The sequence below is a fragment of the Periplaneta americana genome, chromosome 15 (genome assembly GCF_040183065.1).
Source record: "Periplaneta americana isolate PAMFEO1 chromosome 15, P.americana_PAMFEO1_priV1, whole genome shotgun sequence".
In the NCBI taxonomy this organism is placed as follows: Eukaryota; Metazoa; Arthropoda; class Insecta; order Blattodea; family Blattidae; genus Periplaneta; species Periplaneta americana.
This window is the reverse complement of record NC_091131.1, coordinates 79858809-79912359: the sequence shown is the minus strand read 5'-3', so window position 1 is coordinate 79912359 and position 53551 is coordinate 79858809. Positions and strand designations below refer to the sequence as shown.

The following is a 53551-nucleotide window of genomic DNA, read 5'->3' as shown; positions in this document are numbered from 1 at the left end:
ACCAGAAAGCAACTGTTTATGTGGAAATAAATGAACTGTTGTGGGAGTGGGTTCTTCATGACCTTTCAAAGAACAAGCCAATTTCTGGATCTGTTCTGCAAAGCAAGCTATTGAACTGGGAAAGAAATTAAATAAACCAGAATTAAAGGCTTCTAATAGATGGCTTCTAGTCCAATTAATTAATAATATGCAGTGATATGCAGTACAGTATTAGAGTATAGTGTTAGATATTAAATAGAATAAGATTAGTAAACTTTAGTAACGTTTAATGACTAATGAGTGAGTTACGATAATATTTATACAGAAAATGAGACTTTAATCAAGATGATTCACCAACGTAATAAGCAACAGAAAGCTGATTTAATGTGATGAGTGTTAAATGGGATATTTTGTACTTCTTGCAGTTTGCGGCATGCCATTTTATTTTTCATGTATATGAATGACAAAATATTCCATTTTAATGTCACACCTAAATAATACGGAAACCTGTTCACAACGGAAAAAAAATTAGGACCATGTCACTTCCGTCTTGAACAGGTTTCACTGTATCACATAAAACAGTTCTGTGGTTCAGAGAAACTTTATTAACAAAATAAAGGAACATTTGTAACATAAAATTTGATACCTAATCTATAACTAGAGTTTGTAATACCTGCAAGGTCATCCATTTCTCTTTATTCAATACCAATGCCAGGCGCAACTAATCGATACGAACATATGAAGACTTTGTCAGCTTTGGAAGTGTTATGTTTTATTTAACGATGCTCACAACTGCCGAGGTTATATCAGCATCGCTGATGTGCCGGAATTTTGTCCCGCAGGAGTTCTTTTACATGCCAGTAAATCTACTGACATCAGCCTGTCACATTTAAGCACACTTAAATGCCATCGACCTGGCCCAGAATCGAACCTGCAGCCCCGGACATAGAAGGCCAGCACTATAACCAACTTGCCAACCAGACTGACATCAGCTATGAATGATGTATAATTTATTTCATACAATTTATAATATTAAGATGCCATAAAGTGTTGTATCCAACTCATGGATAATCTTATTATGACACTCGTGAAAATTGTTGCACGAACAATAGTGAGTGCGACAAACATTCATTCATGCCATAATCATCAAGATTATTCACTTGTTGCATAAATAACTATTATGAGACATAATAATACGAAACAAAAATATGAACTATAAAAAACTATATTTTATATTGATGTGGAAGTTATAAATTGTTACGGAACATTGTAGGCGTGTTACAGTATAAAATGATATAGTCCTACCTGGATTACAATAATAATTAGCCTATATTTTATAGGAACGAGAATAATTAAGTAGGCCTATGGGTATCAAAAAAGTTTATAATATGATATACCCAATGATACAAGACAACAACAACAACAACAACAATAATAATAATAATAATAATAATAATAATAATAATAATAATAATAATAATAATATCTTCATGTACCCTCTGTTAGTCTAAGCTGTTATAAAAAAGGAGTTCACTATTCATGTATTACAGTCTTCAGTGCACTGCCTAAAGCTTTGAAGGACCATGAGAAAAGGTTTAGAAAAGATTTAGCCAAATTTATACATACTCATACCTTCTATACAAGTAATGAATTGTTTATGCTTGTAAATTGAATTATTCTACTTGTCATGAACTGATGAATAATTTTGTACGTAAATGCTTTAAATTGAATAGTAGTCTGTATAGCTCAACTGATGAATTGTTTATGCTGTAAATTGAATAGTAGTTTGTATAGCTCAACTAATGAATTGTTTATGATTATAAATTGAATTAATCTACTTGATACGAATTGTACAATTTTGTAAGGTATAGTTTAACGAAAGTATGCTTGTAAATTGAATTAATCTGTTTACTATGCATTATATATGTTTGTATAGTTTGGCTGATGAATTGTATATGCTTTAAATTGAATGGTAATCTATATAACTCTACTGATGAATTGTTTATACTTGTAATTTGAAGTAATTTGTATGATATGTATTATCAATTTTTAAATAGGCTATCTCAACTGATTGAATTGTTTATGCTTTTAAATTGAATTATCTTACTTGTTATGTATTATATTTTATAGCTCAACTGATGAATAATCGTTTAGGTTTGCAAATTGAATCATCTGATTGCTATCTACTGTATATTTTTAGTAGAGCCACCAATGCAACTCAGTTGGCAGACTTGCTAACTGCTGATCCGGAGCTGAGCTCGAGCTTGGGTTAGATCCAATTTGGTCTGATTACCTAGTTGGGTTTGTAAATTTAATAATCTGATTGCTATGTACTGTTTATTTTTAGTAGAGCCAGCAATACAATTCATTCGGCAGACTCGCTGACCGTCTGATCCGGAGCTGCACTCGGGCTTGGCTTGGATCTCCCATTTGGTCTGATTGGTTGGTTTCTTCCGAGGTTTTCCCCAGCCATGGGGCGAATGCTAGATGGTCTATGGCGAGTCCTTGGCCTCATCTCACTTCATCCCCGTTTGGTCTGATTATCTGGTTGGGTTTTTCCCGAGGTTTTCCCCAACCATAAGGCAAATGTCAAGTAATCTGTGGCGAATCCTCGGTCTCATTTCACTACAGCTCACCAAAAAATTGTAATCTTGTAAAATTTTGACTTGTTCCACATTTTCAAGCCTCAATGCTAATGTAATATCTATGAAATACAATAAATGAAATGAAAAAAAAAATCTATTGATATTTATGTGTTGGTCAACAGCGGTTTGGCAGTAAAAGACCAGCACAGTGATATTTAATAAAACCAGTACGGTACTAAATTTGTATAATAGTGTTTACAAATTAATTATATAACAGTGATAGCATAATAATAATAATAACAACAAAGTTTACAATAGTGATAACTTGAAACACACAACTCCTGACTTCACATAAAATATTTTCAGAAGAACTGCCCATGCTGCTTTATGACGTCCGACTACTATTTCTAATCAAGGTGACGTCACACTCCTCAGCTGCTGCCTCAATGAATGCACAGTTCTTCACTTGAGACTCGAAAGAAAGCAATCAGTCACATAGAGGTGAAGCTGTAAGGAGAGAGTTTTAACGAAAGACGGGATTATTTTTGAGAATTGAAAAAGGAGAAATGGGAGGAGAAATTAAAAATGTACGCAAAACGCGTCCTCGCAAAAGGTTCGGGGCTGAAAGAAACTGATTATGTGATATCCAAGCCTGTTGACCACTTGCCTCACTCCGGATTACAGTGCTCCACTGAAGGAGCTCTAGAGAATTTTGAATGGGAAAAGCCGAAAATGGACGTAACCTCTTAGGTACCACATACGCGAGGGGAGGGAAATGTGATCAAACTGATAACAGGACAGGACGAAGAAGAAATTTGTGGAGGTGTAAGTCTGCACATTGAAAGGAACTTCGTTTGTAGATGAGACAGATTAAATATAAAATGGAGCGAGACGGACCGCGCAGAGAACAAAGAGGCACGAAGTTCATCTTACATTTCTGTATATACATGGCACGTCAAAATACCGGTAAACCTTTCATGTTAAAATGCCACAATTTTTTCTTTTTGTAGGTCGAATATAGACGTTTTACGCACATTTTTACTCGGCACATACAGTAGGTGTTTACGAGTATTGTAGGTACCGGTGCTATATAGTACTTCAGAGTACTGTAGGCCTACACAAATTATTAATAAAATTAAAAAAAAAAACACGTTTTACTGAGAAGATAGCATGAAACGTGCATTTGCTTCATTACGCGCATTCCGTTAAAATATTGAATTCAAATTTGTCAGCATTAGAAATACGCACCAGTACCGGTACATAGGAAATTAGAAATAGCGCAAGAACTGAAAATTATAGACAAATAAATACATAGCTATAAATATTATCAGGCCTAAATAAATAATTCCGATGGTGGTGAAAGGATTTTTTCTCGTTGCCAAACTTTCAGAACGGCCCCGAGGTTCATTCAGCCTCCTATTAAATTGAGTACCGGGTCTTTCCCGGGGGTAAAAGGCGGTCAGAACGTGGTGCCGACCACACCACCTCATTCTAGTGCCGAGGTCATGGAAAGCATGGGGCTCTACCTCCATGCCCCCCAAGTGCCTTCTTGGCATGTTACGGGGATACCTTTACCTTTTACCTTTTTTATTACCTTACCTATAATATACAGCTATTTATTTTATAATACGGTATATGATTTTGCTATCTAGCAAACAGAATTCCCTTCCATTTTGTGGATATGCTAATATCAAGACAGTTTTATTATTATTTAGATTTTTATTTCGAATCATATAAAATATGTCTCCAGCAGAGCCCTCGTTTGTCTTCGTCCAAAACTAGTTTGTAATGTGACACTTGCCAAGTTCCACTTGTTAGATAATCAATGATTAACCGGATTAACATTTTAAAAGCAGTAATCTGGGGTGCTGAAGGATGTGAGATGTGATTGATAAGTTAGTTTGTTCTTGCTCTTTAGTGTCAAACAATATAGATTTGTATAAATAATGCGTGATAATAAGGTTCTACGTTCAATAGTGTTATGAATTTGTGACAACCAATCGCTGTTGACAACGTAGATTGAGGAATCTCAAACCAATTCTAACCTAATAATGAGGCTAATGAATTTAACATTGTAGCCGGTTCAACTGCGTAACTAGAAAAAGAAATCTTCTCTGTCTAAATTACGTTACAAAAGAAATGACAGTGTTAAAGGAGTTACGTCATAGGGCTTTATGGCCCTCATTGTTAGTGTGGAGTGACAGTAAATTAAACATTGTCAGTTGACTCCTTAAACACTCAATGAGGAAGTCGTTTTATGTACAAGGCGATTTTTTTTACAGTGAAAATGCACAGTACTGGACAAAAAGAGGCGTTTTCAAGGTTAGAATGTAGCTTTAGTATATGGTTTGTAGCTAGTCTAGTAGTATCTTACTGATATGACTTAACTATGACCCGCGATCATCATTTGGCTCTTGTCCAGTAATGATAAGGGTTAGTGCTATTCTAAATTTAGTAGACTCATTCACTGACTTAGAGAAGTTGTGACATTCTTCCGAATAGGTGATAATGGTAAGAAAAGAAGAGTAGTTCCCTGTATTGCATTGGTGATTTGGTAAGTTATAGGTTCACGTCATTTAACCGATAGAGAAGCTTACTTTATCGGTTTTGAAATACTTATTCAGTTTAGTTAAACAATTCTGTGAAGTTAGTAAGGGCAATAATTTACTGACTAGTATGTTAAATGTGTTAAGTGGCCTAGTGATTTTCCTTCTACTTTATAAGTTATAGAAAGGTAAAAAAGTTAGGCCTAATTCTAAAAACGAGAAACAGAGAATTCAGTATTGTAGGCCTACCTAATTGATTGAAAGATTCTGTATGTGATGAATGAAAAAATAAAGTAATGCATTCTTCATTTAACTTATTTTATTCTCTGTGTTTTCAGTGATTGAGTGGACAGAACACTTAGAAATGGCAGCTGGTGAGGAAGAAGTTCGAGCCATATGGAAAGTGGCCGATGCTGTTTGTTTTGATGTCGATTCAACTGTAATACAGGAGGAAGCAATTGATGAACTGGCAAAATTCTGTGGTAAAGGGGATGAAGTGGCAAAACTGTAAGTTTGGTCAAAAGTAGTTCCTATATATCCATATTAAAGCTGTCGAATATGCACATTTTTAAGGTTAAAATCATCATACAAACCTCTGAAAATTTAAGTCATTGTGTGACTTTTAAGGAAATTATTTTCCCAATATGCCTAAATCTTTGGACTCTTGTCATTCAGAATTTCATATTGACCAATAAATTTGAATGAAGTTATGTAGGCAGGCTAGACACATTCTTTACAATCATATCTGTCAGTAGGCTAATGAGGTACATACTAGCTTATGTCGTTTTTTTAAATTAAACAATAGTCTGCATCAAACTTTATCAGCTTTTTGTTTTACCGAGAATTTTTATGTAGCATGTATCATTGTGATTGCTATATAGGGCTATTTAATTTCACAGACAGAAGAACAGTCGTTGCTACATAGCCTGTTTAATTATTTTTAGTAGGTACCGGTTAGTAGGTCTACATCTTGACCACCTTTCATGTGTATTTCATTTTATTATTTATCAAAAATGTTAATAGTGTATACATTTGCCTTTTATTCGGGAGGTTTTGGGTATTATTCCATGGGTTGGCTATTCTGACTTGAGTTTTCATGGTTTCCCAAATATCTCCAGACGAAATGCTGAGATAGTACCAATTAGGCTACAAGGGCCATGACCTGTTTCCTACCCAATCCTACAATCAATCAAAACATTTTTCGTAGATATGTTATCTTTTCATCTTCTGTGACATACTGCCTATCTATTTGAGAAGTATAGCAACTGGCTGAGTGTGATCATCTCAATCAAGAGGAAAGAGCATTAGAGTAAACTGCTGAAAAGTGGAAACCACGTCTAATAAATCATTTTTACTTAGCAAAAATTATAATACAAAGTGGTCTATGACATTCTCTGCGGCACTCGGTGACAAGCGGGTCTGGCGTCAGCTCTTGTCATTCACGGTGAATGGGGTCTGCTACAGTCGCACACTACAGTCTTTCTCTCTCTGTCCCTGCCTTCTCTCTCTTTCCCTGCCTTCAGGAACACAGCACATGGTCTCATTAAAACTGATAGCTGCTGTTCAGTTGCTTATGAGCTCTGTTGACGTTTGTATTGATGTATGTTCGTCTTAGTTGAAGATTGTGGCTTAGTATGGCACCAAAAATAGTTTATATTACAACAAAGGATTTATTTTGTCGAGTTCTACTTGATAACGAAGAATTGTGGAACAGTGCGACAATGTTTTGCAACCCAATTTCCTGGTGTTCACGTTCCACATGGAATGACTATATTAAGCCTCGTAAAAAAGTTTAGAGAAACAGTGTCAGTTCTGATTAAACGTGGAATGAGATTCCCAAGTGTACTTTTTGAGGAAAAACTCGATGAGAGAGGAGAAAGGTTAGAACATTCTCCTCGAAAATCTCTCTGCCGTCTCTCACAAGAAATGGGTGTTTCAAAAACCACAGCATTTAGAGCCACTAAAATTCTTAAATTTAAGCCCTACCGCGTGACAATAGTGCATGAATTACAGCCTAGAGATAATATAAGTTGTGTGAATTTTTGTAACTGGGTTTTACAAAGTGTTGCTGATGGCATTGTGGATTCTACAGTAATTATTTTCACAGATGAAGCATCGCTTCACTTAAATGGCCATGTTATAACACAGAACAATAGATACTGGAGTATAGAAAATCCTCATCTCATTCATGAAACTCCTTTACATGATGAGAAGATTGGCATATGGTACGCTATAACTGCACATAGGATTATAGGCCCTATATTTTTTGACGATACAATCAAAGGTGACAGACACAGAACAAAAATACTCAACCCATTTTTCGAACAGTTAACTGATATCGAGTGTCAGAGTGCTTATTTCCAGCAGGACCAGCAACTGCTCTTACAGAGCTGAGACATTGAATTTGATAAGCAAAATATTCGAGGACAGAATTATTAATAGAGGATTATGGCCCTCTAGGTCCCCCTGGTTTGTGAGCCTGTGGTTTTTATTTATGGGGAAATCTAAAAAATATAAAGACAATCCGCACACAATCCATGAGCTAAAAGACAGTATTGTATGAGGAATCGGGAAAATTACAGAAGACGAACTTGCACGTGTAAATGGCAGTTTCTTTCGGAGATGTCAGGATTGTATTGCAGCAGAAGAACATTTTCAACTCTTCTGTAGTTAAGGTTAGTAAACAATATGAATACTGTAATTTTAATAGCCGACTTTAGTGACTGTAGCGGACCTCCTTTTCCAGGAATGACAAGTGCTGATGCCTGGCCCGCTTGCCACTGAGTGCCATAGAGAATGTCATAGACTGCTCTGTAGTATTCTATTTAGTCGAGCTTATGGCTTTAATAATGTATTCATTTGTACAACAGCTATTATCCATGTCACTAAAAGAAACCATAATGTAATAAAATTACAGTCTTATCTGGAAAATGTTGTGCTTCTTTCAGCCCGAATTTGGTATTCCGAAGGAAATTTAATTTTCCAGCAGGATAACCATCCTGTGCACTGTACCATAAACATTCAAGGCTTACAGCCATCCGACTTGAAATCAAAGGAGACACCACACATACAAATTTACTGGTGTGAATTGCTCTTCAATACATAAACTTTTTCACCACCAAGAGTTGCACTATCAATTGTTTCTAAGACTGTAGATGAATTTCTTAAATATTGAGGGACATGATTGCACTCATAGTATATCCAATTCCACAGCATACCAAGGTGCAGAATAAGGGGTGTTTCACTGTACTTGAAACTCATAATCATCACTCGTAATCATTCTTTCACTGGTAGCAATCAAATATTATACTGTGTTAGAAGTTGTAACATAAGTATTTACATCTTAATTATAGAAAGAAGTAATTTACGATAAAATTTTTATTTTTTGTAACTGAGGACTACAGAGTAATTTAAAGGTTTAGATTTTTAGATACCAGGACTTCTGTTAGTCATGAAAACATGAGACTTTTTCATCAGAACGTTTTAACATCTTAAAGTAGAAACATCAAGAATTTACACTTTATTTGCGAACATTGACTTATCCTCACTTCTCTTTGAATCCAGACAGACTCTCGCCTATTTTTCACTGGATAACATTTCTTTGAATGCATTTAACTAAGTTACTATACACGTTATTCCACTGTTTGCATATTGCTATAAGTTGACATCTAGGTAATTCATTTGTCACAAAAAGTTTACTTCCCTGTTTTTCCTCTGTAAGTAGTTTTCAACTGTATGAGTAACTCGTATGGATGTCTGATTAGAAGTGGTGGAGAGGAACTTTTTAAATGTCGTATTTTGATTTATATACTTTATATGGACATGGAATATTTCTTTCCTTGCAGGACAAGAGAAGCTATGAGGGGAAGTGTAAACTTTCAACAAGCTTTTGCACATCGCCTGGATATTATTAGACCTCAAATGAACCAGATACGAGATTTTATTCGAACCAAACCTCCGAGATTGACCCCCGGTATCAAGTAAGTTTTACAAAATAGCAAATAAATGTTACATGTGTTAATATGTGAATCAACATTGTATGAATTTGCAGTTTCATGTAGTGCTAGTGACTCGATATGTGTGTGCATGTGTGTGCATGGGCATGAGCATACGCACGATCATTTTAAAGATTTGAGCCACACTTAATTGGGCAAATAGAGGAATCAAAATTGAACAGATATTTTGAATCACTTTATAATAAGCTCGTGCAATGATAAACTTTCACAAGTTTTCTCTTCAGTATCTCAACTTGTAATGATAGAAATGAAAGGTTATATTTTCATTACTTGTACGGAGAAATGTTGGAAAACTACCTTTCGTATAACAAGGTACTCCAGAAGACTATTGATTTATATAAATAATTGATTAAATGGCGATCTTACTCGTGTTAATTGTGTGAGCATGTGCGGCTTACAGCTGTTTCGGTGCTTCTTCACACCATCCTCAGAGCCTACTAGATCTCGGCGTCATCTCGAACTTCGCTGCCTATTGTGTGGGTGTGTTCGATTGTTGAAAAATGTTGAATTGTGGTGTCATAGTGTGTGTGTTCTGAAATTGATCTGTGTGTTGAGAATTTGATTAGGGTGTGTTTTAGTGTGTCTGTATATTTCATATTGTTCTAGTGTGTTGAGTTTTTGGTTTTTGGGTTGTATGTGTAGGATTTCCATGTCTGTATTTAAATACAGACATGGAAGACATGAAATATACAGACACACTAAAACACACCCTGATCAAATTCTCAACACACAGATCAATTTCAGAACACATGCACTATTTGACACCACATTTCAACACTTTTCAACAATCGACTGCACCCATACAACAGGCAGTGAAGTTCGAGATGACTCCGAGATCTAGTAGGCTCTGAGGATGGTGTGAAGAAGCACCGAAGCAGCTGTAAGCCGCACATGCTTACACAATTAACACTAGTAAGATCGCCATTTAATCAATTATTTATATTCAAGTGTTAAAAGTAGTGTACGAAAGATTCAACATGGATTATTGATTTATAGTTTATCTTAATGTTTTGTGGGATTTTATTTTATCTTTTTCCCAGATGTATGTGAATGAAGCTTTTGGGGAAGGTGGTCATAGCCTGAATTTGACGTGAATATGCTGATAGCTCCTTTTCTTGATTTTTGTTAGTAGCTCTTCAAGATTTTTTCGTTATGGTCCTCGTTTTCTCTTTGTGACTACTTCTAATGTTTCATTATTCAATTGAATTATTATTTTTGTAGGGTTGTCGTTCATTACTCGGAATAATTGGGGTGTCAAGCACTTTTGTCGAAGCATCTTTGTATTTGACTCTTGCATCTGACACTTGCATGATATTAACTATTTCCTCTGCCTCGTCCTCTTTGTCCTCCTTCCTACCAAAATCATCACATTCCTGTGTGGAACATAGTAGAGCCTTGATAAAATTTCTCTCTAGCATATTTTATTTTGAGCTACAATGAATTTGTCTTCTACTTTGAATAGCTATTAAATATCTTTTTAATGGGAGCAAAGTGGAATGTCACATTCACTGTTTATTCAAGAAATATCTACAGGTTACAGTTTTTCTTTATTCTTCGACAATTTCTCCTACTTTGTTATAAAATTCGTTTTCCGTGATATTGTGTAGTGAAGCAAAAATCAAGTACAGACAAAATTCTGTATCTCTTAAGTAAATGGCTGCATTTGTTTTTTTGGTCATCTGCTTTTCTTCATCAAAATCAGTGCAACGTCTGTCCAATGATTCCTTATTGGGAATCCTTCTAGTGTGAGACACTGGATGCATAACAGATTATATTTTCCTTTTAGAACTATGTAGTTTGCAGCTGCCATATACCAACTCCTGACATCCATCAACACTTAAACAGAGAGAACTCACAGGTTTGAAATCTTGCGTAAATTGAAAACAAGGATCAGTTCTCAATTCATAATTACTAATATTTCGTGTTCAACATTTAAAAATTACTAACATTAAGGTATTGCTACTTTCTTTTATGATAAAAATTTCCATGTTGGATGATGTATTCTTAGGCTACAGTGACTACTGACAAAGAGATTACCGTATATGTAAATATGTTTGACAAGTTTATATATCTTTTTTCTTTTGGAAATTATGAATAAAATTTCATAAACAACATTAAACTAAATTGATGATAAATATATTTTTTGCAGTCATAGATTCAAGTGTGTGTGTGTGTGTCTAGTTTCATGCACATTCAAGAACACATTTGCTAATCTTTTCAAGGTTCACTTAACATGTTTATTTCCGTAATTTGATATATCAATATGTGTTTAATTTAATTACCACTACTACAATAAGTGGTACAAGTGTTATGTGTATTTTTAACCAAGTATGATACTGAACATGTTCAACTAATTCTGTGTAGTACATTGCTTATTCATGAAGAGTAGTCTATTAAATAATGCTTATTTCAAAGTACAGTCTACATTTTAATATTTTAATTCACGCTCTTGTTGTAGTAATATTTCTCAAGTGCCTGTAATTGTGTGACAAATTAAGTAAACATTGTTGATCTTAACCTTGATCCGGTTTATGATTACTGAGTTATGATAGATATATTACAGTATGATAAGAAGTTGATCCTTGAGGTTTGTTAATTCTTAAGTATGTACGAAATTGACTTCCTTCCATCGAAAGGTCTGAGTTGACTGTAGAAACTAGGTCAATGCGAGGAATAATAAATTACAACATATTTAAGTGGTCAGCTTTATTGAGGTTGCCCTTCAGATCTTTGAAGTCTATTTTATTATACTTTATGAGGAAGCTAGAGCTAAAGCTGTGCAAAGGCTGCTTAGTGATCTCTTCTTATTTCATTGAAATAACTGCATCAAAACAGGATTGGAAACAATGTTTATGTAAAAGATTAAAGTACCGTAAATTATAATTTTTCTCCTTTTCTTTCTTGCCCCTGCTCTTCAGCATCTTTCTTCTTCTCCCTCTGGTCCTCTTTGTTATTTTCATTGTTCCTTCTTTTCTTTATCAACACAATTTCCAGCATATTCTCCTTTTCCTTACCTCTTATCCAGTTCTATCTTAACTTTTTCTTCTCATTTTTTCTTAAATCATTGTTCTTATTTCCTCCTACACATTTTTCTTCATCTGCTCGTTTTTCTTTTCTCTCCTCTTATTTCATCATCTTCCTTTTATACTTTTCATTTCCTTCATCTTTCTTTTCCCTTCTGGTGCTGTTTATTTTTGCTCCTTATTTTCCTTCATTTTCTTGTCTTCCTCATTTTATCCCTCTTCCTTTCCCCCTTTCTTTATCACTGCATCTGTTTTATAATGTTTATATAAGACTCAGACTGACTTACGAAAGTGTAATTTGGCGATGAGCATCAGCAACTTATTTACATAAAATTTTTGTTTTTCCAAATGTGTCTACATCCGAAATACTATGTCAAATTGTTGTCTTAGAAATTGAGCTCAATAAAATCAAATACTGTTTGCTTAAAAATATTCTAAAACTAAGTTTAAAATTTCATATCTTATTCAACATGATCTAAACGTCTTTATACGTTAATCATTTCTGAATTTGGTTCTTGGGGATTACGTGGGAGAATTGATTTACTTTGAGCCAGTGAAATCTGAAGAAAATTTTATTGCTTTGCTTTGTTGAGGCTTCACAAACCATCAAAGACATCTCTGGAATTTTTGTGCGAATATTATGATCTTTCCTCTGCAGGTGTACTCCTTGTCTGCAGTGAAGGTGGAAATTTTGAGCTTTTTTTTTTTTTTTAGATGTTGTATCAAAAAAGTAAAAACTTGTTCTGTAAAATAATTATGGCATGCCTTTCCTATTTTGCTATGTACTGTCACACTTCTGTTAAGAGTGGTTGAGTGCTACAGAAACACCATACTTTCAGTAGTGTTAAAGACGTTGTTTATGTGTACAGTGATAGATGTTATGAAACTTACACTCGTAGAATTTCCAGTCCATGGTTTCCTATCTGAACATACTGTATCTCTTTTGGTTCGTCTATTACTTCACAAATTATTTAAAGTAGTTTTTCCGCACTCTGTATAGCAACAGTACTAGAGGGCACAAACCACTTTTCTGAGTTTTGTATTTGATGGAAACCAGGAAGATGAAATATGTTTTAATTTATAATTGTAAATTTTTTTGGTGACAGCAGTACTGTTTGAGCCTTTATTTTTTTTTTTATTTTAGTAGATTATTTTATGACACTTTATCAACAGCTTAGGTTATTTAGCGTCTGAATGAGATGAAGGTGATAATGCCGGTGAAGTGATTCTGGGTCCAACACCGAAAGTTACCCAGCATTTGCTCATATTGGGTTGAGGGAAAACACCGGAAAAAACCTCAACCAGGTAACTTGCCCCCACAGGGAATCGAACCCGGGCCACCTGGTTCCGCGGCTAGAAGCACTAACCTTTACTCCATGTTTGAGCCTTTAGACATAGTTATTTTTGTTTCTTGAAGTCTACTTTATCTATTGCAGTTTTTACTTTTATCGTTTGTCTGTCCTTTAGTAATGTTAATTTTTGTTTTATATCTTATTGTAAATTTTGGAAGTTTGCTTTTATTGAGTTTATGAATAGAGGTCTGCAGTACATAAGGCATTTCTGTTACATGCGCTTTGCTTGAACTACGAAAATATTATTCCGTAGTTGTACTTACTAACCTTGAACTTTACTATTGTATGTGTTTCCAGTGATCAGTGGTTCATTTAATGTATAAAGGGCTCAGATCAAAATGGTGTAACTTTTCATGAAAATGGAGTACTGACATATTTTGTAGCAAGAATATTCTTACTTTACAATGTTACAAGGAAATACATATGCAAATTATCACAGTGCTCAGATGTCAGCACTTCATTTTTTACCGAATGTTCACTAGACATAATCACATTTTAGAAATACAAATTTTGCACAGAAGTATTCCACATGGAGAGTTATACCATTTGTGCTCTGAGCCTCTCACATAGGAAGCAATATTCCAGTACTTACACTCATGTTCTGCTATGATTGTATGCCTTGTTTTTCTGTTTTTTTGCAGACGTTTGGTGGATGTGCTACATCAGCGAAGTGTGCCTGTATACTTGATCTCAGGTGGATTGAGAGGAGTCATAACTCCAGTGGCTTTGGAACTCAGCATACCATTACAAAATATATATGCTAATAGATTGAAATTCTTTTTCAATGGTATGTGTACTAATTTTGAGGAGATTTTTTTCATACAGATTTTGTCATCGATTAATATAAGTTTATGTAAATTCTAAGAGATTAAGTACTTGGAAGTTGCGTTCCTGTTAACGAATACTGCAAAAAAAAAAAAAAAATCGATTTTGAAATTTTTACTGAAATACTGTACACATTTTCAGCATTCCAAATGTCAAAATGATTTTGGACATGTTACTTGTCTCATCTGTGTACAGTGATTTCTTCTAATTCATTGGATGAGAGTTTTGTTTGTATTCAGTTTTTATGAGTCGTTTATGTAAGAGTGATGCACATGAAATATATGAGAGGGTCATTTCATAAGTCATGACAACTATGTTATATCTTGTGAATAACCAAAAATGTGGTTAGTCCAGTATATACGTTTGAAAATCTGTTGTACACTGTACAAGATGCCACTGTGAGATTGCATCTGTGTGCATTGGTGGCTAGTTGACAGCACACGCAAAAGTTAGTATGCCTGAGGCTGTGCTCCAAGATGGATGTAAGTAAAGTTGAACAGCAGTCATACGTGAAAATTGGAGATCTTGGAACATCCTCCCTACTCGCCTGATCTCAGTCCATGCGATTTTGATATCATCCTGCAATTGAAGAAGTCACTGCTTGGGAATCAGTTTGCAATAGGGAGGACATCTTAACAGGATTTTGATGAGAGGTGGTACACATAGACGAATCACACACAGCCGATGGGGTATAACGCCTGCATCATCATTGACAAAGATGACGGAAGCCTTGGACTATTATTTTGAAGGGTGTTAGCTGTGAGTAATGTATTTTGTTTCCCTTCGTGCATAATAAAACAATGATTACTATTTACGCATCTTTCAATTTCCTTTACCCATTGCCTCCTGTACTCAGACCCAATTTGATACTAGCATTTCGAAGAACATTCCAGTTACCTTCAATCGCATATAGTGAATTTCTATTCCTGTAGCTGTATTGGCTGATCTAATATAGTTGCCATGACTTATGAAATGACAGTAGTATATACTTGTATGTGTTTTTTTTTTTTTTTTTTTTTTTTTTGCAGACCGAAAAGTTACATTTGTTCGGGTCAAATTTCTGCATATTTAAACGATAAACCTAAAGTTCTTTCATTATTTTATTATGATAATACACTGCTCTCTTAAATTGACTGAGCATATTGGGAATTCAATGATTGGCTTTTCTAAAACATGCCATGAAATGTTTCATATGAAACTTTTTAGGAAGCAAAAACGTGGAAAATTGTATTGAACTTTTTTGTTTTAAATATCTCAAAGAATAATCCTTTGAAGTTAATGATATTACTTGTGGTTCACTCTGTATATATTAAAAAGAATAGGTGTTTGAGATAAAAAAAAGCACAAAATGGCAATGAAGTAAAAATTGATTTTAAATTTAAAATTTTGTTTATGCATAAAATAAAAAAAAAATAAATGAAATGACTTGCCTAGTATGACCCCCAAACGCCAATATTTCGGAGAAATTAATTATTACACACAGAATCGTGTGTACTTTTCATTGCGAATTTTTTCATACTCCAATAGATTTTAGGTCTAGCTATGTAGTGACTATTTTTATTACTCCCGCAGACAAAGAAAGAATTTGTGACAGTTTCATAACGTCAATTTTTGTCCTCTTTGCTCAACTGATCCCTATGCCAATGGAAACATGATGCATTACTTGCTTTTCTGGCACCACACAGGAAATGACCACAACATTGTCACATGGATCTTCCCCTTAGTTGTCATTGTATTGTCAGTGTCATATAATTTTGTGCAGTTTCAGTTTAGTTGTGGTTTAACTTTAATAAATTAGTGTAGTTTCATTCTGTTTAGTTATAATTTGTAGGGCTATATATTCTTACCATAATAATGTCACAACCTGGATAAAATAGTAAGAGAAGCAGAGTGAGTGCTGAAGAAAAGCATCAGGTTTGCATCTCAGCATTTATCACTAATGAGCACAAAGAGGAAAAAAAAAAAAAACTGCTTAACCGTCCACATGCCCTTTCATCTGTTGACTGCCTGCCATCAGTAGCAATGTTGCACTCACGCATTTTAACTTCCATGTGCTTTACTAGAAATGACAAAAGTCATATCTTTCCACACAACCATATTAGTAATAAGCATTTCATTGTTACAACAGTGACATCCTTTGATATGTTTGTAAGTGTAAGTGAACCAAGAAAAATCGTATGTTTTAATATTCATGTTACTTAAATTTTGATTTTAATAAATTTAAGAATAATACTAGAAATGATTACAATATACATATAGCTATTTTACGTAAATTTGTGAAAAATGAATTGTATTAAGTATCTGTTTAAACTATACAATTAGGTCAAATGTCTTAATAATTTTGTGATTACATAGAATGCCTTTTGTGTGTAATTCAGAGTTGAAAGTTCATCTATTAATTTGGATGCACATTAAATGATTTAATTTTAGTATGCCTTTTGAACAATAATTTAAGAAAATAAACTATAAATGAGAATATCATTTGTAACATAAACAAGGAATTGATTGAGCCACCAGCATAGCTCAGTTGACTAAGGTGCTTGCCTGCCGATCCGGAGTTGCACTCAGGCATAGGTTCGATTCCCACTTGGGCTGATTTCCTGGTTGGGTTTTTTTTCAGAGGTTTTCCCGTCCATAAGGCAAATGTCAGGTAATCTATGGCGAATCCTCGGCCTCATCTCGCCAAATATCTCACTATCACCAATCCCATAACCTCGTAGTTGATACAGCGTCGTTAAATAACCGAGTAAAAAAAAAAAGAAATGTATAAAACGTAAAATGAGACTCGTTTTATAAAATTGCTGTCAGTGTCGTGAAGCTTGTGTGATATATTATGAACACATTTATTTAAGGTGAATTTGCTGGATTTGATGAAAATGAACCAACTTCAAGAAATGGTGGAAAAGGGGAAGTTATCAAAATGCTGAAGGAGAAGCATGGTTACAGTAATGTAGTGCTTATAGGAGATGGTGCCACAGACCTTGAGGCATGTCCACCAGCAGATGCTTTCATTGGTAAGCATGATTCTTTGCATTATTTCGTATGTATAAAAAAGTTGTATCTGAGCCTTATAGACCTATAGAATGATACAAGATGAAATCAATATATTTTCGAACTGCACTTGTATTTATTGTACCTTTAAACATCACTGAAGATCATTGCTTCCATGACTGTTGAATCAGTCTAACAAACAGCGTCAGATTGTCTTTAAAAACTGAGCTTCTACACGTGATTTTGCGCAAACATGTCAAGGATCTATTTTCGATTTTTCTTGAAATCTCTCCATATATGCCTTACGGCTAGTCTTCTTCTTTACCTTTCAAATGATGCATTTAGTATAGATTTCAGACGTTTCCCTAGTTCTAGATAACCTCTCTGTTTCTTATGTCTTGTGTTACATTCAGGGCAGTCCAGAAACTTATTGATTGCCCCTTGCATATTAATTAATTGAAAATTTTCACTTTGTGAATCTTTTATGTGCCTTAATTGAATGACAGCAGCACATATTTCGTCTTACCAAGCTCATGTTACAGGTAAAGAATGTGTCATAAAGTACGAAACTCCACCTTGAGATGAACTCTACAGAAATTTGACAATTTTTGTGATGAAAAGTGTTCAAAGACAGTTTTCATGCATCCCTAGCATAGTATGAGTGGAAAAGGTCTCTACCATTTTGTTCTTTTATGGTTAGTTTTTCCGAAAACAATTATTTTACATAATTTTTTATCCCATTATCTTTTAAACACATTTAGAAACATATTTTATAAATGTCTTTACATTACAGTTCTCACTTCCAACAATGTTTTGCATGATGTTTCTGTCATGCTTGAGTTTAAGAGTACAGTATTTTAATACTTTAATTACGAGGGTTGAGTGAAAAGTAATGCCTCCATCTCTATAACTCGTCAGTACATGACAGCACTGGTACAGCTGGCGCTAGCATTTTTGGTGTGTGCCATAGAGTATAGTGCCCCGTTTGTGAGCATGTTGCTAGTGCAGCTGAGAATAGTACCACTTCCTATACACGTCACATAAGCCATTTGTCAAACACAGTTGTCAGACTGACTATGGTAAATGTAAGACACTAGCATTTAATGTTCCCATTACTTATTTCACATGCCAAAAACGGTGATGCGGACTGTATGCGACAGCTGACATCTCGCATATAGTCTCCACAAGCACCACAGTTAGCGGGAAGTTGTAATAGTGAATTGTTGTTGATTTACACTGTGGAGAATGGAGCCCTGCGCAGGAACCTGTTCATTGATATTTAAGGAATGTGCTGTCATCGAGTTCTTGATTGCTGAAGGTGTCCCTCAAATTGAAATTCACTGAAGAATGTATGGTGACTATGTTGATGTGAGCACTATGTGTCGGTGAGCTGATAAATGTTAAGATGGCGAAACTTCAGAAAGAAAATGTTTGTGTAAAATATGTGAAACTTATGAAAAAGGTTTTACTGTATTATACAGTAGAAATTGTTCATATTCATACATTTTTACACATGTCGTTTTCACGAAGAACTTGTAAAATTTATTATTTCATTTGAAATGTGTTTTATTTTTTTCTAGGATATGGTGGGAATGTCATGCGGGAGGAAGTGAAATCCAAAGCCAAATGGTTTGTAACTGATTTTAAGGAATTGATAGATGCTCTTTGAAATTTTAGACATGTACAATATAAATGTTAAAGATGGAGAAGCTGAGAACTTATAGTCTCATTTAACTGAAATGAAATACGATCAGTTGGTTTATTTTAAAACTTGGGGTTTATTTAAATGGATTTAAATATACTGACCATGTTCTTATTTCATTCGAAGAATGTATGATGAAGTATAAAACACTGTATTGCTCACTTAGAACTCAGCTTCTGCATATGAATAGCAGATGTAATTGTGTGTAAAATGTTTATCAGCCACTCTTCTGTATGAGAGTTACAATTATATATAATATTACACCTGAGGGTAAATACGATCAAATAGCCATTGTGCTTTACAACATGGCCTATCATTGTAGTTTCAGATATAAGAAATATTAATGTATGATGACCAATATAATTTTAAATAATGAACAAATTTAAAATCATCGAGTTTTGAAACTTTGTAAAATATTTTTGACCAAAAGCTACTTTGGTAGGTATCTCCGTGTTAATCTTTCAAATTTTAATAAGTAGTGTAACATATAAAACTTCGTAAAGGTAACTTCATGCATTATATTTGGAAATTAAACAACTTGAATTTCAGTTATAAGGGGAGTAGACAGTAGAAAAAATTGTTGGCACAGTATTGTATGATTGCTGGCACATAATTTTTCTTTTTCCCACGACTAATTAATTGATATAGAAAATTTCTATTTTCATTTTCGTGAATTTATAACTAGATCTGGGATTTTAGGTGGGAGGGGGCGTGGGAGCTGGGAAGAAATTCAGTTGAAATATGTTTCATAACTATTTAAATAGGATCTGTAAATGTCCTTTGAGCCTTTACAATATGAAGTAGCATTACCTCTGAAAATAATATATTTTTATTAAATTATGGGGAGGAATATGCATTTAAGTTGCCCTTTGCTGTAGCTGCATGGTTTAAGGCATCGTGCCTTGGATTAGTGATAATGGAGTGGGGGCTGGTTCGAGTCATCATGGGAAAAGAAATTCTTTCATGAAATTTCGGTCGGTGTATGTGACTTGTACTCGCCCAGTATTCTTACGAATTTGTGGAGCTACAGTGAGTAGTGAAATTCGGTTTCATAAGCCAGCTGTAACATTTGAGGGGATTGTCATGCTGACCACATGTTGCCCTGGATGATCATTTAATCTCTGCTGACACTGAGGCATGTGGTTGTGAGGCCAACAGCCAGCTCTTGAACCTTGGCCTTCCATGAGCTGTTACACTGTGCCACGAAAATGATGTATTCAAGTTAATGAATTAAACATGTGCAGTACCATTAAACCATTGGAAATCGTATATTTTTCCAGATATCTTAATTTATTTAACATCATTAACACTGCTACCCATTTTCTTCATAATTTAATATGCAATATAACGCTAGTTTATTTCCTAAGTCTGCTGCTGTTAAGATTTGTATTTTGTCCATTAGAATCATTTTGTATGCGGATAATAATATTTCTGCAGAAACTGATGCCATTGGATACACTAGGTAATTTCACGTATTTTATCTCTCTCTCTCTCTTTCTATGAGGCTGGGCAGGGGACATTCCTATGTACCGCGACCTGAGGTCTATTGTGCGCCCCTGGGATGAGTTGTAGCTGCACCCACACTGAATTGACCTAATCCCTAACAACCAATCCCGCCATCCCTCTAAGTCCGTGTACCATTCCACCCCAACAGCCCCCCCCTCACATTCCCCCCTCAAACGGTCAGAGGTGTATGCCACCCCTCCCGTTAGGAGTGGAGTGGGTTCCTTAGCCTTCCTATAACAAATTTACGCCCGACAAAATTCGATGTGTATTCAACACTCACGTAGTAAAAATTACACCTACTAACTAGCCCATTTACGCCAAAATTAAATGTGCAATCGACACTCACGTGGTAAAAATTACACTTATTAACTCACTTCTACAAAAAGTAGATGTGCATGTTAGTCCTCACATGGTAACAATTACACCAATAACAAATTTAAAATGACCCTACACTCGCCTGTGAAAGTAACACTATTAGAAATCCCTCGCCTCCCTCATTCCCTCACTCACAGTTATAATAATCAACTTACGAATTAATAAAAATATTTTCGTAATCACGTTAATTAAAAAAAATATGAGACGAATTTAAGACCGGAAACATTTGTTGGTATTCTATTTTTCTGTGCGAGTGTAGCATCAAGTATTCTACATGAAGAACTATAATTAATCTTTTTCCATTGCTCTTGTAGATCCTACTTTGTTATTTGAAATCTAATGTTATTATTGAGTGGCAGATTTTAAACTTCTGAAAATTTGGAGAATTTGTTAAATGTGACAAAGATATGTTGTGAAAGACTTACTGTTAAATCATTTGAATTTTGTAACATCTTTAATGCGTTGTGAGTAGGTTTTTTTGTTTCCTTAGAATATAAAAATCGAAGGTACATGGATGGAAATGACTGTAATACATGTATTATGTTCATTGAACCTCGTAATTCTTTTGAGTTATTTTCTGAGCATTTTGTGTATACGAGTTTCAGGACTATGGACTGAGGCTGTGTCTCAAAGCTCAAGACCACTAGTGACTAGCAACTAGATGACTTGTAAACTACACACTAGGGAGCTTTGGACATGTATGTTTGAATCATGGCCTTCTTCACAGATTATTTTTTCTAAAAATCTTGACATCACAGTACAGCACTGAATTAAGAAGGCATTGTCCTTATGCAGTTTCATTACGGATTATGTGGAAAAGATAAGGACCTAATATATTACAGTTATGTTTAAAACATCGTAAAGAAGGTATTAACATTGTCAATGTTCAAAGTTAACGTGTTATTCTACATTGTATTTACATTATTTCACTTCCAAAGCATCTTTAGATATCATAACCTCAATTATTGCTGATGAGGTATCTATGTTTGTTTAGTGTACAAGTCATCAATCAAGCAAGCATTTTCGTTTACTAGCTACTACGGACTTGATTGCTATGCACTATGTAGCTTTGGATCATGACTTCTGACGTCACATCCGGCTTTTTAGACAACTATCTAATTCACTTCATCGAAAAATGTAGCTATGAGACACGGCCTAAATACATAAACAACAAATTTTCTGTTCAAAATTACATTTTTAAAAAATAAAAATATATTTAAATATTTCCAATTTGTGATCTTTTTTTTATAAAGTTCTGGTAAATAGATCTGAATTTTAACTGTAGACAAACAGGTAAGGTATTTATTTTGAGGATATCAATAATTGCTCGAACGTAAAACTATGCATTATAGAGATACAATAACATTACAGTCATTTCCTCTCATGGAGTACTGTTAAACTGGTTACAGCCCTGAAGCAATTTCGTATGTGAATTACCTTCATGTAATTTCAGAATCACACGAAATTGTTCATGAAGTTGCTTTATCTTCTACACATAGATCTTGAAACATGGTATGAAGGTGGACTTATATTTGAATGTCTCAGAACTGTTTTTATTGTTCTGTCACCATACAGTGATAATATAATATGAGAAAGTTTGTGCCAATGAATAAAGACATAATTACTGAGGTTTTATAGAAGTTGTGAGAAAGAAAGAGCCAGTCACTTGCTAGCTAGTCACGCATTTGGTGAAATCAGATTTAAGCATGTGTAGTTGACTTTAAATTATTTGAAATGTTGGACATGTTAAACTTTGAATATGGTGGAATACCCACCCAAAAGTCTACTTTGAGTCAATGTTGATGTTGACAGTGACAGTAGTGAAGACGATTGCATGTAGGATTCTTATTATGGCTCAAACTACACAGCTGACAGGATTAGCGAATGCTTTACCCATTGTCAATGAATATGATACTTGTAATGAATTGTCAGTGAAGGTTCCACATTATGGCATTTCGTTCCAGTGTCAGTAATATGAAATTACTGTGCATGCACAAACCTGAGTTCATGATGTGTGGCAGACTGTGACGACTTTTTACTTTCCAAACACGTCTTGTATTAAGTAATTAACATATATACTCGTATATTCTGGAAATGAATTTATGCCTGTTCCTCAGCTTTCATAGTAAAGTTCGAATTTTAATTAATGTGTGTAAATTTGAATAAGTGTGTAACACACAGTCCAGATGGGAGATAACATTAATGTTAAAAAAAGTGACTGAACATATCAAGTCACCTTATTCCTTTGTATATAAATTATTTGTTCTCAGTAATTGATTATATTGTTAGTTTATTACATTTTAACAATAATTTTCATATACAGAGTATCTGAAAATTCCTGCGCCATAGGACTAATCACAGCATGTGTTATAGATCACAGTATATGTTCTGTGTGTGCTCCATCAAGCTCCACATACATTTGGAAGCGAAAACGCATGTTATTTAACATACAGATTACAAAGCCAAATGATGGAATAGTGCACTTATCCTGGATTCTTTGATATAGATGTTCCATGCCTCTAATCTTGATGCTGTAGGTGTGACTTAACATACCACCAAAAAGCAAACTCTGTAAAATTTAAGTCTGGTGAGTGTAGGGTTGCCATAATTATTTTCCATAAAACTGGGACAAAGGACAATGTTAAGTTATTATGAGTCGTACTTTATTAATGATGGCACAATGTCAAGACAATACACGTCAGTATTTTAATAATCTACTTGAGAACTTGATGTACAATTCACACTTTTGTTATGGAACATTTATGTATTTTGATTTTTGACACTTTGTTAAGAATTTCACATACTTTATGGGTATTAGATTATCTTATACCAAGCATACTTTTAAGAAGATTTTACAGAATCTAGATACTTCGACATTTTGCTACTTGTAATCAGTTTATAAAATTCACTACAACTAATGTTTGACATATTGTATTGAGTATTAAGAATTGGCCTTATTTATGCCAAACTTAATCTACTCCTGTCTTCAGTCCAGTGAGCGTTCATTAAGGAGAATACCCTCTTTATATTAGCATTATGCCCAGAGAGAGAAAAGTGTGTGTGTGTGAGAGACTAACGCCTACCCACTTCACTGGCGTGATTCAGGTTCCGGATACTGCGGATAGAAGGCAGGACTGTGACCTATTTTAAAATTGCACACCACTTCTGCGGGCCACATGGGTATCTGTGAAGAGTTATGTCGTATATTAGAGTGAGTGTATGTTAAGTGTTTCTGTAAGTGTAATGTAGAGAATGGGTGAAGGTGATGATGAAGGTGAGGAAGGGAGAAGGGGAAACCCGGTGGCAGCATGTAGCCTACTCCTGTTGAATAGCACCAAGGGAGAGAAAAGTAAAACTGGACAATTTTTAAGAGCTCAGAATACTGTTCTTCTGAGAGACAACTTTTGAAGGACATTGTCCACTTCTTACTAGCTAATGAACTAATGAATTCTGAATTTGTTTTGCTTTCTCTGGCAAAAGATTTTAATTTCACTGCCTGATCAAACAAATGATCAGTGGTTTTTGCACTGGAAAATGTTTTAGCTACCTTTGAATCATTGAACATTCCTGAAAATAACTTGCTTGTGCATGTGGTGGAGTTATAGGAATGGTGGTGTCTGAATGGAAAGCAAACGCTGCCTCTGCAGCAGCTATGTTCCTTTCTTTGCACTTACTGGTGGTAAAATAAGTAGCTAGTTGCTTACTGGAGGATGCTGACTTTAAGGCATCTCTATGTTTATCACATCATCGGGGTAATGTAACTCCGCCTTCCAGGCGCCCCAACCTCAGAAGTGGGTTACAATTAAGCCACGGCCAGGAGAGAAGACCAGAAATGTCGAAAAGACAACCTGGTGGCATTGGATTAAAAAAAATGTTTAGCTGTAACAACGTGATCTTTGCTATCACTTTTCCCTCCATGTGTAATTGAAAAGTAGCAACTCTGAACAAATTTAGTTTTCTTTTAGAACACTGCACTTGTGATCTTTTTAAAAGAATGGAAACCTGTTCTTTTTCTAACATTAAAAATAATTTCAGTTAAACCTACTTGCAGAATTTACATTCCGCTTCATACTCATTGCGACTTCTCTTCATTGCAAGGAATTCTGCTGAATACGCATCTTTAAATTTAGTTTTACATTTTGGTGGTATAGTCACAGTATTAAATAATAACAATCAATGACAAGAGCCATTGTTAAAGCAGCAAAACATGAGATTCTTACGATTCTCTCCTGCTACCTGCAACCTGCTGAATGTTTAGCCAAGTTATTTTAGTATAATGAAGCACATTCAATAGCTTGCTAACACTAATCGATAAATTTAAACCAAAGCAATTGTAGTCAAATTTCCAATCGATTAATAGCATTCGAATTTTAATATGACGGTTGAGGCGGAAATTTCAAATACATTTCACAGTGGAAATGACATAATATTATCGTAAAATGTTTATATTCTGTTAATCCGGAATTTTTACCAAACTGGCTGGAACACTTTTTCCAATCCTCGAAACCAGGACAATCCTAGTTTTCCGGGACCTATGGCACCCTAGGTGAATGGAGTCCATTTGACAGGACCTTTCTGGCCAATTAAATGGGGAATGTTATCTAACTAATTGTGCACTGTTGTGGCATAATGTGGTAGGATGCCATCTTACATGAATCATACAAGCCTATTGCCAAGAGCATCCAATTGCCCAACATTTGCAGATATGACTTGCAGTAATATAACTGTATTACTGTTGAAAATGTATGGGTTGATGATACAGTCCTTCCTCATGCCACACCAAATTTTTATTTACCTCCACATCATTCTTGTGTGGAAAAATCGGACCAATCATCAAAAAGATATACAATAAACAATGCATTATTTTATGGAATTAAATGGCTGTCTTCATAGTAACTAAACTAATTTTGTAAATTCCATATTAACAGACTGTACAGAACAATGCATTATTTTATGGAATTAAATGGCGGTCTTCATAGTAACTAAACTAATTTTGTAAATTCCATATTAACAGACTGTACAGAACACATGTGGTGAGTTCGTGCACTGCAATAAGATGACAAATGACATTACATATCACAGTGGTGTAATACATTTCGCATCAAGTGTTTGTTTACCTTAGTATTTTACTTCTCTGGAATTCTGTGTGTGTGAAGCCTGATGTAGCCCATATAAAACATATAATATAATTTGTCCTATAGCGCAAGACTTTTAGACACCTGTATTTGGCAAAATGTAAGAGAGATGCTGGATTATGCAAGTAATTACTTAATTTAAGGAGTTGAATGAAATACTAAAGATAATAAATTGTAAATTGAACTTATAAATGATAAATGTTGTAACTTCTGGAAGTTGTTGTACAGTAAAAGCCCGATATACCACGGATTCGGATATAACACAATGAAGTGTATAGTGTATGTTCCCGAGGAAAAAAAAAAAAACCTATTAGTGAAATTTTTTATTTTAGCTGTGCAGTAAATTAGTCTGCATACTAGTTGAAAGGAAGTCCTATGTCATTTCAAGACCCCTTATTACTGTAATTCCGCATGGCTAATTGTGTTCCTGAATATTTTTGTAAAGCGAATTAAATTCCCAGCGGTTCATAATCAGTTAAATACACAATAGACACTTGACTCTGCAGCACCCGATTTTGTTTGAATGTGAAGTATGTTCCCAAACAACTGTGTTACATTGGACTTTACTATATTTGTGTAATTATGATTCCTGAATATGTGAATATAATCAGTGCACTGAGGACAAACAGAAAAAATGGTCTATAAAAGTGTAAATATAAATATTTGCTCAAAGTTACATTGCCAACAAAAAAGAGGCACAGTTTGACATCTTGTTTGTGAACTGAACTTCTACACTATGGTGAAAGCCAGTATCATTACTATGAGGGGAAGAGGGGAAATATTTTATACACATTTTCATAACTCAGTACTCTTTTCTAATTGTGAAAGGATTCCTGTGTGACCTTCAAGTTACTGATACCGAAATAGGCCTACATTGTAATGTGAAAATGATTTTTTCCAAATTTCAGGGAATGAAAAGAGAATTGTTTGAAGTTTAACCTGGGGTTAAGAAGTAGTAATTTGATAAGCGATATACTTACGTGACATTTAATATTTATGCGAAATATACGAATACAAAACAAAGAGGCTATGAAATTTATTTTGAAATACTCATTTATGTAGGAGTGCTCAAGTATATTCAGTGTTATAGTCTGTAACAAGAGAGTGATGAGATTATATAAACTGCGAAAGACGCACAGAAATTCTTTTGGTATTTACTTTGTTAATTGGAAAACGCGTTTGTTAAGATTTGTTTACTATATTATAACGATTTGAAAGTGTGTTAAAGCCTTCACTCTCTATTAAGAAAGGAAGTTCTGAGGAGATTCCTGAACAGTAGATTCAATTATAGTTTAAAAACCATTGATAACTTCTTTATGATGAATGATGGTTAATGTGTATGAAGAATTACATCATTTTGTGCGAATTAGTACCAATATTTCTTTGTAGAAAGACCCATTTTTTTTTAAGATTAGTTACACTAAATGAAATTATGTATATCATTGTATGAAAATTCAAACCTTTTTTGATATGAAATTGGTTTCTACGGTCAGAATGTGGAGATAGCAATTGACGTCAATTCATATCACAAAATCACAAACAAAATAATATTTATCTCAATTTTACGATCTGAAATTTTTGTCACTTCCCTTCAAGATAATTCACGTACAGTTCACATTATGTCTCAGACATGCTGACAATAAAAAATTATGAAGATGTTGTGTCATTTCGTAATACTTGCGACTGTGACCTGATGGTAGTCAAGGGTGAAACTACGGTTTTTCATATCTGTTATTTCAATATGAGGAGCATCGTTTCAAAACGTATTAAGTCCAACAGTGGACGAAATTAAAGTTGTTACTTTCTACTTCTTTATCTTTCATGCTGTGAAGTCTAATGGTTCCAAATCGTCATATTTGTAAACTGTGAAACAAGTACTTAAAAATGGTTTTTTGTAGTGTTTTGAAAACTTGTCCAGTTTACGAGTAATTCAGTTTTTCGTCATTTGTGTAAAAAATTCTATATTGGACTTAATATGATTTGAAACGATGCTCCTCATATAATCTTGTGTGTTTTCTTGTGATGGAGGACCTTCAGGGTTTATGATTAGCAATATTTTACGAATTAATACAACTTCATGCAATCCTTCCTGGGGAAAAATGAAAAATAAAAAATAATAGACGAGTACCGGGATTTAAAATAGTTCGTTAGAAACAATAGCAAAATAGAATGCCTGATTCGTGATATAATTTTTTAATTCATTACAAATATTTTTTGTAATCCTCACGTACTTGTCACATTTTGTTTTTATAATTATTTTAATCACAGCAGAAATGCAAGTTGAAATTGAAACAAAATCCTTTGTTATGTTATTATTGCTATCATATTAATGGATGATGAAACATATTTAAAGGAATGTTTGATTTTATGTTATTTGCTTTCTCCTCAGTTTCATTTGGACACTTTTGTACTGAAGAACAAGCTGAAAGTGTGTTGATGTTGGTAAAATAATTCCCTATTTTAAAATGAGATCTCACCTAATCTCTAACCTATCATTTTATGAACTGTATTCCTTTATTTTGTGGACCTTATCCATTGCACTTTAAGGAAAGACATATAAAGCCACGTGGTTATTTTAAGTCCGTGTATAAACTCTTATTGATTGTCAGAGAGTTTATGTCTTGTTGTTTTTCATGTTTGGTTGGTCAGTATATTATATCTGTCATGATTTACTGTTTTCTTCACCTTCAAATGCATTACTAATGAATGTTCAATTGTGTCCCAAAATAGTTTAAACATATGAAGAATGGATGGTTTTACTTCATGTTTAAACACGATTTATACTACTTATTATTTTGGAGATTGTGAGTCAAGTACCAAGATTTTTACTATATCTTTTGAAGAATTTATTGTTTATATATACAGTATATATTTTTTTTACTTGTGTTCACATTTTGAACTCTGATATTATTTTCCACCTACCACTTACAATCAGTGTGAAATATATTTTGCTACATTTATTGATTTTAATGATTGTGATAATTAGTGATTCTGTATGTTGGAGAATAGATTTTGTTATGGATCAACATAGTTTATTGCAACAGAATGTTAGTCTACAGGTGAAGAAGAATTCCATGCCCAAACTGCTAGTGGTGATAGAAGATAGAAAAACAAAAGAAAAAAAAAACAACTGTGAGTCTGAAACATGGGAATGTAGGTGAGATAGGAAAAAGAGAAACAGTCCATAGTTCACGAACCAGGGGTCTTGGAGAGCTGCGAGATGAAATGCCGTCTTGTGATTGGATAACTTGGTGCCCATCTTAGAATTTTTTTTATGATAACGGACGACAGTGTGCATGGAAACACATGTGAGCTCGTGAACAAATCACAGTACCAAATAAATAGTTCTCTATGATGGTTTCACGGGCTATCAGCCAAGTTAAATTGTTGAAATTCTCCAAATTTTCGGCTGCTAACTTCAGCGATGAAGATGGCTGCAGAGTTAGTAGCCGAAAGCTTGGAGAATTTCAACTTGACTTGGCTGATAGTCTGCAAAACCATCATAGGACGACAATGTTTTCATACATATGGGTTGTTTGACGTGTAATATTTTTATACATACAGTTACAATGTCACATGGAGCGCTGTGATCGCCTTTTGTTTCCACATTTTTAACATACACTGTTCACTACTTATTTATTTAGTGTTCTGTAGACTAAAATGGGTGGTGTAAGCAGTACAAACTATAAAACTGACAAGGAATAAGTAATCAACCTGTCCAGACAATTCTCAAGAAATCATTGAAAGTTATTAAATATGATTGGAAAGAAATAAATATAATTATTTTGATTGGAAATAAACAAATTTCGAATTAATTCATTATACATTTTACAATAAATGTTCTGAGTAACCAGCATTAACGTCATTATAAAAATGGCGACAATGAAGCAAAAATTGTCTTGTGTGATGAAAGATGATGGATGTCTTCTTACTGCTTCAGCAGTATGTGGAACAAGATCCATCTCAGAGGCAACTGGCAGTGAGTAAATCAAGGCTTTCATGTGGCCCTGTAAAAAGAAGTGCAGTGGAGGAAAATTCACAGCTCCTTTCCATCTGATCCACTTTGTCAAAATTAGTGGTAAGGAACTCTTGAAATGAGACTACAAAGTGGGTAGGAGCCCCGTCATGTTGAAATTATAGCACTCTCCTATTGGTAATCGCATTTCTTATGGTTACATTGACGAGTTGAATTCGGAAACACTTTGTACACTTACCAGTTGAACTGTGAAGATAACAAGTAAGGCTCATTAAGGAAGTGATTCACAGTATTGCCCATACATTAACTGCAGAACTTTGGCAATTTTCTTTGAAGTTTTTGTCTGCCTATATATGTTACTTACGTGAATTGTATATACAGAGAAAGGCAGTGAAAAGTTATCACACTATGCAGGGGATGTCGGGGAACAGACTGTCCACAATCCATTGCTCAAGCTGTAGCAGCACAGTCGGGTGTTCAGTTTTCAGTTTCGTTATGGTAGGCATAAATTATTAATTAAGAGTTACCTAATGAATGAATGTAATTGACAACTGATGTACAGCTTACCTTTTATCAAAGCAGCTGTTGAAAATGATGTCCCACATTCTTGATACAAACTTTTCATCGTGTTTAAAAATTCCGAAACACTTGTATCATAAAAGAAAATAGGGCCAATGATTATATATGCTGTAATGCTACATCAAACACCGACTTTCTGATCGTGAAGAGGAGTTTCATGCTCTACATGAGGATTGTCGGTGTCCCAATACCTTGAATTCTGAGAATTCACATACCCACTTAAATGGAAATAAACTTCGTCCATCTTAATTAAAAGAGAAGGATCGATAATACCATCATGGACAGATTGCAGCATCTACCAACAGAAATTTACGTGGGCAGCTGGATTCCGTTGTGTTAACTGATGAACCAGTGTCATTTTACAAGAATAAAAATGTAGCATTTTCAGTCTCCATAATGCAGAGCTTTGTGAGATACCACACTCCTGTTCCAATTGGCGTGAAGATTTCCTTGGGCTGGTTTCAGTTCTTGCTTGAATATCTGCAAGCTTCTCCTATGTTAATACCTGCTTCTGTGGTTCTCTGTTTTTGTTTAAAACAGACCCTGTTCCTCGCCATTTTCTGAATAACTTATGTATTGTCTCAAAGGCATTGTAGCACCACGGAATTGACGTAGAAACTTGTGAATGGTACTGTCATACGATTTCTTCTTTAGGAGAAATGTCTCAACAAGAAATATCCGTTGTGCAATACTATACGTCACCATACTAATAGGAAACAGAACATAAAAAATGTTCAGTAACAAGTGCAATAATGCAACACTACACAATAACATGCTCTCGGGAATTTTAGGCCTACTGTAATGAAACTGAATGCACGTCCACACTGCTACAGCTTACCGGTTAGTCGAGCAATGGATTGTGGGCAACTTTTTGCTGCCTCTCTCTGTATCTTCTCATATAAAGCAGATCTGATCCATAAACAACACAGTCAAGAAACAGAAATTGGCCTGATACAGGAACAAACACATCTACTCATCTTGAGGGAAATAGTCTTCTGATCCCATAGTGTGTAATCTCGTGGGATAAAGAGGATGAAAGATCTATTTGTGTAACATACAGTGTTTCAGAACGCAGGTTTGGCAGCAATGATGATAATACTTGTGAATAGAATATGTGCAAAGTGTGCCACATTTTTTGTCAAATTGAACTGTATGTACTGGTAATGTTCGACAGTTGGTCTAGTTACTATCAGTGAGCTGGTGTTCCCCAGTGAACAGTGGTTGAATGGAAAGTACAATCAATCAATCAATCAATCGTAGTACTCTTTGAAAATTTTGATTTCCTTGGCTCTTCTGCTGTTGCATTCACTAGATAGTACTGTTACAGTCAGAACGCGAAGTCTGTCAAAACCCGAAGTTTCTAGGAAATTCTAGTTCTAACGAAGCTCTTTAGGAAATTCTAGTTTTCACTTACGTAATTCAGTTACATCTAGAAATAACTATGGCCTTTTATGATAATCTAGTTTTGACTAATATAATTAAGTTAGATCTAGAAATAACTGATTGTTATTAGTAAAAACTCATTGTAACGATTTCAGAATATGTTTATGTATTATTTTTGAAGATCTAAATTGTTACTTTTTGAGGTTGTGGAAAAAATCTAGCTCCACCTACGAATTAATTTCAACAACTAAAATCACAGAAATTCTGGTAGGACTGAAGTATTATGACATGTTCATATTATCCAATCAGAAGCAACCTCTTACAACATGCCTGTAGTACATTAGATTTTTCGTTTATGATAAATCAATATCACTTACTACCAAATCGTTTCGACTTTCACGTGTACATCCAGTTGTTTCTTAGTGTTTGTGTGCCTGCCTACTTCGACATCCTTTTAGTGCAATTTTTACAAATAGCTCACATATAATATATTTATGTGTGTTTGTATAAATATAAACTGTGAAAATGCCGAAGGTTAAATCATCGAAAAGTGCTGTGATATAGCAATGGATCGAGCATATACCAGGACTCACTAGTGATGGAGAGTGATTTTTGTCAATATTGTAATAACAGGTACTGTAATGTTGTTAAAAATGTATATGAAGAGGATGAACTTGAAATATAATTGAAGAGAAAATTGAAGAAAGAAAAGCATAAGAAGAAGAGATGATGCTAGATAGTACATCGTCAAATATCTATCTAGCCAGAAAGGAAGCTCAAGAAAATTTAAAATAAGGAGCGAAAAGAATGAAGCTAATTTCTGATGCAACACATCCTTCAGTTGGTATAGGATGCGTATTATGATGTTTCATAATACGCATTCTGGATGTCAACAGGGGAAAGGGCGACTTGCGAAACATCATAGGAATCATGCTTGTGAGAAATGACGACATGTACAGAATTGGAACAAAAGATGGAATTTTGAATAAATTATATTGCAGGTAGGTTCAGTGAAATTTAAAAACTGTTAGTGTTCTTAATTTCATCAACACCTGGTACGTAACACTTTCTTTCTTTCAGATCTAAATTTGATGTTTGTCCTCAAATTTTCTTGACACAAGAACAGTTGCCAGATGCAGAAACTACGCTGAAAACTGCAGAAGTGAAAGAAGCCATCGTAAGTGGACAAAGGTTCGTCCATTGTGCTTGCAAAAACAAAATTGTGTTTCAAAGTTGTGCTTATGTGTGAAAATGAAAATGCTCTGCAACTATAAATGTCACATTAGCATGCCTTGGCGCAACAAGTGACTTGCGAGGCAAAAAGTAATAATATTGAATGCTGTAACAATTATTTGTGTAATAAAACAACAACGAATTTAGTAATAGTAATGTTCATGTGCAAGTACTAATTTCCTGAAGTGTTTTTAATTATTTCTAGATGTAACTGAATTATGTACTAAGTGAAAATTAGAATTTCCTCGGGTTTTGACGGATTTCACATTCTGAAATTGTTAAAACGGATTTTTACTAATAACAATAAGGTATTTCTAGATCTACCTTAATTATATTAGTCAAAACTAGAATTTCCTAAACAGCCATAGTTATTTCTAGATGTAACTGAATTACGTAAGTGAAAACTAGAATTCCTTAAAGAGCATTGTCAGAAATAGAATGTCAGAATGACACAAAGAAATAAAAAAATAATAAAACTTAGTCCCTATTCACCCCCTGCATCCCTATTCACCCCAATTTACGGTATAGGCATTTGACTCACAATATCCAATATTGTGAAATCTGACATTTGCAGATAACAATAATTTCTTAATATGTGATGTGTATAGTTTAGAAATCATTGAAAGAATATTGTTGACGAGTGATAACACGGAAAGTTTTTTTTTTTTAATTATTTGGCATTCTTGCCAAATATAACTCATCTGTGTTGCATACATGGTTGTATAATATATTTTGTAAAATGTACAGTGAAGAATGTGAAAATATTCTTTTGGGAAGATAATTGAATTTTGTCTTCCTGAACTATAGTAAAACATATCCAGTGTACAACCAATCCTCTGTGTATTACCTACTTTACAATATGAAAAGACTGTTAGAAATGTTTAGCTGGTTTTATGATTATGGTGTATGTGTATTAGTTGTAAGTACACTTGTCTTTCAAACACAGAAATCTGTAATTCCTTACCAACAATACTATTATCAAAATGCTCTTTTATCAAACTATGATATTATTTTAATTGCTGAATATTAAGCATTGTAAAATATCAGTGTCTTTGTGTTATTTTTGTACTGTTATAAGTTTGGAGCAAATGTTATTTTAATGGCTTTACTTGGTTATTCTATATTTTGATATAAATATATGCTTTATTTTAAAATGAGTCTCTGCAGGTTTTATATGCATGGTAAAGAGAATGTTTTATTGAGGATTATTCTTAACAATGCCAAGTATTGTTCTTGAAGAAGGCCTAAATCTGGTAGCGTCGGATGTCTATTTTTGTTTTAATAATTGTCATGTGGACAGCACTCCTATGGCCACTTTCAGAAGACTGCTGATCACGAAGTGATAACCAGACTGAGCTTATTTTTTTATATATTATTCTTCAGTATAGGGTTACCAAGTAAATTACTCTTAGATTAAAATTGTAGCCAAAGAACTGTTGGAAATGTTGATTAGGTTTGTTTGAAGCAGTTATGCTCTTTACGCTAATTCTCTTCGTTTACTGGAATAATTTTGAAGTTAATGCTGAAAATAAACATTTAAAATGCTCATAGGACTAGATTATTAATGCGTGACTTCGTATTCTATCTGTGATCCCAGTAGAGGTACTAACTGTTAAGAAGATAAATAGATTAGATGTTTAAATCTAAACGAAAATGTTCTGTAATTTATATTTGTAATGAACAATGGCCTACTTCTTGCGATTTGTATCGACTGATGAATTGTAAAATTATTAAATCGTAAAAACTGTTAGTTTTCTGAAATTACGTAATGAAATGTTAAGATGGTACAAATAGGAGCAACTTGAAGATTTTTTCTAAGCTCATGAAGACTGTACCAAGTCACGATATTGTAACAGCTTACACTACTCTGTTTAATGTAACAATTTTCAATACTTCTTGTATCTGTTATACTAATTCTTTACTAAAACTAACTTCCGTCATTGTTTTACTTAGATGATGGAAAAAATGTTTTGTATTATGTATAACATTTCCTAATTTGCCACCCTATACTTGGAAAACATAACAGAAAAGTTGATTTTGTTTTGAAAATGTTTATATGTTTGGAAGAGAATCCTTTTAAGATAAACGTTGTGTGTGTCAATTCAAAATTAAAATAATTGAATTATTTTGCATGTAGAATTTATGATAAATCTGAACCTTTATGTTGGTAGAAACAAGCTTTCATGTAGGATGGGTACTAAATGCAGCAAGCAAAAACCAGGGATGATAAGAGTACATAGTGATGATAAAACTGAGGATTGGAGGTGTTATGCTAATATGAATAGTTAATGAAGACAATTGAATTAACGAGCAGTCAAATGGAAGAAGAAATTTATTGATCCAAAACATGACGTAATTAGAATTTACCAGATACGAGTGCCAGGAGCATTACAACAATCTGATATGCCATGGCATGTACTCGAGCCTAGGATAAATAGGGATTCTGATCTTCAAAATGCATGGCAAGTTCTATGGGAAAGATTCTCAGAAAGAAAAGGAGATTCTGCACATTAAAGAATGAAGTTTTAGCAATTTTTAATTATTATCCTTAATCAACTAAGTTAATTAACTAAAATATTTTCAATAATCAATGTGCTTTTTACATTGCAGCAGTATTAGTATGTGTGGTCAGTTCCCTGAGAATCTGTTCAAAATGGCCTCCCTCTGTCTCCAGACATTACAGTAATTGCAGTGTTAAAATTCAAATTAATATTAAAATCCATTTGTGAATTCCTTTTTATGTCTTAAATATGTCTCGTCATGTTTATATTAAGATCAATTGCGGGTGCTGGTGCGGATGTTGGCATTCAACCATTATTTCTAGCAAACTGGTGCTTGTAGGGATGTAAAAGTAATTTGAGAGGTTAAAATGGTCGACGAAGATAGGTACTGTATGTCAAGAGTAGAGTTCGAGCTGAACATCTTTAATATAGCAATGTTATCTCCAGAAATGTAAGTTGCCCCATTTGAGGTAAAAAGGTAAAAGGTAAAGGTATCCCCGTAACATGCCATGAAGGCACTTGGGGGGGGCATGGAGGTAGAGCCCCATGCTTTCCATGACCTCGGCACTAGAATGAGGTGGTGTGATCGGCACCATGCTCTGACCGCCTTTTACCCCCGGGAAAGACCTGGTACTCAATTTTATAGAAGGCTGAGTGAACCTTGGGGCTGTTCTGAAAGCTTGGCAACGAGAAAAAATCCTGTCACCGCCTGGGATCGAACCCCGGATCTTCCAGTCTGTAGCCAGCTGCTCTACCAACTGAGCTACCCGGCTGCCTTCCCATTTGAGGTGTAGAAAAAATTTGCGGACTAGAGAGTAGATTCCTATTCTGTTATGCTTGCATAGATACGATTTATGCCCTGGCCTTCACTTGTAGCATTTAGAATCCATTCTGTATAACACTGACATTTAAATTTAATGTGTTTGAGTCATTCCACGTCAAATTGCACACTGACAAAACACGACCTCTTTACACATGGTCGATTTTTTTAAATGAATTTCGGACATAAAATAGACAGGTATTTCTTTATTTCCACAATTAATTATTGTTTGTGTAGTTATGACTATTTCAAAATTATGCAAATTATGCATGCATAATGATATAAGATTACTTGGTACTATGGCTCTATATAGTTGAGATTTTGGGCTTGGCGCATTTGAAAGATGAAATACAATATTTTTTACTACCTATCACAGATTTAAAATTTGGCCTAATTTTAAAATTATTTTTCTTTCAAATCAAAATGACTACTTTAATAGCACAGTTAAAAATGTTGGGGGTGAGGAGGGGAATTTGTTTCTTGCTGTATTATCTGTAAATTACAACATTCAAAAGTGTGGAATCTGCATATGTATATTTGCAACAATTTATTTTCGCGAGCTGTACCTAAGGAACCAGGAACCATTTTTGTGTACATGTGTGAGAGAACGCTAGCTGCAGAAAGTTTTACGAAATTCCGTTATGATTAATAACTGTTAGCACCTCTTCGCAACAAATGGATTTGTTTATCAAATGACTAATACTTTAAGGAATAGTAAATATCTTTCACTATTGCCAGTTCAGCTAGAGGGTGACGTGATTTTTATAACATGTGGGACAGTAAATATCATGTAATATATGGACAGAGTTATGCAACGACAAACCAATCAGCAAAATCTCTTTTTAGAGGTATTTAGCTGGAATTAATCATAAATTCATAGTATCAATTTTGTTCAAATTCAACTGATTGTGAGCATGAAAGAAAGCAATATCAATACAAAGCAGGAAATTATTTACCGTTACATTATGTAAATTTTTAGATAACAAACTATGTGTTGATCTGTTGTTGCCAATTACAGAATGGAGGAAAGCAAGTGAGCAAGAAGTAAAACTCAATGTTGAGAGTGGAAAATAAGATCAGGTATTTTTTTAAAGATAGTTTCAACTATTTACTTGCAGATGATACCAAAATCTGATTTTTTTTATACAAAATCGCTAGTTGATCTGTTGTATAACTCCGTCCATATAACAAGTGTTTAAATCCATATAACCTTTCTAATGATGCTTTTAAATAGAAAGGTACGGTAAGATGCGTAAGTCGTGATTTACTGATAAAGCTAAATTTAGTTTTCTTTGAACGTGCAGTGATTTGTGCCATGAAAAAGTCTATCTGTCTCTAGATAGGTAAAATGAAATAATATGTGAAGCTGATAATGGTTCTTGTGACATTGCAATGTTCACTTGATGCTCCAGCACACAGTCAGCAGTCCCCAAGCTCCTATACATTGTTTTGTAAGTAATTATCTTTCTGTTAAGCTGTGTGAGATCCCATTGTGATTTTTGTGAAGTTATTATACTTCAGTACACTTAGCAGACATTTTTAAAAATATATTTTTAATGCGTTTATTTTACATTGATATCTAACTTTTAAAAGTTGAATCATAAGAAATTATCTTTAATAATTATTACATTACAATTAATAAATATGTAATGAAAACCATTTTTCAAGGTTTTAGATTCCTTTTATTTTTAAAATTAATATCAATGTGCTCAGAAGTATGATGCTTTAAATGCTTAATTCTGAGTTATTTTTAACGAATTTTAACATGCAATATTGTTAGGTAATTCTGAGTTATTTTTAACGAATTTTAACATGCAATATTGTTAGGTGGAATAAAAACACACGTATTAGTTTACTAGACTCATAGGGGTAATGAAAACAATAATATATAAACGCAATCAGACATATGAAAGTCAAAATTGTGAGATTTGACATGGAATGTTCATTTGTATATAACCAAAGAAGAAAACCTGGATCTGATTTTAAATATGCATTTCTATAGCATCATTGTGTTTTGACACATGTTAACGTGAGAGATGTTATGTCCTTCCTCTGAGAGCATACTGCTTCTTATGAGTAAACTATTTCCTTAACTTCTTCATAAGATCATGCTCATGTACTTCAATACTTGTACAGATTTATGTTATTAATAAACGATCATAAAAAGAGACAAGATCATGTCCTTGTATATTAAAATGCGCTGTCCTCAGCATCTTGGAAGAATTGTCTGCATCCACACCTGCAACCATCGATGAATTATGTGAACTAATTCAGAATTCCAAGGATGGAAGATCCTATTGAAAATGTTGCTTTAATTTTATTGTATGTCAATTATAGAAGGTGATGTTTTATTTTTTTTTTGTCACAGTTCTGCTTTCTGTTGTAAAATAATACTTCATATCTTTCTATGTAAGTGCCTAAAATGCATGACTAATTTTAGAACATGCATTACCTACCTTAACTTTGAAAAAGAAAAAGAAAGCCATAAATACAAGTGACTCGAACCTGGGAAGTCTGGATTAGTGTTCAGACACGCTGTCCATGAGCTGGGACAACGCATTGTAGTAGTTTCCTTTTCATCATGGTAATAAAAGTTTAAATATATGTATTAAAAACAAGCCGTGTTTACAGTAGCTTAGTTTAAGTCACTTGTTATTTCACTGCTTAATAACGTAAATGAAATCGTATTAAGATATATAGGAATCATAACAGACAATGAAACTAAACTCAGTCCTGAAAATAAAACTGCCTTTGCTGCCTTAAAACTGCAAAGTCAGTTCGACTCTAAAGTAATGTTATTTGAATAGTGGAATTTTGAAGGTGTAATTCACGGGGAATTTGTTCCAAACGGGTGTGCAGTCGATGAGGATCTTTATTCTCTCTGGCTAGAATGAGCTCATAAAGTTGAGAGAAAGGTACCCAGCATTAGTTAATCGAAATAGAGTTCTCTTGTAACAAGACAATGCGAGAGCCCCCACCGCTTGAACAACCATGGGAAAAATTTAGAAACTGGGAGGAATCGAACTGCTATCACATCTGGCATATAGCCCTGATCTTGCACCTTCAGATTACCGTCTGTTTCGATCCATGCCTTCTTTCTGTGAGGAAGACATTTCCAAAACTTGGAAGCCGTTGAAATGGGTATCGCCAAATTCTTCACATCAAAAACCAGAAACAGGTACCCTCGTGGGATAACAAACTAAAGGTGGCTCAAGATCATAGAATCTAATTGGCATTACTTTGACTATTAAATTAACTTTTGTCACAACACACTCCAAATAAAATTTTGCTCCAAAACCGACTTTATTTATGGGACAGTACCTGTATTAGGACATAATCCTTTTAGAAACATTTTCTCTTGTGAACTCAGCTCAGGCCTTCCCGCGCACACTTACATTCACTTTCTCAGACTAATTTACTCAAATGAGAGAATATTGCAGCCGGCCATTTTTTTGGGGATGACCATACAAGAAAACCAAAATATTCGTTTAATGACAGAATACCTTCTAATATTGAGTAGTGCCATGAAAAATGTTTACGTTTTTAAATAAAAAAACGTTACTGAAATTTACAGTGACGATAGCAATAAGTTCTGAGAATTCAGTGAAGAGTCGGCCTCGATAGCGTACTTGATATAGTGCTGGCCTTCTATGCTCGAGGTTGCGGGTTCGATCCCGGCCGAGGTCAATGGCATTTAAGTGTGTTTAAATGTGACAGACTCATGTCAGTAGATTTACTGGCATGTAAAAGAACTGCGGGATAAAAATTCTGGCACACCAGCGACTCTGATATAACCTCTGCAGTTGCGAGCGTCGTTAAATAAACCATAATTTTTTTTTCAGTGAAGAACTGAATCGTGACAGTGTTGTTCTCGTAGCTTACACCCTTAAAACCCAGGGTGACTATAAAATAATGAGCAATTCCTCTAATATTTTTTAGAGAATGGTCAAATATATTGTGTAACTTCATACAAAAGTGAAAATAAAACATTTTCAAAGGCAAAGTGTACACAACATTTACTTTCTGACACTGTAATAATATTTAAACTTCATAGCAGCCATAGAAACCAATTTAAATTCAGTTGAGACTCAATGCTACAAAAAGGCTAGTAACAAAGGGATACAATGTCATTAGGCTACATTATTCTCACTAACGGTCTACATCTTCCATTTCTGCACGAAGCAGAACAACGGGAAATAACTACGTAGCAATTGTAACTTAAAACAGCTACTTTATGAAATAGAAAACTTATAAAATTTTTTACCTCGTAATTTTTATTTACACGCACTTTAAAAGACAGAGCAAAGAAAGTGTGTATCCTCTCCAGTCCTTTTCAATTTACTCAAAGAAAATTATATCAGCTTTAGAATGTTCGTATTGTTACAGTATGGATCAGATATATACACTACTTTTTTGTAATTGTTTAACCACATATCCAGTGATCTTCCCAGAATTTAAAAAAATGAATAAGAAAAGGAAACTGAAAAAAAATTATATAAGTGCATTAAAATCTTCTTAAAAAACATCTATCCTTTGAAGAGGTGGAAAAATTGAAATATCTTGGAACATCAATAACAAGTATAATTGACACTCGAGAGGAAATTAAGCTCAGAATAAATATGGGAAATGCCTGCTATTATTCGGTTAAGAAGCTTTTGTCATCTGGTCTGCTTTAAAAAAAAACTGAAAGAATTTATAAAACAGTTATATTACCGGTTGTTCTGTATGGTTGTGAAATTTGGACTTTCACTTTGAGGGAGGAACAGAGATTAAGGGTGTTCGAGAATAAAGTGCTTAGCTAAGAGAGATGAAGTTACAGGAGTTACAGGAGAATGGAGAAAGTTACACAATGCAGAACTGCACGCATTGTATTCTTCACCGAACATAATTAGGAATATTAAATGCAGACGTTTGAGATGGGCAGGGCATGTAGCATGTATGGGTGAATCCAGAAATGGGTATACAGTGTTAGTTGGGAGACCTGAGGGAAAACGATCTTTGGGGAGGCCGAGAAGTAGATGGGAGGATAATATTAAAATGTATTTGAGGGAGTTGGGATATGATGCTAGGGACTAGATTAATCTTGTTCAAGACAGGAACTGATGGCGGATTTATGTGAGAGAGGCAATGAACCCCCAGATTCTTTAAAAGCCATTTGTAAGTAAGTAAAGGGAGAAATGCTGGCAGACATAACAAAAAGTATAAACGTAGAAGATTATATTTATTAATCTGTTTTAAGCTAGAGATGATGGAATTTTGGTACTATCATAATGGAGTAATAAATCGAACGAGAATTGCTGATTACCGAGGAAACTAGTACCACTATAGTTTTTTTTTTGACTGTAGATGCATATAATGTACAGTGCATGCATTTTATCTTTCTACGCTGTCGTGTGCAACTGTGCTGTGCACTGCCGCGTCTGCTGTACATCCGCGAACGTGGAAAGATAAAATGTATGCACTATAGGCTAGATGAAGTCGCGAGATAGAAGTATGCATGCGACTTCTCGACCTCATACTCCTGAAGTCTCATGTAATATCTTTCGGAGCTGTTGTCCAGACCCAGGAACCAAATTATACGGTAGAACAGGAGCGGTTGGAAGTGCTACAGTTATACCATCGAGGACAATACAATATGCGATGATCTCAACAAATTTTATAAGCATCTCACAACGGACGTTATTCCAATCTGTGGCGCTAACACCCATGGAGGTCCAAGGCTGACCAGTCGGCTGCTGGTCTCACGTCCATATGTCCCAGGAGAGGTATCCAACCAGAACGGAAGTATCGTGTTGTCTGCACGATTATCTCTCCCCCCCCCCCCCATTATAGCTGGTTTTAGAATTCGGATTTCACTATCTATATCGTAGCTTCCCAAATTCATCACGATACGTCAGCCTGGTTGGCGCAGTTGGTATAGCGCTGACCTATGCCCGAGGTTGTGGGTTCGATCCCGGGCCAGGTCGATGGCATTTAAGTGTGCTTAAATGCGACAGGCTCATGTCAGTAGATTTACTGACGTAAAAGAACGGGACAAAATTCTGGCACACTGGCGACGCTGATATAACCTCGGCAGTTACGAGCGTCGTTAAATAAAACATAATGTGGGTGGGCACTGGTTCCGTACACTGGACGAAATTTCATGGGAAAATACCTTCACCATGAGAACTCGAACCAGCGCACATTCCATAACGCGAATCATAAGCATGTTGCCTTAGAACCTTAGACACGATGCTTCAGCGCGGGAATTTCATAGTTGTGTATTAGGAACGGCAAAGGCATAAAGGTAACTTTGATTGTATAATACATTTACTTTTATTTCCTTGTGAAATCTAAAGCGTGACGTGAAAGTGTATTATTATTATTATTATTATTATTACTTACTTACTTACTTACTTACTTACAAATGGCTTTTAAGGAACCCGAAGGTTCATTGCCGCCCTCACATAAGCCCGCCATCGGTCCCTATCCTGTGCAAGATTAAGCCAGTCTCTATCATCATACCCCACCTCCCTCAAATCCATTTTAATATTATCCTCCCATCTACGTCTCGGCCTCCCTAAAGGTCTTTTTCCCTCCGGTCTCCCAACTAACACTCTATATGCATTTCTGGATTCGCCCATACGTGCTACATGCCCTGCCCATCTCAAACGTCTGGATTTCAAGTTCCTAATTATGTCAGGTGAAGAATACAATGCGTGCAGTTCTGTGTTGTGTAACTTTCTCCATTCTCCTGTAACTTCATCCCGCTTAGCCCCAAATATTTTCCTAAGCACCTTATTCTCAAACACCCTTAACCTATGTTCCTCTCTCAGAGTGAGAGTCCAAGTTTCACAGCCATACAGAACAACCGGTAATATAACTGTTTTATAAATTCTAACTTTCAGATTTTTGGACAGCAGACTGGATGATAAGAGCTTCTCAACCGAATAATAACACGCATTTCCCATATTTATTCTGCGTTTAATTTCCTCCCGAGTGGGTCCCTATCACCACGGCATGGCGCGTCCTCAGGTTGCGGATAGAGGAGACGGCCTCCAGATATGGAGGGTAGCTGCGAATATATTGAATAAGCAGTCGTGGACAGCCGATAAGGGGTGGTCCTCCAGCTTGGGGGTTGGGCGAAGGGCTAACAACCCATCACCGTAAAAAACAGCTTGTTACGAATTCCTACAGTAAGCCTCGGAATAGGACTGATTCTCTGGCACGACCACAGCAAAGGAATAAGGTTTTGAGATTATTATTATTATTATTATTATTATTAGCCTATTATTATTATTATTATTAGCCTATTATTATTATTATTATTATTATTATTATTATTATTGTTATCGTCGTTCATGTCTGTTATGAAATCAGTTCGTAATGAAGTCTTTTACAATTCGGAAGTAGCTAGAAACCTCATTCTTGTGAGATGATATCTATTTTCACTTTCGTTCTACTTAGTACACGGTAAGCTGCTACATGCAGTGTTGGCAGCGCTAGAGAACATGTCAACTCAGTTTTACAATATTACCCTAGAGTCCTAGACACTGCAATGTGATTCATGTATACTTCTGGCCAAGACCGAGGTTGCTGGCATGTGTCTGGTTTTGCGTTAAAATGTCAACATACGCAAAGAGAGAACTTAATGAAAACATTTGCTGTTTTCATGGGCCTTGAACGAGGCGAAACATTTTCTGTTTCTTTCCGTGGACCTTGAACGAGGCATAATTAAATGTGACTAGTGGATAGTTGTTTATTTTGATTTTCCACAAACCAAGTAACTTACAATCTGATCCTACCCTACCCTATCCTATCTTGTCCTATCCCATCATATTCTGTTCTTGCATCCTATCCTACCCTACCATATCCTCTCCTGTCTTGTCCTATCGTTTCATATTATGTCCTGTCATCCTACTCATCCTGTTCTATGTTCTGCCCTGTCCTATTCTACCCTGTTATGTCCTGTCCTCTCCTACCCTATCCAGTCCGTCTTGACTAGGCCTAAGTGTAGTGACTATTTGGGTTGACCTGATGAAACTTGGAGACTTTTGAGACCACAGCCTGGGTTAAGTTCACAGTATAGCGTGCTGTATTCGTACAAGAATTGGCCCTTCGGCGAAAATATCATTCACAGAACAGAAGTGGTAGGCACAGTAAGCCTTAGGCTGAAGTGCCAACCTTCGAGCCTCTTCTCCGTATCAAAGGAATAATAAGTAGCGCAGATTCTCAAATCACATCCAACGTTCCCAGAGTATTCATAATCGGGAAGTCCATGAATAGCTGCAATAAATTTTCTTCACACTCTAGTTTTGTTGAGGACACGACTCTTTAATATCTTGGACTGCATGATCATAGAATTTGAATTTTCTCGACTTTCACTTTCTCAAATATTGCGATGCTGAAAAAAAAAAAAATTGAGATTTTTTCATCATCACTTATGCCGAAAAACTGTTATGAATACACGGCCTGTGTATCCGCCTTTTTGTATACAGCGATATCCCCTAAACCATTTAACGGATTTTGTTCACTTTAGATTAATAAGGCAATTCATTTCGGAGGAGTGATGAAAATGTAATCATTGTAGTAAACAATTAATGGAACTTTATTAATAAATAATTGATTAAATGGCGATCTTACTCGTGTGAATTGTGTAAGCATGGGCAGCTTACAGCTGTTTCGCTGCTTCTTCACACCATCCTCAGAGCCTACTAGATCTCGGCGTCATCTCGAACTTCGCTGCCTGTTGTGTGGGTGCGTTCGATTGTTGAGAAGTGTTGAAATGTGGTGACAAATAGTGTGTGTGTTCTGAAATTGATCCGTGGTAATTATTTATATTCAAGTGTTAAAAGTAGTGTACGAAAGATTCAACATGGAACTTTATTTGTAACAAAAATACAAAATTGCTATACGAGTATAAAATCGAAGCAAATGTTTTATTTTATTTTATTTCTTACAAGATGAAGAGACAAATGAAATAAGCTGATCAGTATGTCTCCAGATCACTGTCAGATAAATTATTTTGCAGAACTGTATATTTTTTCTTGCGAAAGTTGTCAAGTCTCAAGAGTTTCCAGGCCTCATCAGGTCAACTCAGATAGTCACTGCACTTAATCAAGACGGGACTGGATAGGGTAGAAGAGGAAGGGACATTACAGGATAGGATAAAATAAATATGACAGGATAGGACAAGATACGAGGCGCATCCAGAAAGTAAGTTTCCCTATTAAAAAAAAAAAGAACACACACTTTCAGGAAAACATTTATTGGCAACAGGTACAGCAATATTTAAGCTATTTTTCAACATAGCCACCATCAGAATTGAGACACTTGTCGTGTCGTGGGATCAACTTTTGTATCCATCTGTCGTAGAACTCTGCCGCCTGTGAGTGGAACCAGCGTATGACAGACGTCTTCAGCTCTTCGTCGTTGCCAAAACGCTCACCGGAGGACAGGAATTTCTTGAGGTGCAAGAAAACGTGAAAATCGCTGGGAGCAAGATCAGGACTGTAGGGTGGAGGATCAAACAACTCCCAGCCAAATTCCGTCAAAACAGCTGCTGTGCGCCGAGCCGTATATGGACGAGCAGTCATGGAGGAGCACAACACCTGCAGTAAGCATTACACGCCTCTTGTTTTAAATGGCACGTCGCAATTTTCGCAGTGTTTCACAGTAACGGTCAGCGTTCATTGTTTCACCTCTTGGAAGGAAGTCAATGAGCAGAATGCCATTCCTGTCCCAGAACACCGTGCACATCACTTTCCTTACCGACAGCGTCTGTTTGAATTTCGTCCTGACCGGAGATCCACTATGCCGCCAATGCATTGACTGCTGCTTGCTTTCCGGGGTGAAGTGCGAATTCCAAGTCTCATCTTCCGTGACGATCCTGTCGAGGAACTCGTCGCCGTCATCGTGATACCGTTGCAGAAATGTCAGTGCTGCTCCTAAACGTTGCATTTTGTGTTCGGGTGTCAGGTTTTTCGGCACCAAACTTTTTTAACAGCAGGTGCTTAGTGACAATCTCATGCAACAAGGATCGCGATATCTGCGGAAAATGGCTGCTCAGCTCCGTAATCGTGAAGCGACGGTTCTCCATGATGCACTGCCGCACCAGCTCAACACAATCATCATTGATGAGGGACGGTCGCCCACTGCGCTCTTCATCATGGACACTTTGACGACCTGCCTACACCAGCGACGCACCATCTGCTTACTCATGATGTTGGCCCATAGACCTGACAGAGCTGCCGATGAATTTCAATTGGCGCAATGCTTTGTGCATTAAAAAACTTTATCACCGACCGAACCTCGCAGGCGGCGGGAGAAGAAATAAGAGCTTCCATTTCGGACCACTGCTGCCACGCTACTGGCACCAGGCGGGACCTGTCCGGCTGGCATATGATTGATACGTCATAGATCTGTTACGCATGCGCAATTGACACGGCTAATTACGTTTACTTTCAAGGGGAAAAAATTGGGAAACTTACTTTCTGGAAGCGCCTCGTATTATAGGATAGGATATGACAGGTCAGGTCAGGAAAGGATAGGATAACATGGGATATGACAGTAAGCCTCAGGCTGCAGTGCAGGGCTTCGGGCCCCCCTCCTTAAAAAAAAAAACCCGTACGATGTAGGATACAAGAGGAAAGACTGGGAAATGAATAAGGGAGAAGGTGTACAATTTCATAGTGTTTCTAAGCCATTGTCAACTAGGGCATTTGCTCAGAAATCCGCTTTGATTTACTTTCGCTTCACAAATAAGTGTTTGGAAAGAGAGGAACAGATTCTGTAGAAGCTGAGCATGTGACCTGTTACATAAGAAACTTCATAAGGGTCGAACACCCATTTGGCACGTATTTTTACCCAGTCTCAAGCTGTTAATGTAATACTTCTTAGAACACAGTTGTACTGCTGCCAGCAGGTTGGTTATGTGCCCCAACGATGTCTTTATACACCCTTGATTTTATTCTGGTTCGCGGATAAAACTGCTTTGTACCAGTTTCAAGCGGTGTTTTTAAGCGACTATGAACAGTTACTTGTGTTCTGTATCACTGGTGTGGACCTTGCACATACCCATGAACTAAATTTGTCGAGTTAAGCCAAATATACTTACTACAATCGCTGCAGATTATTTTGTTTCACTTCTCCACCTCTCATTTTATCTAGCATCTGAAATGATCAAAAATAGGCTTTGGCGAAGTAAATGACTGAGTGAGCAAATTAATTATTAAATGATTAAGTAAATGTCTGAGTGAGCAAATGAATTATTGAATAAATAAGTAAATGACTGAGTGAGCAAATTAATTATTAAATGAATAAGTAAATGACTGAGTGAGCAAATTTATTATTAAATGAATAAGTAAATGACTGAGTGAGCAAATTAATTATTAAATGAATAAGTAAATGTCTGAGTGAGCAAATCAATTATTGAATAAATAAGTAAATGACTGAGTGAGCAAATTAATTATTAAATGAATAAGTAAATGACTGAGTGTGCAAATTAATTATTAAATGAATAAGTAAATGACTGAGTAAGCAAATTAATTATTAAATGAATAAGTAAATGACTGAGTGAGGAAATCAATTATTGAATAAATAAGTAAATGACTCAGTGAGCGAATTAATTATTAAATGAATAAGTAAATGACTGAGTGAGCAAATTAATTATTAAATGAATAAGTAAATGTCTGAGTGAGCAAATCAATTATTGAATAAATAACTAAATGACTGAGTGAGCAAATTAATTATTAAATGAATAAGTAAATGACTGAGTGAGCAAATTAATTATTGAATGAATAAGTAAATGACTGAGTGAGCAAATTAATTATTGAATAAATAAGCAAATTAGTGAAGAAATTAATCATTGAATAAATACGTAAATGACTGAGTGAGGAAATTAATTATTGAATAAATAAGTAAATGAGTGAAGAAATTAATAATTGAATAAATAAGTAAATGACTGAGTGAGGAAATTAATTATTGGATAAATAAGTAAATGAATGAAGAAATTAATTATTGAATAAATAAGTAAATGACTCAGTGAGCGAATTAATTATTGAATAAATAAGTAAATGACTGAGTGAGAAAATGAATTATTAAATGAATAAGTAAATGGCTGAGTGAGGAAATGAATTATTGAATAAATAAGTAAATGACTGAGTGAGCAAATTAATTATTAAATGAATAAGTAAATGACTGAGTGAGCAAATTAATTATTGAATGAATAAGTAAATGACTGAGTGAGCATATTAATTACTGAATAAATAAGTAAATGACTGAGTGAGCAAATTAATTATTGAATAAATAAGTAAATTAGTGAAGAAATTAATCATTGAATAAATACGTAAATGACTGAGTGAGGAAATTAATTATTGAATAAATAAGTAAATGAGTGAAGAAATTAATCATTGAATAAATAAGTAAATGACTGAGTGAGAAAATTAATTATTGAATAAATAAGTAAATGAGGGAATAAATTAATAATTTAATAAATAAGTAAATGACTGAGAGAGGAAATTAATTATTGAATAAATAAGTAAATGAATGAAGAAATTAATTATTGAATAAATAAGTAAATGACTCAGTGAGCGAATTAATTATTGAATAAATAAGTAAATGACTGAGTGAGAAAATGAATTATTAAATGAATAAGTAAATGGCTGAGTGAGGAAATGAATTATTGAATAAATAAGTAAAAGACTGAGTGAGGAAATTAATTATTGAATAAATAAGTAAAAGACTGAGTGAGGAAATTAATTATTGAATAAATAAGTAAAAGACTGAGTGAGGAAATGAATTATTGAATAAATAAGTAAAAGACTGAGTGAGGAAATTAATTATCGAATAAATAAGTAAATGAGTGAGGAAATTAATCGTTGTATAAATAAGTAAGTAACTGTGTGAGGAAATTAATTATTGAATAAGTAAATGACAGAGTGAGCAAATTAATTATTTAATAAATAAATAAATGGCTGAGTGAGGAAATTAATTATTGAATAAGTAAGTAAATTACAGTGAGGAAATCAATTATTGGATATAGAAATGACTGAGTTAGGAAATTAATTATTTAATAAATAAGTAAATGACGGTGAGGAAATTAATTATCTATACTAATAATAAATCTGCAGCCAAAATTTTTCTGGTAATTTTCGATTTTCCAAAAATAATTTGTCCTAACATATATAATTAACCACCCTGAAACTGAAAATCGCTTTTTTGAAATTTTTGTTTGTATGTCTGTCTGCCTGTCTGTATGTTTGTTACCTTTTCACGCGATAATGGCTGAACGGATTTCGATGAAATTGGAATATAAATTAAGTTCGTTGTAACTTAGATTTTAGGCTATATGGCATTCAAAATACATTATTTAAAAGGGGGATTATAAGGGGGATTGAATTAAATAAATCGAAATATCTCGCTTATTATTGATTTTTGTGAAAAATGTTACATAACAAAAGTTTCTGTAAAAATAATTTGCGATAAGTTTTATTCTTTGAAAAAGTTTGATAGGACTGATATTTAATGAGATAAATGAGTTTTAAAATTAAAATAACTGCCATCTAAAGCCGTGTAATGAATTAAAAAAAATGACTTCGTCTATAAGGGGCCTTGGACAGCAACAATCGAAAGCAATGAAAGATAGCCTACAGAGAATGTTTCTGTGTTTGTATGAAGTAATATCGGAAGCTAAATTAACCGATTTGTATAATTAATTATTATTTCACCATTGGAAAGTGTAGTTTCTCTAGATGGACATAATGCTATAATGTTATTACAGTAACTTCTGATATAATATAATATAATATAATATAATATAATATAATATAATATAATATAATATAATATAATATAATATAATATAATATAATATAATATAATATAATATAATATAATATAATATAATATAATATGTAATATTATATTATATAATTTAAGTTACTTGAAAGGTTCAGAACCATAGTGGGCCAAGAGCCATTTACTGAATACGTAGAAAAAAAGGGTTAAAATTAAGTTATTACCATAATTGAATGGAAACCTATAACAAGTAAAATAAAATATACACATTAAATCTAAATGATATCAATCTTCATTAAGCTATGGTTGCATGTAATAAAAATTAAGAAACATGTTAAAGGAATTGTCATTGCACCAAATGAGTGTCTCTGGACCAAAATCATCGCATTTTAATTATTTGGATGCAATTTAAATTAAGTAACATTTTAAACGATGTATCCTTCTATCAAACACGAATGTTCCCTGGATAAAATGTCCTATTTTAATTATGTAATTACTTTATATTTATTTCTAACGGGTGCAGCGGAGCGCACGGGTACGGCTAGTTGGATAAATAATTAAGTGACTGAGTCAGGAAATGAATTATTTAATAAATAAGTAAATGACAGTGAGGAAATTAATTATTATTGGATAAATAAATGACTGAGTCAGGAAATTAATTATTACTAAATAAGTAAATGACAGTGAGGAAATTAATTATTGGATAAATAAGTAAATAACCGAGTAAGTTCTTTATTGAATAAATAAATGAATGAATCAGTGAGGATATTCATTATTGTATAAAAGGTGAGCAAGTGATTTATTGAATAATTAAGTGAATGACTGAGTGAGAAATGAATTATTCAATAGATGAGTGACTGACTGAGATAGTGAATGAATTGGTAAGCTAATGAGAGATTGGATGAATTAGCGAATGAATGAGTAAATTATGAGTGAATGAAATATTGAATGAATGAGTGATGTATAGTAGTGAAGAAAAGAACGGGCTATTGGATAAATGGATGAATATAAGATACAATTGAATAACTCAATGAATGAATGATAAGTAATGAACAAATCTGTCCATAGAAAACTAAAGAAAGGACATTCAGTGTATGGCTTAGGATCCGTTATTGCGAACATGTTTATAATTCTTTTTTATATCTGCATTGTAATTTGATTTTACGTGGATTATTTAACGACGCGTCGATGGAATTCGTGAGAGTAAAATGGTATTTTATAGAGATAAGTCCGAGCATTTGTTGTGGATTTCCCTGACATTCGCCTTACGTTGGAGAACAGGTCTGGAGAAAATCTAACCGGCTAATCAACCTAAGCGAGATTCCAACCCATATTCCAAAACATCCTCTGAGCATGAATTCTACTCATTACTCATAGACTACGGCTATGATCCCGTTGTAGTTCTACATTGTGAATTAAAAAAAAATGACATTTATGATTTAAGCGGCGACAATAATTTGAGGAACAGCAGAGGGTTTCCTCTCACTGACACAGAAAAGGCAGTTGTAATTTTAGGAAAATAAATACAGGTATACTGACACAGAAAAGGTGGTTGTAATTTGAGGAAAATAAATACAGGTATACTGACACACAAAAGGTGGTTGTAATTTGAGGAAAGTAAATACAGGTATACTGACACAGAAAAGGTGGTTGTAATTTGAGGAAAATAAATACAGGTATACTGACACAGAAAAGGTGGTTGTAATTTGAGGAAAATAAATACAGGTATACTGAAACAGAAAAGGTAATTTTAATTTGAGGAAAATAAATACATGTCTACTGACACAGAAAAGGTGGTTGTAATTTGAGGAAAGTAAATACAGGTATACTGAAACAGAAAAGGTGGTTGTAATTTGAGGAAAGTAGGCCTAAATACAGGTGTAGGGTTTAGCAATTTCCCATACTGTGACGTCAAAAGCAGATGATACAGCTTACGGAAAAAGTTAAAATACTAACTTCTTTCATCTGGTGCAAGAAAAGCGTTGTGATTTAAATTACCGTTTTGAATCTAAAACAAGGGTGTGCGATTTCTAGGTAACAATCAATAAAGCCGTCCACAAATCATGGCCTAATGCAAGACTTATTGATTGCCGCTTCCATATCCATCAGGCCTGGTACAGGGAAATTCAAAAGCTTGGTCTAAGCGCAGTCAATGAAGAAAGTAAATTTATTTATTTGAGTTGGCATTTATAAAACCCGAAGACTTTGGTGATTGCTTTGCTTTCGACTTATTTGAATGTCAGCCATCTAATTCAAAATTAGCAGAACTGTCCGATTACCTTCTTGAAAATTATAGCCTATAGACAGCTATTCACATTTCCCTCCAGAAATGTAGGCTCAAGTTACAGCTTCCTTTAAAAACACCACGAACACTTCGCTTTTAATGTTCAGTTTTATAAGTCTAATTACAACTTACTCGATTTTATTGACATTTTAATACAGTTTCAGACTCAAACATACGTAAAAATATAAAGCATTGACGAAGTACCTGGTTGGCGAGTTGGTATAGCGCTGGCCTTCTAAGCCCAAGGTTGCGGGTTCGATCCCGAGCCAGGTCGATGGCATTTAAGCGTGCTTAAATGCGACAGACTCACGTCAGTAGATTTACTGGCATGTAAAAGAACTCCTGCGAGACAAAATTCCAGCATATCCGGCGACGCTGATATAACCTCTGCAGTTGCGAACGTCGTTAAATAAAACATAACATTAACATTGACGAAGTAAAAAAAAAAAAAAAAAAACACGTACCACTGTTCGCAAACGTCAGCAAACACTGGCACTAAGGCTGGAACAATATGAACATGGAACACTGAATAGATTTCAGTTAGTGAAATTCGCTAGTATACAGGGATGTTCACGAGGATTTACCGTCATTTACGGAGCTTATTTCCGAAGACATTCTGAACAAAAAATGTCATATAAACGTGGGTCCTATTCTCAATATTTACAGAGTTACGCTTCGTTATTGGAACGCATTGCTGTGAACGCGTGATCTTGGTCAGCGTGAGAGCTACGGAAATCAAAGATAGCCGTATGCAGTTACGTAGCGCGACGAGTGCCGTTCACAAGCGTGCGGCCAATTGTACTCAAGCGGACGGCGACATTTTTTTGAAATGTGTTGTAAACTCTCCAAGACTGTAAATTAGGATGCAAAATTGAACTGCAAATAATTAAGTCAGTGGAAGTGGTGCGATTTGTAATAATTGTAGTGATAAGTGCGTAAGAATAATGTAATTTTCTAGTTAAAA

General features: G+C 34.6%; 1 protein-coding gene across 3 annotated transcripts; it reads left to right on the top strand.

The window, feature by feature from the left end:
• The first annotated feature begins 4332 nt into the window (after positions 1-4332).
• aay (phosphoserine phosphatase) lies at positions 4333-38700 on the top strand. 3 transcript variants are annotated; one of them, XM_069847696.1, is made up of 6 exons: positions 4333-4459; positions 5449-5617; positions 8956-9090; positions 14143-14288; positions 17179-17340; positions 18898-38700. In XM_069847696.1, coding segments are annotated over exons 1-6 (702 nt in total). In that variant the 5' UTR covers positions 4333-4458; the 3' UTR covers positions 18987-38700. The 3 variants fall into 3 exon arrangements, with proteins under 3 accessions (XP_069703797.1, XP_069703798.1, XP_069703799.1); XM_069847697.1 differs by having other exon boundaries at positions 4395-4886; XM_069847698.1 differs by lacking the exon at positions 4333-4459 and adding an exon at positions 4916-5118.
• The last annotated feature ends 14851 nt before the right edge of the window (positions 38701-53551 follow it).

What these genes read in the sequence shown, in the direction of transcription:
- aay (XM_069847696.1), top strand. An exon ending in GGGGATGAAGTGGCAAAACT is followed by an intron (nt 5,618 to 8,955) that starts GTAAGTTTGGTC and finishes CTTTCCTTGCAG; the next exon opens with GACAAGAGAAGCTATGAGGG. An exon ending in AGATTGACCCCCGGTATCAA is followed by an intron (nt 9,091 to 14,142) that starts GTAAGTTTTACA and finishes GTTTTTTTGCAG; the next exon opens with ACGTTTGGTGGATGTGCTAC.